Raw genomic sequence first — 69,597 nt, forward strand, 5'->3', positions numbered from 1 at the left:
CCCCCCCATCTCTCCTGTAGCCCCCTTTCAGCACTGGAAGCTGCTCTAAGGTCTCCTGGGAGCCTTCTCTTCTCCAGGCTGAGCAAACCCAACTCTCTCAGCCTGTCCTTTTACAGGAGGTACTCCAGCCCTCTGACCATCTTTGTGGCCTCCTCTGGACACGCTCCATGTCCTTATGTTGGGGGCCACCAGAGCTGGATCCAGCACTGCAGGGGGGGGTCTCACAAGAGCATAGCGGGAAAATCGCCTCTGTTGACCTGCTGGTCACACTGCTGGTGATGTAGCCCAGGACACGATGGCTTTCTGGGCTGCAAGTGCACATTGCTGGGTCATATTGAGCTTCTCATCTGCCAGCACCCCCCAAGTCCTTCTGCTCAGGGCTGCTCTCCATCCATTCTCATCCCGCCCTGTATTTGCCCCACCTGTATTTGTGCTTGGGATTGCCCCAGCCCACGTGCAGGACCTTGCACCTTGGCCATGTTGAATTTCATGAGGTTTGCACAGGCCCCCCTCTCAGGCCTGTCAAGGTCCCTCTGGATGGCATCCCTTCCCTCCAGCGTGTTGACTGCATCACGCAGCTTGCTGTCGTCAGCAGACTTGCTGAGGATGCACTCGATCCCACTGTGTGTGTCACTGACAAAGATTTTCCATGTGCCTTAGCATGGTTCCTGGGAGGATCTGCTCCATGATCTTGCTGGGCACAGAGGTGAGACTGACTGGCCTGTAGTTCCCCAGGTCTTCCTTTTTCAAAAATTGAGGTTGTGTATAGCACGTTGCATGTCCGTTCTCTGTCCCCCTTTTTCTGATGCCAGCTTGGCTACTGCCTGCCGTTCTTCTCCCTGCGAGCTTCATGCTGCAGCAGCCTTTGCTGCAGTTGTTGATACAAGAGTTCAGCTGACAGCATTTTGAATGGACAAAAGGGAAAAGGTCACCCCTGGTCACCTACTCTAGCTGGCACTTTTGGGAACAGCTGTGCTAGAGCCAGAGTACATTGCAATGAAATGTTATCTACTGAGCTAGTCAGTTTGAAACAAAAGGAGGCTGCTGCATTAGGCATGCATCTTTTGTTGTGCTCGCCTGCCAAATTCCCTGGTCTTAAAATTGTACGTTGCTGGTTTTGAACGTCCTTCCCTGGCAGTGCGAGGAAAGTTTCCATATGTACATGGGACTTTGATTGTTGGTTAAGGAATACAGTATATATTTAGGGTTATATGACACTAAATACACTTTTGTAACTGGAGGGTTATTGATTTTTCTATTAACACTTACTTTAGAGCATTCTTGGAATGGTGATAGATCAGGACACCTTCAGTTAACATGGTTAACTGACCAAGTATCAGTTTTTAGACTATCTGCTTTTGTGGTTAAAACTGTCCAGTCCTTTGGGAAGTTTATTGTGGTTTGTTGTTTTTTTCCCCAGAAAACCTGCACTGCCAAAATAAGAGTTGATTCTGTTTTATTGGAATATTATCCTGAGGGGTTTATAGAGAAGGTTGAGATTTCTGCCAAGTTTGTCTAAGCCTTTAAAATCTGACAGAGAGGTGTAATTACTATCCAGGTAATAGGTATATGTTACATCATCTCTTAGTGCATAGCTTAGCATTTGGATGCAACTGTGAAATTTACCAAAAGGAGTGAAAAATTATAATGTAGCCAAAACAGGTTTTAATGTCTCTCCATGTTTATCATACTAATATTCCACATATTAAATTCCCTCTTCTGTTTCCTTTATCACATTCTGTCGTTTGAGGTCTATCTCAGCTTGCGCTTCAGGGTTCAAACTACCTTCAGATATAAGGATATTATTCATTATGTGTATTATCAACACCAGTGAAACAAAACCTGTATAATAGTAATGTGGATGGTGTTCTCATCTGTAGTGTGAGCAGCCCTCATTAATGGGCATGCTGCAGGGTCCTTAGCCTGCTTAGAATACTTTTTTAGTCAGCTCCAGGATGGATACCAATAAGGTATAGGTTTACTGGTCTTTTGTTCTGGTTTCCCGAGCCAAGGGCTAACCCACCACACCAAATTTGTAATTCAAAAAGGAAAGTTTCTGAAGGTGCAGTCAGTGTAGAAGTTAGTGCTGAGATGGAGTTACGGAAAGTGCTCCCCTTCCTTGTGAAACAGATTCCCCATGCTAGGAAGAATCACTTGAATTTTGTTGATGAATAGTTGTTTTTTCTTTCCTCAGTAGTGGTTTGAAACAGCAGTTGTTTAAAGTAGGAGCTTAAAAACAAGACTGTTCTTTAATTTTGTTATGAAAAGGCTTTTAGAGCACAGTTTGTAAGTTTAGGAGTTCTTCTGTAAATGTTCCTGTCACTTGTTTGGAATGTTAAGTATTGCAACGGTTACACATTGCTCACAGCAGTTACAGCTCTGAAGTTTTCTCCAAAGAAGGAGTAGAGAAATTTAGGTTTGTAACAGCCAATTCTTGCCGAAAGCTCTGGTCTTTCCCCCCTTCTGTTTAAAAAAGAAGTAGGAGAAGCTAACGTGGCTTGGAAACAGTGGATGGATAATGTAACTTGAAGGTAGAATTCCTATTTTTGTTATTCCGCAGCTTATAATAGAAAACTGTAAAAGCCCTTTTGAATTTTTAAGATAGAAAGGAATAGGGGAGTCTTTCCTCTCCAAATAATTACCTGCAGCAGTTGTACCAAAATTGCAGCACCCATAAATCATTGACATCTGTGCATTTTCCTCACGGCATAAGAACATAGCAGACACCGCCCTGACTGGAGCAGGGATCCATCCCACCTGGTGCTCTGGGTCCAGCCGCTGCTGTGAGTGGATGCCTCAGGAAAAAAAAACAAACCCCAAGTCTTCCTTCCTACCCTGACGGCGTTCCCATCCTGCAATTGTTTTTGGCTCAGGGGGGTTTCTGAGCCCTCTGTGCTCAGCTATTTAGCATCCATTAGGGAATTTCTCTTGTGCATGGCCAGTCTCCCCTTCCACTTGCACTTCATACAGTCACAACATTCATTCAATCTGCCTTAAAAATACAGCTCATTTTTCGTGTTTTGAACCTGGCTCTAGCTTGGCTTGTTGGTCCTTAGTTTTAGTGCTAGAAGACATGATTAACAGCCAGTCCCAGTCTGCCTTCTCGATGCCATTCAGGATTTGATAGGCTTTTGTCATGTTCCCTGTGACATGTCTCGTAGGAGCTATTATATACCTTTGATCTTATTTTTGCCCCTGATAAGAAATCCTTTTCATGAGGTTGAGAGACCAGAACTGTACATACCAATTAAGTGTGCATAGATGGGCAAAAAATTGGTTTGTTGAGTGCCACATTCGTGTTTTGTTCTCTGTTCCTTTCTTTAATAATTCCTGGAATTGCTTTGCTTTTTTTTACCTTATCCCAAATGAAGCTGTGAATCCAAACACTGAAGTCTTGCTGAGCAGTATTGATGAGTTGAGAGCACATTTATATGTGAAGCTGAGGTGGTTTTTCCCTGAGAGATAGGTTGCTTTATGTTTACCTACATTTAATTTTATTTGCTGTTTTTATTGTCCAGTTAGTCTTTTAAGGTCTGTTGTAATTCCATGCAGTTTCCTGTTATCCTTGGTATCCTAAATAACCCTCTAGCATCAGCAAACTTTCAAGTCACTAACACTGATGTCTTGATCTTAAGCAATAAGACAAATGCACTGCGTGCTCCAGGCTTCTGGAATTTGTTGGCTGATGGATTATGTTTTTGGAATTGTTGAGCAAGAGACACCGTTTTAGAGTGCTTGTGCAGCTTGAAGGCTGCAGGTTTGAGCTGTGGACATTATAAATGTGGAGAACTCTGTCTCTTAGTATGTAGCTTATTTGTAAAGTTGTTGGGACCATGCTGTCTTGCCTGCAGAGACTTGGGGATGTTCTGAATCTGTGTTTTACAGGGGGCTGAAGAGGCTGTATTTCATAATCTTTTCTTCACAGTTCTGCCTTTTGGGACTGTGTAAGTGACCTAAAAATGTCATTCCCTAATTATTTGGGCAAAAGTTGTCTGCCTAAATATATCAAAACCAAAGAACATGTACAAATATAGAGTGAAAGTGTACTGATTCCGTTGCTTGTAGATGTGAATAATTTCTGTTTTCCTCTGTAATTTGGGTATTTGATTTTTCAAAAGTGCTCAGTATCCTCAAAGTTGAGGGATCAGTTGTTTCTATTTTTCCAGAACTTTTAAAAGATAATTCTAAGATTATTTATTATTTCCTTAATAATTAACCTTTTTTAAATAGATAAAACTGCTTAATATCTCTTGATATTTTGTGTTTGGAACCAAAGGCGAAAGGCTAATACCTTTTGCTGCTTATCCCTCTCTCACCTTACAGGCACAGAAACTATTTCTTCTACCCTTGTAATTGAGACTTACTTTTGTGACAGCAATATTAGAATAAATATTCACATTAAATAATGGATGAGATCAAAATAATCACAGTAAGAAATCACCCCCCTGCCTTCAGTTTTCAGGTTTCTAAAGAGTACATACGAGTAACCCTGAAAGCATTTCATGTTGCCTGGGTGGATGTATCATATCAGCTTACAGTAAAGAGCAGAGCCATGCTATTGGGCAAAACACTTTTAAATTATTATTTATGGAGTTGTATTTGCAGTTGGTATAAAATGCAGGACTGGTTTCACATGCCTCCACCAGCGCAAGGAGAGCTCGCTCCTGAACAAGATTCCCTTTTGTTTCCTGTACTATGTGTGCTGTGGAAAGAGAAAGCTCTGGGAAAGGATACAGGTTAGAGCGAATAGTTACATTGTAGTTTAGGAATGCAGTCTTTCTATCTGATATTTGGGGCTTGTTTTGGCTTTTTTCCATCCTGATTAATTTTATAATTGATACTGTAGTGCTAGCATTAATCAAATGTTTTCCAGTAATGTCTTGTGTCTGTTGATAGATGACTGTTTTGATTAATAGTATGATATGAGGAACCTCCAAAGGTCTCTCTTGACTGGCTTGTGGAGTTAAAACTCTTAATAGCACTGCAACTTTTTTGTGTTAAGCTTCTACTTCACTTTTTTTTTTTCTTCTTTTTTTTTGGGGTGGGAGGAAGTGTGTGTAAAGGGAAAGGAAGTCTTCAGTAATTCCTTCTTTCTCCCTAGGGCAAAATATAAACTACAGTTTTGTGTGCAGTATTTGCTTTTTAAAACAATAGTGAAATAGTATTTTAGCTCTCATTTAAATTATTAATGTTGTGTGTTAATCTTCAGAAAGCTTCATTTGCTTAGTGAGCATTTTATTTCTCATTTTAAAATTTACTGTTGGGCCGGGACAAGTTTATTGTTGGTTCCTAATACTGTGTCTTCCTAAGGAGTGGGGTGTTTTTCTTTAGAAGCATAAAGGTGGTCTTTATCTGTGATGTCTGTCTTTGGAGAAACTGGGTGAAGTAGGGCTTTTTCTACTTACAGTTCAACAATATTGATGTCTTCTGTTTTCAGTGCTGAAACCCCATCCTCTTTTTCCTTCCTGGAGGAGGCAGGAGGGGAGAACTTGTCACCGAGAGGTCATAAATTCACTTTAGGAGCCTTGAGTGAGCAGCTGCTTTTAGAACCTGTAATGCTAATTAATGTCTTGTGCTTATTTTAAAGTTGGACTCATTTGTATCTTTTTCTCCGTTTTTGAGCTATAATTACACAATCTTATTTCAGTAAGAAAGTGACTACTTGAATGAACTTTCTCTGGAAGAAAAACAGGAGCAGTGGTACCGTACCCTGCCTCTCCTCTGAGTATCTTTGATGTTTCTGGAAAGGTAGTTCTACCTTTGAGTTTCAGTAAATCAAAAATAGTGTTTTTCAATGTCAAATTTATGGACATTTTAAAGTAACGCTGTGATCAAACATGAGGATTGTGCTTAGTTACTTTGTTTAGTTTCATTTTTTTACATCACTTTGCTATGCAGTTACACTTCTTGAAGCAAATACTGTTGCATGTTTTCAGGAATGCATCTGAAACACGCATTTTTAACAATCCATTATGGATCAGAAACATTTGACTTCACACAGTCTTTTTCACTGATGATCTCTGTGATATACTGGCAAGAGTATAAATGGTTTGTACTGTAAAAGCTAGTGTTAGCCTGTATTTCTTTTTGAGATTATACATCCAGTGGGTTGTGTTACTATATTACTTGCTATAATAAGTGGATCCCCAATATATTGATCTTTTACTGTGCATGCAAAGATCATGTGTGCAGTATGTATCTGGCATGTTGTAAGATGTGTCAGACTTGATGAATATGCTGTGTAGATTTGATAAATGTGTATTGCAAATGGTCATTGCTGGACATCTGCACACCAGCTGGAGCTACTGCTTTATCTAGATTGCCAGGCAAGGTTGTTGAGCTCTGCCCATATATATGACAGTCATATCATTGCCGGTGCCCTGACCTTCATTATAGCACTGATTTTCCAGCTCTATGAGCTGTCAAAAAGCTCTGGTTCTGATTTATGAATTTGTTGCAAGAGTACAGAGGGTTTTTTTAAATGCAGTCAGCTTCACAACAAGCTGTGCACTGAAAATTTGTTTGATTATGTCTCAGGCATGCTATGGGCAACTCTTTTTATATAGTCTGCAGAACATCAAAATATCATTCAGTAGTAATGATGCTGGTTTTACTAAACAAGCCCATCCTCTTTGGTCTTTTCAGTTTTAGTTTTCAGTTGAATAAGATCAAAAGCACAAGCAAGTGTTCAACTCATAAATATGAAAAAGGCAAGAAACGTAAGTGTGGTGACTTGGTCCTACTTGTAAATATTAGCATCTGCTTCTGGAATCTAGTAGGCAGTTGTACCACTTAAAATTATGTGTGTATAGCAAACATATTACCTTCATGGGGCTTTTTTGGTTTGGGTTTTGGTTTTCTTAGGAGTGTCTATTTTCAAATTATGTCTCAGTTACTTAATCTTATGTGAAGGCGTTCTGATTACTGGTAGCCATATGGCAGGACTGGTGCATTTTTTACATTCTGATGATGAAACTGCAATAGCAAACAAAGTTTTCTGTGTCTGTTCATGCCAGCTTTCAGAGCTAAAGGGAATCTGGAAGCTATAAACAAATATTTTCAGTGTCTCACAATGAAACTTCCTGTTGCTTCTGTTAACAGCACTTAAGGGTCTGAGGATGCAAAACTCCTGGGGTTTTACAGACTTTGATAAAAGTCAGACTTGAAATATACTTAGGTGTGGCTGAGGTGCTGATGGGGAGGAAGGAGTGTGTGTTAGTGTAATGTGTTAATTTCATTAGCTGAAATTAATTAGTACTCCTGATCACTGTTTTTGTGTAGCACATCTTATGCACTCAAGTGTCAGTCTGCTTTTTGTGCCTTTGAAATGCTTCTCTTTTTAAGAGATGGAAACAGCTACATGTGTTTCATGTTTGTAATCAGCCATAGGATATTGGGTTCAGATAAACCTGATCACTTACTTCCACCCAGAATCTGTAAGATGGAAGGGGGAGTGGAGGCTTCTTCTTAATCTTCCATCCTATGTCTTCTGACTCAGAGGAGATAAGAAAACAGTTGCCAACTATCCCACTTTTGCAAGAGGGTAGAATGTCCTGATGTGATTAGTCCTTCTGGTAGTCTGTGCTTCAAGTTATGGTAGTTAGCCAGTCTACCATTCCTTAGGTTGTCTTCCAGAATTATCAGTTCTTGTGATAACTGCTGTGTTCGGGTCTGCTGCAGCTGCTCCTGGTTTGAGTAAAGTCAGCTTCGTTTTCTGGGGTTTTGTTTGTTTGCTCATGGTTGGAATGATGGCATTGACAGTCGTCTGCTGTTTGAGAAAACTTCAAGGCAAGGTAAAGATGCTGAAGTGTCCTGATTGCGGACTGTGGAACACAGTGGGTTACTTCTGGTTTCTTCTTGGAGATAATCCTCATAATCGTATAACTAGTATTAAATTTAGTAAAATCACATGTGTTTATTAACATGATTTTTAATAATAACTGGTTTCAGGGAATCTGAATTTTTCAACTTCTTGTGATTTTTGTAAAATACTTTTTTGTCTGCAGCTGCTGTTACTCTCTCAATACTTTAGTTACCAAGCTGGTGGTAATCTTTTCTCAGATCCAGTGGTGTTGGTAGTCAGGCTGTTGCTTGAATACTCCCACGGTATTTTCCTTCCCACAGTCAGAAATAAAGAACATCGCTGCCATAATAAGCCTTTCTTTTGCTAGCTAGCAAGTGAACTCAGCAGCATGGGTCACTTATAAAATATCCTCGGTTCAGTGCCGTTTGTGGAAGGAGAACTGCAAAAAAAAAGAAAAAATTGGAGTGGAGATGTAGAAAGTGCTTAGTTCTTGGTAAAAAGTCCTTTTTAAAGAAAAAGGCATTGGTCAGTCACATGTATTTTGTTTGGCTCCTGTTTGTGGTCTTTACTGCTATTCTGGACTCTGGTTTTAAATAAAGCATTACAAAAAAAGACTTTGCTTTTCCTTTGTATTTTATATTTAAAATTTCTTTCTTTCTGCATGTAGATTTGTTTGTAAATGCATCATAAACAGACAGCCCAGAATGAAGAAAGCAAGCAGGAGTATTGGCTCAGTGCCCAAAGTGCCTGGAGTAAATAAAACTCAAACAACTGAAAAAGCCAAACCAGAAAACGGCTCCTCTGTGTCTGCAGTAACAAAACTCTCCAAAACCGGGACATCAGCATCTCTTCTGAAGGTAATAACCAGTAGAATGTTCTTATTATTTATATTTTTTTATAGTAAAGCTTTAAGAAGAGTAGAATTTTAAGGCGTGTCTTTAATGCAGCTTAGAATAGAGGTTATATGGGTAACTGAAGGGAATTTGGATTGTTACACAGCACTGGTGAGGGTAATAGGACTTTATATAGCATTCGTGCTGTATTTTTCATATTGCGATGTGTGATGTGATGGAAAGCAATGTACTTTGCAGAACTTGGCTATTCTGCAAAAAGAGCAGAGTGGAAGTTGCATTCTGATGACTGTTATTAGTAGTGTTGTGTTATGCTTGGATGGCGTGTCAGTGACTAATGGGATTTGATAAGAGCTATTTATGAATTCTGAAAAAAGAACTAATGAGGTATCTGACATGAGAAACTTTTTGATATCAGTGATCCGTGTGAGGTCAGTGCAGCTGCATTCTTCTAGCTGTTTTGGCCTTTGCTTTGTGTGAAGTACTGCATAAGCTGAATTTTCACAAGTTGATTCTTGCTCCTAGGACAAGTTCAAAGGTAGAGGTTTTTTCTTATACTAGCAAAACAGAGCAGTAGATTTAGGAGCATGTAGTTTTCAACAACCAAGAAAAATAAGACATTGAGATATGCTGGTGTGAAATTTTCACCTGGGAGCGAATGCATCTGGGGTTGGACGGGAGCCTGCCTGGTCTGCCTTCCTCTCCTGGCATGGAAACATGGCTGGATCCACCTCCTTTTGCCTTTCTGCAGCCCAGTGTGCAGAGCTATGGCAATGCTGCTGCTCCCCTGGAAAAAACGGAGAGAACAAGGAAAAGGGCTGGTGTCTGCATCTGAGACCTGAAACACTTGTCACCTACAGGAAGCCACATAGGCCCTTTAAATAACTGGCAAATAAAGACTTAAAATTAAAGAAGTGGTAAGGCTTGCGGTCTCTTTGCAATAGCTGTGCGGGATTACTGAAGCCAAAAGGTGTGTTCCCTCTCTCCCTTTTCTAGTAGCTTTTCTTTTATGGAAGAAGGGTTAATACTTTTGCTGATGAACTTGCAAGCCAGGTTTCAGCTAGATTTCTCCTGGTGCTCCCCCTTTCGTCTGGCACCCAACGTATCTTGCAGTTTTCTTAACCTTAATCTTTTGATGCTTGTTGACACTACTTACTTTGTATTTCTAGAAACCTTTCAAGGACTATGGAAACAAAAGTCCTTTGTAGTGTACTTATCAGGTTTCTTGTGTCATACCCCTTAGTGAGATAAAGAAGGAGGGTGATTTAACATTGAAGAAATTTGACCCAGTATGCTTTCACAATTTTACTTATATTAGTAACACTTCTGGCTATATTTGGGTGTAGGATTAGAATTTATGACAATTGCATATTTGAGGCACAATGAAAATTTTCTCTTAATTACTAAGACTTATCTCAGCTTTATGTTACAGCCAGGCTTACTCATACAGTTGCATGTCTTTTACTTGTTAAGCCGCTATTGTGCCAACTATGTGACTTAATATTAATGGTGATTCTTGTCCTCTCCGAGTGTTCTATACTTATACAACAAAGTTAGTTGTATTTTTGTGACTTACTGGCAAATCACATCTGTAATTACTGGCTTGAAAGAAGTATTGATAACAAGCTGTATTATATTTACAATTTTTTTGTGTAGTTTTTTATTTGATCTTGTTGATGAAGCATTTGGCACATTGTTTTCCTCATAGTGGTTGTAGGATCTTCTCTTAGATGTGATGAATTGGTGTGTGTGTGGGTATTATCAATTTCATAGTACTTTGTAGTTATAGTCTGGTTTTTATTTCCTACCCCCTTTATGATGTAACCATAGGCTGGTGTCCAGCATTGGGTGGGCTTTCACCATGCATTGTTCCATAGATTTGTCCTTTTTTGTGGAGTTTTCAAAGTGTGTGGACAATGAGCACAGGAAGAAACTGTGAGACCCGCCCTTCTGTATAGCTGAACACTGTTCGGAGGTTGGGCTGTCTGTGTGCTTCAGAATGCCTTTTTGTTGGGTTACCTTGCCATAGGTTTTTGTCTCACACTTTGCCCGGGACTCTTCTAGATGTTCAGCACCCCACACCACCCCATACATGTTGTTACAGCAGAAGGTTAACTGTCAGCCACTTCTAGTTTTTCATCTGTCAAAAGATACTCTGCACGTAACAGTCTATTCTTATTTTTAAGATCATTATTTTTTTTACTACTTTAGCTAATGACCTTGTGATCATGCAAACACTCACAACTGTAATTAGAGGGCAGCTGTACTTCATACAAATGAGTTGCAAAATGCAGTGTCCCTGAAAAGCCAGGACTTGGACACCAACATTTGAATATTAAAAGCTAGAATGTATTTTCAGTATTCATATGTCTAGGCTTCAGTATTCTGTTGGCAGAATGCAATAACTTAATTACAGATTGTTGTGAAGTTTGAGGTTTGAAGTACTCAAATGCAGCAACAGCAAGCATCAAAGAAAATCCCAGGCAGGAATAATTAGATTTTATATATATAAAAAGGGATTTGAATGTGTTGCAGTAAATAGGATATACATGTTCAGAAATGAAATTAATCATGGAGGTGATCATTCAAGTTTCATTGCACTGAAATAACGATGTGGGAGGAAACAGAATATAAGTTGTATAATTATAAAGTGTTTTTTTATATAGAAAATCAAAACAGGTCTGGATGAGCATTTCTGATTATATTTTTCTAATTTTTTGTATGTTAATATGGGGTTTTAATGCTAAGCAGGATTGCACTGTTTTCAGTAAATGGGAGAAACTGTTCTTCCTTGAGTAAAAAGCTGTTTAATAAACATATGACATTGATTTTGCTTCCATTAAAAATATACGCTACAAAAATACTTTGATTTTTAAAGTCAAGAATGGTTGCCATTATGGAGCATTAAGAAAAGAGAGCTGCTGGTTTGTAATTTTTCCAAAGCTTTACTGAATAGTTTTCTTTGCCAAGAGTATAGTGTTACAGTTTTTAGAAACTGTTTACTAATTGGCTGCAGAGGAGGCAGCGCCTTCCAACCTAGACTAGAAATGGCTGTCTGTAGTTCCTTTGTTCAGCAAGGACTGGAGATGACTAATGTCACAAAGTGTGTATTTTACTTAGCTTTTTTTTTTCTTCAAGCTTAGTCATGTCTTGACCTATTTGGCTTGATAACATGTACTTGTACTATAAGTGTCTAAAAGCTTAATCTAATTTCCCCCCTCTTTCCACAGTGTAAAAATGCTGACAGCTAATAGTCCGTTTGAACTAGTGTGTTTGCCATGATTGGCAGATTCAGGAGCAAAATAGAAAATCACTGTTCTGTGCCTTTTGGTAATACCTTGGTTTAGGTGATAGTTGCATCACAAGGTTGTTTCCCTTCCCCTGTACCCCCATGCCCACAAAATTAGTTTAGATTAGATATGAAACTTGATTAGATCACAGGTTAACGGAGGATTGCCATACAGTAGTAGTTCGTGCTCAGCTCTTCCCCCAGCACAAGCAGTGCGGGCTTTCTCAGTTTTGTAGACCTCCAACATTTTTATTTTCCTGTTGGTACTTCCATTGCATCTGCTGGTTTGCACAGCTGCATGGCATAGCAGATCAAGGAACTGATCTGGCTCCTGGGAGAGGAGGCTCCTTTGAAAAGGCTTCAGTTTACACCGCACAGTGAGTGCATGGAGAAGAGCGGGATAGAACAACAGAGCCTTTTTCATCCCAGGAAAGACAGCTTAGATGCACATCAAATAGACCTTCTGTAATGTGTTTTCTTCCAGCCTTTTATAAACCTTTTTAGAAGGCTACACCATTTCCTACATGATTCAGTAAAAACATTCTTGTCCTAGAGGATTTTAACCTTACAAATACCTGTTCTGTCTGTAAATTACCTTTATTTCTAACAATTGCATGGAGAACAAATATGTTCTCTTCCCAAGCTTGCTCTGGTTTTGCAGCTGCTCTTCTTCGTAAATGGCACGAATTCCATCCATGCCCTTTTTTGTGATCAGTGTTCCTAACTGTTCTGAAATTTGCACTTGCAGAAAGAAACTGTATAGAATTGAGTGAAATGCAACTTTTTTGTAATTAAGCAAATGTACCTTCATTCTTAATATATAGAATCCTAATATCTGGCATATGGGTTTTAATATAAATGTGTATGGAAGCTAGAAGTTATAAACCTGCAGAATTTGAGAGTTAAGTCCTAAGCACTACATTTTAGCTGGGGTGCTGGTTAAGACTTCAAATGTGTTATCCAGCTGAATAATACAGTTACTTAAGGAATGTTGCTAACACAGCTGTTTTCTTTTGATTTTTCTTGTCCTTATAATGGGAAGAATGTGTAGCATATTTTGGTTGTTTCTCCATTTGAAAAATTGCTTTTTAAAGAGTTGTAAAGTCCACCAATTAATACTGAAGAACTTAGTATTGCTGGAGTTTGCTTTATTCTTAAAGCTGTATTCTCTATTTGGGAATCTAGTTCTCAAGACTCCTATGCTTACTGCCTTGTCACGTTCCAGGCAGCTTTTGTGGCTAACAGTAGCTTCAGGGATGATCATACAAGGTCAGACAAAAAGTCCACCAAACAAATATCCTGTCTCTGAGAGTGCCTAGTAAAGAGCATGAAAATAAGGCAAGGATATATGGTGAGAGTGGCTTTTTCCCTTCCTCTGAATAGAGTCCTAGTCTCTAGTGATTTGTGGCTTAGTATTTTGAGCTAGAAAGGGTATTTTATTAATGTTGGATTGATTTTTGTTGTTGCTTGGTTAGATGTTTTTGTTGCGAACTTATCCACCAGAAAGCACTTGATTGTATTCGGTTGAAGGACATTATACTAACTTCCTAGTTTTTGCTGATTTAATTATCTAAGTATTGTCTTCGTTTTCATGCTTAAGCAAACTTCCAGACAAAGTTGAGAAGCATTACACTGTGTTGTGTTACTGTGCTTTTTTTTTTTTTTTTTTTTTCTCTCCTTGGTGTGGAAACATTAATCATTTTGTCTGGGAGAGAGAAGGCTTGGTTTCTATGGTCAATCATATGTAAGGAATTGAAGTTCAGTTTCAACTTACCAACTCTGCACAGTGCAGCGTATTTAGACTTTTCAACATTCCTGCATAGACACATGACTAGTCAAATATATACTTTTTAAACTGATGGAATCTTTAACAGAAGAAATGTTGGGTATGCAGACTTCTCAGCCAACTGTCTTAAAGCTGCTTCTTCACTTTCTTTCAGACTAAGAGTAATGATGACCTCTTAGCGGGGATGGCTGGTGGCGGTGGAGTGACAATGACCAATGGTGTCAAGGCAAAGAAGAGCACTTGTGTATCAACAGCATCTTCAGCTTCAGGGACAACCATGAACATTCTGGAAAATAAACCCAAAACTATTGCAGGTAAATGGATATATTGATCCTTAAAGATGGTAGTTGGGTGGCTTTTTATTTTGCTATTCTGTATTGAGGATCCAGGCTGCCTAATGAAGTCGTCAGTAAGGCCATGGTCAAATCAAACACCTCCTGTGCTTTTTTTCCTGGGTTATTTATTTTTTTTTTAAATATTTTAGTTGCCTTTTTGGAGGGTGATCCTTTTATTTTTTTCAGTACTGGTTATGTAACTAGTATATAAAACTAGATAATACAATTAATCTAGAGAATCACAGATTTGTCTAAAATCCACGCCAGAAGCCCTAAATCTTTAAGATATTATCATTTGTTGCAGTCAATATTTTGGATATTTTATATTGCTTTATAAAAATAAAGAGCTTTCAGACACTGTTCAGAAAAGTAAAATTATTTAGTGTCATCAATATGGATGGAAATATGTCTTGCCTTCCCTTGCTATGTTTGGATTCAGTAATGCTTGCAAAGCTGTAAGGCATCTGGAAATGAGGTAGTAATCATCTATCCTCGTATTTATGAAATGAGGTGAAAATACAAAAAAACCCCTTAACTTTCATTTTGGGGAATCATGCTATGCAATTCATCACTTAAAAGCTTGCATTCAGATCTGCTGAACAGAGAGCCAAATTTGGCCTTGTAGGAATAGCACTGCTGCAGTTCTGGTACAATTTATCCAAAGCTGTTAAAGACAGGAAAAAAAAGAAACTTGCAAATGTTAAACTTTAAGATCTAACTAATTTTCAAAATATTGGTAAAGCATAGCAATTGGTAAAGCATGTATGAATCAAAATATAACTGCACTGGTTCATGATAAAGGTTGTTTACTCTTCAGTATGTTTTATGAAATGTGTTTACCAGTGTGATTCAGAAAATCAACCGCTGTATTGTTGATACAAAATGTGCAGTCTTATATTACAGATACTGTATTTTAAATGAATGTTCCTAACTTTCAAAAAAAAAATATAGGTACAAGTTCCACAACTAAGCGTAGCGCTTCATCTGGAAATAAAGAGTCAAGCTCTTCTAGAGAAAGAATACGTGATCGTTCTCGTTTAAGCCAGAGCAAAAAGCTGCCTTTGAGCGGACAGGGGACCAATGATACGGTACTGGCAAAACGTTCCCGTAGTCGCACCAATCCAGAATCAGATATTCGCATGAGCAAGTCCAAATCAGACAATCAAATCAGTGACAAAGCTGCATTGGAAGCAAAGGTGAACGATCTTTTGACATTAGCAAAAACTAAAGACGTGGAAATCTTGCATCTGCGGAATGAACTAAGGGATATGCGTGCTCAGCTGGGACTCAATGAAGATCAACTCGAAGGTGATGAAAAATCTGAAGAAAAAGAGGCCATTGTTGTCCATCAGCCAACAGATGTAGAGTCTACGTTGCTACAGTTACAGGAACAAAACACTGCCATCCGAGAAGAGCTCAACCAGCTGAAGAACGAGAATCGCATGTTAAAAGACAGACTAAATGCATTAGGCTTTTCTCTGGAGCAAAGGCTGGACAACTCTGAAAAACTCTTTGGCTATCAGTCTCTGAGTCCAGAGATTACAGCTGGCAACCACAGTGATGGTGGTGGTACTCTGACTTCTTCAGTGGAAGGTTCTGCCCCTGGATCAATGGAAGACTTGTTAAGTCAGGATGAAAACACTTTGATGGACAATCAACATAGTAATTCTATGGATAATTTAGACAGTGAGTGCAGTGAAGTTTATCAGCCACTGACATCAAGTGATGATGCCTTAGATGCTCCATCATCTTCGGAGTCTGAAGGTGTACCAAGTATAGAAAGATCTAGGAAGGGAAGCAGTGGCAATGCGAGTGAAGTGTCTGTAGCTTGTCTGACAGAACGGATACATCAGATGGAAGAGAATCAACACAGCACAGCTGAAGAGCTCCAAGCCACGCTTCAAGAGCTTGCAGATTTGCAACAAATAACACAAGAGCTAAACAGTGAGAATGAAAGACTTGGAGAAGAAAAAGTAATCCTTATGGAATCTTTGTGCCAGCAAAGTGACAAGTTAGAACACTTCAGCCGACAGATTGAGTATTTTCGGTCCCTTTTAGATGAACACCATATTTCATATGTAATTGATGAAGATATGAAAAGCGGTCGCTACATGGAGCTAGAGCAACGTTACATGGACCTTGCAGAGAACGCTCGGTTTGAGCGAGAGCAGCTGCTAGGTGTTCAGCAGCACTTGAGCAACACTTTGAAGATGGCAGAACAAGACAACAAGGAGGCCCAAGAAATGATAGGGGCATTAAAAGAACGAAATCATCACATGGAACGGATTATTGAGTCAGAGCAGAAAAGCAAAACAGCGATAGCATCTACCTTAGAGGAGTACAAAGCCACAGTAGCCAGTGACCAGATTGAGATGAACAGGCTGAAAGCTCAGTTAGAACATGAAAAGCAGAAGGTGGCTGAGTTGTATTCCATACACAACTCTGGAGATAAATCAGATATACAAGACTTGCTGGAGAGTGTCAGGCTGGATAAAGAAAAAGCAGAGACACTGGCCAGTAGTCTGCAAGAAGAGCTGGCACACACTCGCAATGATGCCAATCGATTGCAAGATGCCATTGCTAAGGTAGTGTTTAAAACAAACTTGTATTTTAACATCCCATATACACCGTGACTTACTGTTGATCACTGTAGTTCTTTTAGAAGTAAAGGATTAATTATGAGGTTAATAATGCCACTGCCATCTGATTACTTTCTCTTAACCTTTGTTTTGAAAGTGATGGAGGTATTTTTAAAAATTATGTGGATACGTTCAGCCACAGGGTAACTGTTGTGTTACTTTTTAAAATACTGGTGTTTAAACTCCAACTTATTTTAAGGGCCAAACTTAAATGGTACTTAAGATACGGTATGAATTTTGTGCTTAAATTGCGTGCCTTCTGCAAGGAGTTAGTGCCAAACTAGTGGAAGAGGAATGTCACTGAAAAAGTACTGGGAGTCAAAGGTGGAAGTGATAACCCAGCTGTTGATGCGACCTTTCACAGGTGTCAAGAGAATATTTTCAAGTTTCAGCTTATTCAAGTTCATTCAGTTAACTTTAAATAAACTAATGATAAAGAAAGCAGAGAAGTATCTTCTTTCTCCAATCAAGAAGTGACTAATTTTGAGGTAGATAGAGATTTTACCAAATGTAATTTACTGAATACATATTTTAGTCTTAAATAAAAAACCTAAATGTTTATAAGCTTTTAAACAATTATTATTAAATATGGCAAGTACACATAGTTTTTTTTTACTAATGATCCATCCAGGAGCAGCTTGTGTGTTGATTGGGTTTTGGATCTAAATGTATATTTCTGGTTCTAGCACACCTATTTTGACTCAAATACAACTATTTTATCTACCAAATATGCCTAGTAGAAGTGTTTACTATCATTTAGTATGAGAATAAAGAAAAATAAATAAAATTTATGTAGTAACTTTGTGTGCCTTTAAAGGTATATCTTTCTCATGAGAGAATGTATGCCAAATTTAGTGTCTGAACTATGTATTAGTTGCAAGTCAACATATTAGTCATGATCACCAGACAGTTAGAATTAACCTTAATTTGTGAGGAAAAAAAAATTAAATATATTATTTTAATTATTAAAGTTGGGTAGTGCTATTAAAATAAAAAATACTGAAGCAGGTGGTTAAAAGCAGGGTATTTTGTGGATTAAAATTGGTGCCTGACTGTATTGACGCACCCTAAGCCATTACCCAATTTCTCTTGTTTTTCTGACACCCTATTTTTGCTGTTGGGTTAATGTTACTGTGCCTCTGATCCCAGCTTGCCACTTATCTTGCAGTTTCATGAGTCAGATTAAAATAGTCCCTGAAAGGGAGAAGTCTACTACCTTTTCCTTTTGCTGTGTTTTTTTTAAATTCAGTTCAACAGCTTGTAAGACTCCTCTGGGAACTACTTCAACTCACTAACACATCTCACACGCAAATGTGAGTCCTGCTACTTGGTTAAGGATATAAATAAGCTCACAGGTCTGGTAAGCACTCAAATTGATACATAGAAGAGAGCAGGTGCTTTTTTTCAGAGGGAAGGAAAGGGTAAAGAGTTTCCACCCCCTCCCTTTTCCATAGCATCTACATGTTAAATGGGATCAGCTGCTCATGAAATCACAGCCTTGATACTATGGTATTGTTGCTTCACTTGAGTACAGGGTACTGCTATTAGAGTAGCTGGGGGGTGCTCATGTACTCAGCTTGGGAATAAAAAAGTTTAGCTCTGGCTCAGGAAAATAGTTGCACTAGAACAATACATTTTTAAAGGCTTGCACTTCTTGTCCCATACTTTTTTGTGGTTGCAGAAATATATTGTAAGCATGGTAGATACGAAACTAAAAGCGTATTATAAAGTGCGAGGAATGTAGTTATGATAAGTTATGTTCTTTTTCAGGTTGAAGATGAATACAGAGTATTCCAAGAAGAAGCCAAGAAACAAATTGAGAATCTCAATGTGACTCTAGAAAAACTTCGGACAGAACTAGATGAAAAGGAGACGGAGAGAAGTGACATGAAAGAAACTATCTTTGAGTTGGAGGATGAAGTAGAGCAGCATCGTGCTGTGAAGCTTCATGACAATCTCATCATATCTGATTTGGAGAGTAAGTGTTACAAGTTTCTTTTGTTAGAGAAATAATAATTTAAGAGCAGGTGAAGAAGAAAGCTGAAATAATGACAGTGTTTTCACTTGTCTTTCATATGTGTGAATTCAAGTCAGACTGGGCTTTGCAGAACCCTTGTGCACCAGGGGAAAAAAATCAAGTTGGCTTTGCTTTTCCAGTCCTGCTAGTGTTTGTGTGGGAATGAAAACTTGTGAATTGAGAATAAATATGAAATCTGATAATGCTTTTTTCAAGTTGTTTTTCAAAGTAGAATAACATGTAATTACAGACTTAGTAATAGTGTGCTCCTTGTGCAGTTTGGAGACTGGATGATTGATTTTGCATTTTGGTGGTGTGGTTATTTTTAAGAATGCTTTATTTTTCAAGTACTCAAATATTAGGAGTTACCAGGTAGCTTGAGAATGTATAATTAATGATTTCTCCTACCTGAAGAAAGGCTTTTTTAGTGGAGAAGTGAAGGAATGGAGGCCCTGAAAGTTACAAATGTTGGAGCTGATGTGGCAATATGGATGTATTCTATATCTCTTTCTGTGTAGATCTGCTCAAATCATGAAACTGATCTTTGAACCTAAAAATTAATCTGACAAACTTAAAGCAAGGTAGAATAAAACTATCTATTGAGTCTTGCCACTATACAAGAAATGGTTGGGGCTTATAATGAAATTCATGTTTACTGTCTACTTGTCTGGCTCTCTGTGCCTTAGTTCCCTCTCTGATCTCCCGGACCTGCTCAGACATTCTCACCAGGGGCTGGAATTCTGCAATTAGTCTCCATCTAAATAAAAACTTGGGCAACTGTACCCTGGCAAGCCGTGTTTGCACAGTGCTACTTAGAGAATTCGAACAACTGCTATACTTCCATGGTATACAAAGATTAAACAAGATAGCAAAAAACCCAAAGCCTCATCCCTTTTAACAGCAAGGGAAAGATTCATAGAAAGGATTTTAAATTGGTCTGCTAACAAGAAAAAGTAGTGTCTTAAGCAAGCTAAATTGTTTATTCAACTGAAGCTCAATGTCTTCAGACATGTGGTTGTCAGGTTGGTTTCTCTAAGCAACCCTACTATGCCCTTGAAAGGCAATCACAGTTTCTCTTTACAAAATTGCTTTAGGTTTTTATTCTGGAATTTTTTTTGCTCTTTCTGTTCCAAAACCAAAGATGGACATTTACATGGGAGCAGGAGCCCCAAGCGTGTGATTAGTAGTTCTGACTTTGTTCCTGAAGTTGTTTTGTAGGAAAGGTTTAAAAAGGTTGAACACTTTTCTGCTTGCATTGTTTTGTCCCTTAACTGAAATACATTCATACAGGAAACAGCACCACAGTTAAATAAGCATTTAGGTATTAGCTTAGTAATACCTGATTGCAAGGCTAATTTTTAGATACTTCTGGTTTGAGGTTACAAAATACGTTACAAAAGCTGTCAGATATTTCACTTAAACTGGTAAAAATTCAGGCAGATGAACCTCTGCCTGGGCAGAAATTTTTAGCAAAAAAATGAGACAGTCTTTGTTACTCATCACTTTTGGAATAGTTTGGAAAATTCAGCTGGACTAGCTGATGGCCTGGTGTTATCCTTTAGGCAAGAAATTAGTATTTTAGTTGTGGGCAGGAAGGATAGTGGCATCTAGTGGCGGTAAGAAAGGATGACACCCAAAGAATAGTAAAAACTTAAAAAATATTTTTTTCTGGCCACTTTAAAATGCTGTTCATTATGGGTTCATAATTAAACCTTATACCAGAGTTTCTTGGTGGTAGCCTCTAAGTAGTGACAGCAAAGAACAGCGTCTCAGAAAATCTGTGACTTGGGCATAGTACTTCCAGCATGTAAAAGAATGTTTATAATTTCTATTAAAGTGACAGAAAAGCAGTGGTGAGTTATCTTATGCTGATCACACTTTTGGTCAGTTCAGGTATTCTGTTGGCCAAATGTATAATGCCTGTGCTTTAAAATGTGGAGAATTTAGTGCAGGTTTAGGTATTATAAAGGGCTATTTAGAAGAATGGTGGGTTTTCAGCCTAAATAACCAAGTGTAATAGAGAACCATAACAGGTTCTTTCGTGACCTTTTAATTTAGATTTTAAAATCTTAGGAAATCTAACTCATCCTCTAAGGAGAGAATTTGCCTAATGGCAAAGTTACTGAGTGAATGAAAGTGATGGCAAGACAAGTGATAAGTAATGGAGAATTATCACTTAAAGAATTCACAAAAGACAGTGTTGAGTATTAATTCGGTTTAATGGTTAATCAACACTGAACAGTAGTGTAGGAATGTGAAATACTCCAGCACTGGTACTTGGGGCACCCTTCATTGTAGGCTTTCCAAACACCAAAAAGAAGCACAATGAACATATAATGAAACGTTTTTCACAGTAATCTGAATATTGAACTGTCACATTTTAGCTGTTAGTATGTCTGCTTGCAAAAACTGGAATCTCTTTGATGTGGACAGTAGGACTGCATGGATTAAAAACATCCAGGGTGTTCCTGGTGTCCATACAGACATGGCAGGAGCTGTAGTCAGTGGCAGCTGAACTCATTACGGGTGGGACAAGGAGTTTTAAGCATAGTGCTTCTGTATGGTATCTGAAAAGTCTAAGAAATATTAAAATAACCTGCGTGTTTTATATCGTCACTAGTGTGCCGAGCTGAAACAAGCTGCAGTCAAGAGGAGTCTGTAGGGAGGGGAGGGCCGAGCAGGCTGGCAGGCAGCGGGTGCTGCGCTAGATGGCGTGGGTCCTCTGGTTTTCATTTCCGACTGTGATAAAACTCTCAGTGATCAGGTAGCCAAGCTGTCACATTAGTCATCTTCAATGACTAAGGGGAAAAAAGGAAACCTATTAATCTTCCAAGCAGTTAATAAGAGTTTGGAGGGAGATTTTTTTGATAACTTTGTCTCCTGATTCGCAGAAAATTGATATTTGTAGGTTAGTTTAACAGTTTTCAGATGCTTCTTCTGAAGCCTGAAAATACTGGTTGCATGTTCACTTAGCACAAGTTCCATGTGCTGAACATATCAGTTCTCTTAGCCTGTAACTATAAGTCAGTGAATTTTTTGGACAAGGGTAGGTGAGCAAGAAGGTTGATATATCTAATGTTCAGTGAATATATAGTTCTTTTATGGAGCTGGCAGCATTGGTTTTTAATTCTCTGTATCTCAGCGAGACTGATATGCAAATTGCCTGAGCTTTGATATATTTGTAACCAGCGCCTCTTCCTTATATAAGGAAGTTGTAATTCTTAAATTAACTGTAATGCTGGCAGTACTCTGTGTAGATGTGATTATACAGAATACAGTGATACTTTTTCTCTGGCAGCCTTATAAAACTCAGATGCTATTAGCTGTGGTCGTAATGTTTTCCTTTACCATTTGTAGTCTGCATTTCCCATAGCTTATCTACCTTTTATAAAGCAAGAACTTGTCAAACTGTGATTTGAATCAATATAGTTTTGTAATATGTAGGCGTAATTGAATCCTGCAGTAAAACAAGCAGCTTGCTGATTTGCCAGCTTTGATTATCGTCATCCTTCATCAGAATGGTCTCCTTGTTCTCCACTTCCCCTAAACAATAGTTACCTTTCCTCTTAATCTCAGTCCTCTTTCTTGTCTATGTTCCTTAAAAGGAGACTGGATAATGGTAGAAGAGAAGTACCTGTCCGACCATACTGAAGCTGGCACATACAGGTGGAAATGGTTTGTCTGTGTTAGAGAAGAACCATGGAGGCTGTGAGGATGCAGAAAGGAAGGGTACCGCAAGGCAGGTGTGCAGGGAATTGCTGCCTGTGTGACTATTTTGACTGCTTGAATTTTCAGGCTGTAATTGGTGACACAATGCAAGGAATGGAGTTCAGGCCGTAAGAGGTGAAACCACTTGTCTTAGTCGTAATTTCTCACTACATTTCAAATTCAGTTGCATTTTGGTAGTTCTTTTCAGTTTTGTGGGGTTTTTTTATCTCTTCGGTTGATTGGGAGAGAGAGAAGACTCTTTCCAACAACTGCTGCAAAATGTTCTGTATTGTTTATAGTAACTGCAGAATATTCAGACCATTGTGTTTTACTTCAAAGCATAAATATACTAAAACTTAATGGTGTGTTTCATATCTCACAAAAGCTCAAAACAATGGCATTACACAAGCTTTAACTCTGGATGCATTTGTAGTTTCTGGTTTGTGGTTATTTTTAGATGAACTGTAGGGTTCTTTTAGTAGTAGAACAAATTTTATTTTTAAAAACACATTTTCTTTGAACTGTCTTTTAAAGAGAAAATGGTCTTCCATCAAGTTTTGTTTCAAGATGCTACTGGAAGCTCTTTAGGGATGTTGAGTTGCTGTCACTGTTGAAAGTGATCTAATTTGCAGCGGGTTTTTTAGGATGTGTTTAAAGGAAAAAAAGGGTGGGGAGGAGGAGTGACTTTTATAACTTTGACCTAAAGTTGGCATGTCAGCCCTGACTTTAGCTCAGACAAGTTGTGTATACAGAGATAAGCTAAAAATTGAAGGGCTTTGCTTAAATATCACGGTAGCATGAGATTAGAGTGGCATACTCTGTTAGGCTTATCTTCAAAGCTTAGAGGTCAATTGGATGCATCTTAAAATATGCGGTCTTGTAAGGAGGAGATAAATATAGAAATATCTGTCTGATTTTAGTGTTTCAGTTTTTCCAAGCCTGAAAGGTTATCCTGTTTTCAGGCCATCTGAGGTTTATATCATTTTTGTAAAGAAATTAGCTATGGCATTAAAAGCCTCTGTGCTTGGGACAGTTGAGGTAAAACTCAATAATTTCTTCTGATGAAGAAACCAAAAGGGATTCCATGGCTGAAAAATTGAAGTGTTCTTATGAGCGTAGTTGGAGCTCCTTAATGTACACATCAGCATAAATCAGCTTAAATCTGTCTTTGTTCTATCTGATATAAACATTTTGAAGTGCTTGCTATTTTGCATTTAGTGTGCCTAGCCTCACTTTTCTTGTTAAAAGCCCTTTGACAAAAGACCAGGAGTACTGAAGGTATAGGCTTACTTGGGAAGACACGGGTAGGTATTGGCAGAACAAGTAACTTTGAATAAGCCCTTGTTTAATGGTTTTGCTGAGACCTGATACCCAAATAAAAGCATTGGAAAGTTTTTTCATGTTAGAAAATGAGATCCACAAAACTTTTTGTATGATCATATATACCCATCTTCTGTCTATTCAAATATTTATTATGCAGTTCCATACATTTTTGTCAAGGTTTTGTATTTTGAACAGCCTAAATTTATTAGATACCTTCAGTCGTGTTGTGGAAAGAGCATTGTTTATATATAGGAAAAAATATTTGTTTCTAGCAGGTCTTGGAATAGTGCACCTGAACAAAAAAAGGCATTCAGTCAGTTGGCCCATCATTTCTACAGTTTGGAAATAGCTACACGATGCTATAGAAATGAAGTCATCCTAGAATCCAAAGATCATTGTCACACTAATTAGAAATTTATGCTGTGTTCTTCTTCATTAGTTGCTTAGTTATAAGAATGGAGTAATCAATCACATTGTCCTTGTGTATTGAATAAAGTAACAAATGAATAATAATTGCAGTAGCTAGTCTGTCAGACGCCGCATGAGGAGTTGGTGGTGGTCAAGCTGCGAACCCTTTTGTATAGCTGCTGACAGATTTAAGGGACCATCTCTTTCATAACATGATCTCATAGACTCTTTGTCCCTTTGCTGTAAATACTTCAAATAGTCTTGTTCAAAGACTACTTCAAACTGTCAACTTCAAATAGTAGCTTGATAGACAAGAATGTAAGATTCTTGAGGAGGTGAGTAGAATTCTATCCCCATTGAAGGCATGGCTGTGAGTGTTATGTCAGCTGCTTTGTGGCAGGGATTAAATTGTGAGTTAAAAGGCTTCGTGTAGCTGCAGCTTACGTTTGAAGAAGGAAAACACTTGATCTGAAATGATTTCTGCTCATACTATTTTTCTCCAGGTGACTTTGGTTATGTTTCTCTGAGTCAGTTTTTAAAAAACATTTGCAGGTTCTTTCAGTTACTCTTTTTAAAGTAAATAGATCCCTGACTAAGATCTTACAAATAATTTTACTTTCTTTCCAGATACAGTTAAAAAACTTCAGGACCAAAAGCATGACATGGAAAGAGAGATAAAGAATCTTCACAGGAGACTCCGGGTAGGTTAAAACCTAAAAACTCAATAATTTATAAAGTTTGAATGTCATAAGACCTGCATGTGAAATTGTGAGAAGGTAATATGATGACATGTAATACCAGTAAAATAATTATTTCAGAGAGAGAGACGCCATATGGGAATGTGTTTACTAACCTACAGACACTAAAGAATTAACTTCTGAAAAATTCTCAGTGTCACAGGGATATGGTGTTGGGCTTGGGAGAAAGTGTTCCTGTGTCTTCCAGTGCATAGCTTAATGGTTTTTTTTCCCTTCCACTTTGAACATTTTCTTTGTTTCTAAAAAATAAATTAATGACCTTAGAAGTCCAGTTATTTCCAGCAAACCTTCTTCAGTTTAACTTGTAAGTTAGGTTGTGTCTAATGACAGAGATGAGTGCCTTTATCATTCCTGTAAATTGTTTCCTGTAACAGTATAGGGAAACTATGAATAATAAGGATAACTTTTATTTTTAACTTTACAATTCTTGCTGCTGCTTTCAATTTAAAGTTTTACTTACTTGTAGGAGGAGTCAGCAGAATGGCGTCAGTTCCAAGCTGATCTACAGACTGCAGTGGTTATAGCAAATGATATAAAGTCTGAGGCCCAGGAAGAGATAGGAGATCTGAAGCGTAGATTACATGAAGCTCAGGAGAAAAATGAGAAGCTCACTAAAGAGTTGGAGGAAATAAAGTCACGCAAGTATGCAAAAGTCAACAGGGATATTGTCTTTTTTGTAGGGATGGTACAATTTTGGAAGTCCAGTATCTTAACTAGCGTTGAGACTCCGGAAGTTTGTAAATCCTCTCACTGTGAGGATCTGTATTTCAACAAGCTGCTTTATGCAGTCTTTCAGGGTTTGAAATAGGCAAACTTATAAGAACAATATTTGTTTCTTTATACTGAATCCATCCAAGAGTATTCAGTTTGATGCTTTTACAAAACAAAGGTAAAGTGGAGGATTTTTCCCATTTAACAGCTGGACATGATTTGACTTCCTTCAGTGTAAAAACAAGCAGTGTTGGCTTCTCTGTAGCATCATTAATACTTCTTAGAAGCCAAGGATTTTCATATGGTTAAAAATAGAGCTGGATTTTTATCTGAGAAGAAACCTTAATCTAATTCTGCATATGTCTTGTACTGTTTTCTTTCCACTGATAATTTTTTCTGGGAATAATTAGAGTTGCTTTGTGTATAAAGAAAAATTAAATGAAAACAATTCAAACTGTGATGTATTGGGGCTTGAATTAGGTGCCAGTTCCTTAGGAACTGAGTTGTGTGTCTTTCAGAAGTATTAAAGTCCTCATATCCGTAGAACAGGGACGTCTTGGACATTGCCATTTGAATCCTGACTACATTGTCTCTAGGGGTTGAATACATGTATAGCTTACTATTACAGTAATTATGTTTTTGATGTTTATATATTAAACAATATTTTTCCACGTGGATGAGCATTTTATAGGATAGATGACACTTAACCCAGCATCCAGTAGGATATGAGCTAATGCCGGCTATGGAACTTGAGGAAAAGCTGATGGTAGGAAGAGCAGACTTGTTAGACTGAAAATGGAAAATTATCTGAATGGATGAGTGGTGGGGGTAAAGCATCTTATCCAAAGTAAGATCACCAAACTAAGTAATATGACTGATTCTTGCTAATACATTTCAGCCAGAATTGTAGTTGTTCAATTACTGCTTGCAAGTGAACCTTTGAGGTTACAGTTGCACTTTTGAAGGTAGAGTTGGCCTGCTGATTCCTGGCAGTATATTCATTATTATCTATACACAAGCATCTTTTGACATTTGATTCACTGTAGATAAAGAGCAAAGGCAAATGAGTCAGATTCCTTAAAAGTGGTATAACTACTGTATTGGAAGGGAAGTGTTAGGAAAGTCTTTTACAGTGTCTGAAGCAAAAATAAGTCAATGTTTAATTATTGCAGACTATAGAAAAGAGGTTGCTTCAAATAATTTGTTTTGTGAGTGACACTGAATACAATAACACCATAAATATTCTGTACTAATTTTTTTAAACTGATTCATATGCTGTCTAAAGATGTGTGCCAGAAATGTATTCTTACCTCCTTAGTATTCATTTAAATTGTTTTCTGTTTATGCAAGTGGAAAAAAAATTCTCGCCTCTGAGCTGATTATTTTTGTGTGAAATGGTGAAATCCTTAAGGCTCAGTTTCTTCCATTCGTGTATGTGTGTGTGCGTTTGAGCAAGAGGAGCAGGAATTAAGCCTTAAATCAAGTATTGATTTGATCGACTTTTCGCCTGGTGCTTAAGCTCTCTTGCTGACATACAGTAAGAACTTACAGTGATAATTTAGGTTGATCATCTATTTCTAAATTACAGTGGAAAGAAAACTAGGTTAATATAATGACCAACTTGGGCCATAGATTTTAATTTGCCTTCAAATTTGTGTTGATTTTTTTAAAGACTTTGCATGCTAAAATGTGTTTTAAATGCCTTAAATGGGCTGCATATTGATTTCAGGCAGGAAGAGGAACGTGGTCGAGTGTACAATTACATGAATGCTGTAGAGAGAGATTTGGCAGCTCTGAGACAAGGAATGGGCCTGAGTCGCAGATCATCCACCTCCTCAGAGCCAACTCCTACTGTAAAAACACTCATCAAGTCATTTGACAGTGCCTCCCAAGGTAATTATTTTCAACTGATATAGTAGCTGTACCAAGTTACGATTTTGCATATGTTGACATAGACACTTCTAATGGCTTAGCTAATTGAAAGCTAAGTTATTCTATTGTACTGTCAGGACCTATAAGTGATGGCTGAAACAAGCCAACCTAAACTAGATTGCACAACAGATCATTTGCTGCGGTTAAGTGCAAGCATCCTTTTTTTGTCTTTTTATTTTTTCTTTCCTGTTGCATTGCCAATGACTCATACACTAGATGCTTTGATTTTGTTCTCCTCTATATTAGAAATACATAAACACATATTACGCACATAATTATAGCTAGAAGCACAGCTGATTTCAGTCTTCCTATTAAGGCACATTAATGTGCCAAACTAAGCATTCTAAAAGCCATGTAATAGCTAGAGCTGAGTTTGTTTCATTTAATAACATATTCTTGTGGTCAAAGTGCTGATGAAAGTTAAAAATAAGGTCCAGCCAGTATCACCTATTAAAAGATACAGGGAATATTTTCTAAAAGGAAAGGGATCTCACTGTTGAGACAGTGGACGTTACTGTAATTCTGATTGTGGAAACAGGTGCTGTTGTCCTTCTCTATAGATGAGCAGAGTTGGGAATCCAAGTAATTATCCTGAAATGAAAAACACTTGGGTTTTAGCTTTGACTGCATATAAGACCTTGTGTGGATTAAAGTGTCTCCCTTGCCAAGTCTTTGGGTTTTGAATTGCATTTACAAGAATGTCACTGTAAGTCTCTGATGTAAGAAGGCTTGGATGGAAGTAGACTATATTACTATATACAGTCTGTATATACAGTACTGCGCATGGCAAATCTAGTTTTAGTTGCTTATAACCTCCGAATTTGTTAAGGTATAGAAACGTCTCCGTATTATTTGGTGTCTCTGTAAATGGTTCTGTTTCCACGCTTGTTCTCTCTGTTCGTAGGTCCTTAAAGTTTTTTATTTTCGTAGAGTTAATTTAGATTTTTTAAATTTGTTACTGGATAAAGGTGCTTTCTTGCCAGAGTTAGTTTGTTAAATGATAAATCCTCTCTCCCTTCTTTATAATCTTTTATTTCAAGCCTTTATCCTCAGCATTCGTGTCTAATCTTGCTGTTAAGTAATCAGATGATTGATTCACCAATTCAGTATTTGTCTCTTTTCATACGTTTCTAAACATGTTATTTGTTTAATCCAAAAATTTCAGGGATATAATATCCAGTACATGTGGACTTTGATTGGAACATAGAAAGGAGAAGCAAGGGATACAGGTTATCTTTCTTGCCTTACTAGCAGACCCAGGAGCCTGCTACCATCTCTTTAATTATCTGGAGATCAGAGAACTAGTAACGCATCATTTACATCTGCCAGGGTAATAGTATCCTGCACCTTAGCCTTGTCCACCCCCAGTAAACTTATGTTTTTATTGTGGATGATACAGTCAAGACAGAAAAGGAATGTAATTACAGAGGAATCGATGTGTAGGCACACTTTCAAATCATCTTGCAGTCAGTTGCTAATTGAAATTCTGAAAGATGTGATCTGGTAAAACTAGTAATGTAAAGCACAGGGCAAGAGTTCCTTATAACAGCCAGTCTCCTGTTTCACTGCGAAACAGTGTAGTGCTCACCATGGATTCCTTTCTGTATCTTACTAGTTCCAAGCCCTGCTGCTGCCACAATTCCTCGTACTCCCCTCAGTCCAAGTCCCATGAAAACACCCCCGGCTGCTGCTGTATCCCCTATGCAGGTAGGTGGTTTATGACTGCACTTAGTCCTTCTTTGTAGAGAAGAGCATGTGAAACTACAGGTGGTAGTATACAAATACTGGCTGACTTTGTGGAGAAATGATGATAAAATGTTGCCTCAAGTAAGTAATTACTAAAACGTTCGGTCTAACAAGAGACTTTCGCTGAGAACTGTATTGTAAATACAAGATTGGCATAATTTGGAAGTTCTTGGTAAATATTCTCAACCATTACTATTCCTGTGCTTCTGAGAAGCATGAGAGGAAAACTTTTATCTTCATTCCTTAGTTTTAGAGTTGCCTTCTGGCAGTCCTTAGTCCTGTGCCTGGCACGGAAACAGTAGTAATCCCCTTCGGGCAACAGACTGAGATCTGTGCAGAATCTGTCAGCAATAATCAGTATAAACATATCCCATGTTCAGTGGGCTTTTGATATCAGACCTGACCAGAGAGGAATGAAATAATTGTGAATTTGTTATTTTTGTTCATTTTGTACTGACTGAGAGTTTGGCCAGGTGCTGATTGTACTGTCTTTTGTCCTGTCCCCTCTGACGCTTTGTCCGTTTGTTCAGCTGCTACAGGAGCCTAGGTACACTAAGATTGCATCATCAGTACTCCAATGCTCAGCTTTATAGATCACTGCTGGTTTTATTATCTCACTAGCTGTGTGAAGTGAGATTTTGGCAAAAGCCGCCAAGTTTAAGGACAAAGCAGATGGGACCAGATTTACAAAGAAAAATCAAAGAATATACTATATCTTTTACTCCTTTAATGGCAGTAATTCTCCTGATGCCTTCAAGATATAATTAACCAGAAGTAACAAAACTTGATTTTTACTGTAGGTCAGCATAACATTTTGGTAATAAATCCTCTCCACGAGAACTGAAGAATCTATATCCATATTGGCTTGTAGTGCTCTAGGAACAATACCTGCAACAAACTGACTGTTCTCCTGTGCTCAGACTAGTGCAGCTTTTATTAATTTAAGAGTGATTTTCATAAAACAAATAGCCTCAAAGCAAAAAGAAAGAATTAAATGTTTTTGTGAGAGCTTTTGCTATTTCCTGTGGCTTAGTCACTCTTGACAGCCATTTTCTGAAGTAGTTAAATGTGTCAAGTTCTCTGACAGATGCTTTGTTCCTATTGATCTGTCCCTATATTTCTGTTCATTTCTGTGCTCCTGTAGTAAGAGTCATGTTTAACCTCATGTTCTAAAAGGCCAGACTAGCACTTTGGCAGACAGAAGACTTTTTGGATGAAGCCTAAGGCTTATTTCATTTTATTTACTTTTAAATTAACCACGAACCAAAGTAGCATCTTAAAATACTGCAGACCTGCTCAGGTTTACTGCTCTGGTGTTGATGTTCTTGATCTGCTAGATTTACTTGAATTTTGAATTCTGCTTCTCATATAGAACCAAGTCATTAACAGCTGGATACTTGTTAGTGGGAAACATTGCCTAAAACAAAGGGGAGGGTGTGTAAATGGAAACAGCTTCTATTGTCTTTTTGAAGAGAGGTGGTTTTCTTGAGTATTTGTAATTATCCAGAAGGCAACTGAGTTTTGTGACCTCGGTTATGTAAATTGCATTTAAAGAATATTTTCTGCTCAAGAGATAAGAGGTTTGGGTTCAAAACTAATCATTATCCTCTCCTTTTATTATTTTCACATTGCTACCTTGTTTTCTACTCTTGTGTTCTGTGCAATTTTTGTATAATTTGTGTCTGTAGTTTTTGCTCCCCTGTAATTAAAAAGCAAGACTTTAGTAAGTGGTCACTATGTGAGCTGACCTGTCAGTTCCCACCTTATAAAAGTCATCCATGGTTTAACATCTTGAGTAAAGGTGGCTCTCTGTATGGGTGTTGCAGTGCTTATTATCATTAGTGTCAGTTGCTTTTTAAATGCTGCTACAAGGGAAATCTTTACGTGGGCACTGACTGAGTGGCACAATTTTCATATTGTGATAAGAGGGATTGGTTGTAAAAAAGATTCTCCAAGTACAGATGCATCCACGTATCCCTTCTCTGAATTATGTGTATCGCTTCGTTTTTGTGTTGGACTGTGTCATTAATTTCCTCAGTCTTGGAGAGTTTTTGTTTGCTTTGTTTGTTTTTTTTACAGTAATGTGTGTATGTATAAGGAGATGCATTTCTTGGATACGTTTTTGCAACTGAAAACAAACAAACAAAACCCTTTCTGGCTTCAGGTCCAAGCCCCCAGTGGAACATAGCTGTTATTTACCATAGTGCTTAGCAGCACTGCAAAACAATTTAGGAAGAGAATTATGAAGAGACTGTTCTTCAGAATGTACAAACAGCCCTGCTGGGTTGCCCAAAGCCGAGCTGGTCTGGTATGCCACTGGGAGTGACCAAAGCAGATGCCTAGGGAGGAATATAAGGACAAGGAAGCAGATCTGCTGCTTTCCCTGAGTATTTTCTTTTTCTGTTTCGTAGCTGGAGGACTCTGAAGTAGGCATGGTTTCAGATTCACTGGTCACCACTACATGTCCTGCTTTGCTTTGAGCATGTAAACTTTCAGGCTCCAAGTAATTCAGTGTCAAAGGCTTCCGCATCTTAACTATTTAACATGTGAAGAACTGTGTGTGTTTCGAAGTGCCCATATGTAAGCGCATTGGCGTGAAGTACTTCACTGAAGCACATACTGAAGTGCAAAGCGATCAGGAATAGGTTGTGGTAGTGGCTGAAGGTCATGCTTCCTTCCATAGCCAACAACAGACGCAAGGATGAAGAGGTAGAAACCAAATATTTGGAGTTTAAGGGATCAGTTCATTCTGCTGTAGCTCTGCCTCAAATTTGAAGTGTCAGGGTTTTGTCCTCTTTTACTTCTTTTGTCTCATCTATATGCTAGTTCCTCTTCTGAGTTGTTACCTTAACAAAAACAAACCCAAGGAGACAAGACCAGTACACAGCAAGTTACCAGTTGAGTAATACAACCACTTTCTGACAGTATCTGTAAAGGTTTTAAGTGATACCTGGCAGCTGAGAAAGTGTTAAAGGTCTATGGTTATCCAGCACTGTGCCTGCTCTTTATGTACCTTTGTTTCCTGCCTGAAGTTCTGTACTACGCTGTTTTTGTAATAACAATCCCAAAGCTAGACAAAATGAAATGTTTTTCTTATAACCTCGTTATCTAACTCTATTATTGTGGTTTCCTTTTCTGGGGGACGTCTCTCACTTTGATAATGTCCTTGTGCTTTATTTTAAAATAAAAAAAATCCTGATTGGGTGAAATGAAGTTTAAAGTTAATGCAAGTTTGAAATATCCGTTCTTGTGGGAAGATGTTGCAGGCACTCTGTGCATGGCGCACTTTCATCTGCACTTTTAAAGGAAAGATATTTGTAGTATACATGCAGAACTTTTAACGTATAAAGTGATGAAATTCTTCATGCTATATTTTGGAGTTCGATTCTTGGACAGTTGGCAGTTGTTTTCTCCATTTGATTTCTAGCACAAAAGCACAGCTCTAGTTTGACTCTAAATGATGGATAAGTAGCCCTGTAATCCTGCCTCTGCTACAGGATGCTTCAAATTATATACTGTTAACTTTTTTTAATCACAATTTGGATGTCTGTCTTGCCTACATGATTTGTCATAAGAAACATCTGACCTTTATTATCTTACAAAGATAAGGCTCATTTAACTTTCTCATTTAATCTTGGGCCAGATGGAGAGTGGAAAGAGTTTGCGGGATAAACACATTACCGGACTGATTGTGATTAAATATTGGACTCTAATAGAAAGGACAGGGTAAATAAAGAATGTACTATAATTTGCAACAGGCTCTTTGAAATTATTAATTTAAAAAAAAATAATTGTGGTCCGTCGTCTATGAATCTTCAACCACTGAATATGAGTTGCAGTAACTAAGGGTAATTATTGCGTTGTACAGTTTGTGTCATGCTAAAATGCTTATTTCAGTGCTATCCACTGGTTACAGAATTGTTGTGTGCAAGACTTTAACACATCAGCGATCATGTCCTTGTACTTTAAGCTGCCAGAAGCCATGCATTGCTAAATATTTTACATAAAACTTGAAAAAAAAATTCAATTTGTGGCTAATTTAGAGCAGACCAGAAATTAAAGTGACCTGAGAAATAAAAATAATTATATTTATATTTTATTACATATTCAAGAACTACTTAACAAAATGGCTCTCTAGTTGTTCACTGAGCATCTCAGTTAAATAGGTGATAACAAAAGCTGCTGATGTTCTGAATAAAATATAGTTTTTTCCAGTAGGGTTTTCCTTAGCAAAGAGTAGTTTGTGTCACTACATGCAATATGCCATTATCCTAATTTTCCAGGAAAAGGCACAAAGCTGTAAAGGCATACGTTAATAACACAAATCAAGCACTGAAGTCTTGGCTACGTATGGGGCAGGGGGTTGTATTAGTTTAAATAAACACATCAAGTTTAACCAGAACAGGTTTGTACAAAAAAAAAAGTGAGAATTAATACAAAAACTGCAAGAAAATTCACAACCTACATTTGCAACATTGGTTTGAGGAACAGGTTTCAGTTTAAAGAAGTAAATGTTACAATATCAATGCATAGTGTGAGTATATGTATTAAGACTGGCAAAAGTAACTGGTAACTCTTTTTCACTAGGTACTTTTAAAGGTTCCTTTAATATTTTGGTTCTTTTAAATCAGTAATGACGTATCTGAATTTTTGTTTTTTTACCTTCAAATTGTATGTGACACAAGTATTTTTCCATTTCAGAGGCACTCCATAAGTGGACCAATCTCAGCTTCAAAACCCCTGGCTACACTGACAGACAAAAGACCAAGCTATGCTGAAATCCCCGTTCAAGGTATTCATTCAAACTTTGTTTTTAGCAATGTTATTAATACCTTTTAAAAAAATATTGTCATTTAGTATCCAAAGATAAATATAAATAAATAAAAATATCATATTATTTTCATAATAAAAAGTTTATATTTTCACAAAATCACTTCTTGTGTCCAAGTTTTTATTACTTGGGTTTCATCACACATGATGGCATATCATAAAGATGCTTCTTTGAATTTTCAACAAAACCATGATTGTGTGCTGATAAATTGACATTATTCTGACGGTTTTTAATGTGTGCATAAACTGAGATCACTTGCAAAATCAAGATAAGATTATTTCAGGAACATGTCTTGCAGCTGTCTTCCAGATATTAAAATACACACGTCTGGGGTTACGTTACATATTTTGTTGTTTTGGGGGGGGGGGGGGGGTGGATCCCGCAAAATGAAACAAGGATGATAATTGGCATTGCATGTGAATAAGAATATATAAACTTATTAAGTATTGAGTCTTCAAGAGGCAGATGAAAAATTGAATGGAATTGAGTGTTGATTTATCTGTTTCCCAACATTTCCCTGTTCTGTGAACTTAAAAATATTTTGTCTCTCAAAATGCTGTGCACAATGTGTTCTTCCTGTAAGAATGAATGGCTATCATGTGTTGGGTGTAGTTCTCTGATTTATGCCTGCTTTAGGGGGTTTTTTTGTAGATGTTTCTCAAGATAATCCCCATATGACTCCAGGCTGAATATTTCCTCTCAGTTTGGTATTCCCAAGGTCTGATGCTTTCTAAAGGGCTGGGTTTTTTTGTTTGGTGTTTTTTTTTGTAGCACTTCATAGTAGTCTGTATGTGCCAGATTTCCTTCTTGCTTTTGTTGAATGCATATTGAGGTTATTTGTACAATACAGCTGGAGTTTTAATTTTAGAAACTTTGGTATTTTTAGGAATATTGAAATGCCTTTCCAAGAAGATAGTTTAGGATTCTTTAATTGTTACAGAGTTCATGGGTAGACAGAAGTTTAAACACAAAATGAGTGGTATGCTTTACATAGTTTTTGTGTTTTCGTTATAGTCAATTAATGCAGGAGGAGGACTGCATTCCAAGAGGGAGCGTGCCAGACAAAATTCCTGTTTACAGCTGTATATATTTTTTCAGTATCTCTGTAGCAATGTATGTTTCTTATGTCACTTTCTCAACTGATGAATGGGATTTCACTTTTTTAATCTTCATTCTTCATTTTCATGGTTTTTTTGTATTCAAAGTACTGCCTTCTAGGTTTCTACATAGGAGTATGTAAACCTTTTGTTTGCAGTCTAAAGGTTTTATTTGAAGGAATATTCAATAATAGGAAGTAGTTTTGATTTGATGTTACAGAAAATTAATTTAGATATAGTTTGATTTTACTCATCGGCAGTAGGCAGAAGTAATCTTTCCGTACAATATGTAAAGGTACCTTTTAGACCCCACTGCATGGAGAAGGAAAAAAGCATGTTTTTGTTAAAAAAAAAAAAATAAATTAAAAAGACCCAGCAATCCCAAGGGAAAAAAAAATATTCACGAGGGACAAAAAAATTAAAAAGACCCAGCAATCCAAAGGGAAAAAAAAATATTCACGAGGGACAAAGCAATCTGCTTTACAAATCCACATTGTGAATAGCATATTGAATATTTTTGGCCATGAGCTAAATGAGGATTCCTTGCTCAGCCTTTTGGTTTAACAATTCATTTTTTATAGATCAGAGCAAGTGGATTAGTAAGAGGCCTTAGGGAAAAAGGATTAATCAGGTCATGATGTATTCACAGTGAACTTCATTGATAATGAGCATATTTAGGCCTTCTCTTTCATGTAGATAAAATCAGTTGCTCTCACTAAAACAGACAAACTCAGGCACTGGTAGACAATATTCATGACTTGTACCTAAATGTCCTACATTTAACTGGAATCTTCGTTAATGATGTTCTCTCTTATTTTATTTTGTCCAGAACATTTGTTGAGAACATCTTCTACAAGCAGGCCAGCATCTTTGCCAAGAGTACCTGCTATGGAAAGTGCCAAATCTATTTCTGGTAATATGACTTTTTTAGATGATTAGTAAAATTAAGAGCTCTTCTCTTAATGCTGTACTTAAAGATCTACTTTACTTTTTCAAAGAGAACTTTGGTCTTCAGACCATCAAGCTCTTGTCAAAAAGTCTCTACTTGGATATTTGGAATAGCTTATTTTTCAGTGTTCAAGTTTTCTGTTGAAGTATTTGGGGAAAGAAACTGAAGTCCAGTGGTAAAATAACATTCCATTTTATTGCATCAAGTGGAACTGAAGAGATATTTTTTTTTAATGGTTCATCTAGTGCCCTTATTGTTGCGTATACAGACATGCACCAACATACCAGATGGACGAGCAAGATGACTTCTATGTCATCTTTCCTTGTATTACAAATAATTTTGGTGTGCAAGGTATATGTGAGGAAACTGTTCCTGGCCTGTTACTTTTTACTGCCTGGATGTAGGATTTTTTTTTTTTTTTTGAGTGAGGCAGAGAAGCCATGTTATCCTTCTCCAATTAAGCAATTACAGTTTTGTTTGTGGAAAGAATTATTGTCAATGGTTTAAAATAGGAGGATTTTTCTTTTTTAGGTAACAAATGCATCATTATACGTGGTCTAATGCATATAAAGGTTTTCACAGAACTTCTACCCGTTCTGTAAGACAAAAGAATGTTTCCAGTGAATAATCTCAAAATAGTCCAATTTGTGACTGGCATAACCTACAAGTATTCTTCAGTATTACTCATAGTGGTTGCTGCACATTTGATATTAACTTTGGATTTTTAAATTTCTGTTTAGCAAGTCTATTTTTTATGTAGAGTGTTAGTTTACTATCAAGCTGACATCTCAATATCAGCAGGGGCTTCTAAAAACAAATCTTTAAGATTTGTAGCACAAATAGTGTGATACTATGAAAAACATACTTCTGTAAACTAGGCAGAACTAAGTGGAAAGTATCAGGAAAATTGTAGAAGCCTAGTATTGGATATAGGTTTTTGAACTAACGCTTGTCAGAGAGCAAGAACAAGCTTGGAAGGTTTTATGTTTGCAAATGATAAATATCTGGGCATTTTCCCACTTAGTCTCTCGAAGAAGCAGTGAAGAAATCAAGCGGGATATCAGTGCACCTGATGGAGCATCTCCAGCGTCTCTCATGGCAATGGGTACCACCTCACCACAACTGTCACTCTCATCTTCTCCTACGGCATCAGTCACCCCTACAACCAGAAGTCGGATAAGGTAAAACCCCTTTTTTGTGGTGCACTGAAATGTGTTTATTTCACAGCTATCTGCATATATCTAGTATATAACATTGGCACTAAGACTGCAGATTCTACTGCCACCCATACAAGAACAATCTTCAGTAATCTTTGAGAGCTTCAGAAAGTATTTTCTGCAGCTCAGTATATGTTTTAAAAGTTAGACCAGAAGTCAGGCTTTTTAGAGGTTCTGAGGTTAATACTAAAACTTTATGCTCCTCTAGAAAACCAAGCTAAGTTATGTCACTAAATAATAGCACCGTATCAGTTCAAAATACCATGAAACCAAATTCAAGAAAGGGGCTTATGGCATGTTGAACAAATCTTTCAGAGTGGCTTCTACCCCAGAAGACCACATGATAAACCTTAACTTCTGTAATTGCAGCTGAAGACAAAAGGCAGCATGACTAGGTCTTAATTCCAGACACTGCTAAGTCTTCTAAATAGCCATGAGTGAATGGGCCTGGTTTATTTGTCCCACAGATGAAATCATAATGCAAGTCTAAGTAACAAATGGCCAGGAAACCCCCTTTCACTAGTAAGAGAAAAAGATAAGTCTGTGAGAAATTTTAATTTTTTCCTATCTGTCGTGTTATCAATCAAAGTACTTCACAGTACTGGAACCTCATGTTACGCAAGACAAGTATGTAGCTAGCCCTGCTTCATGGATTGGGTAACTGGCAGACAAAGGTTAAATGACTTTCTCAAGACCATTTAGCACAGAGCTTCCTCCCAAAGCTTTTGTACAGCAGAAGCATTAAACCCCTAATGTTCAGAGACATTTGCAATATGTAATAATTACATTATGAAATTGTGAAGTTATTTACAACTGTGGGTGCTACTGAAAATTATTTCCCTGAAATCAGCTGAGGCATGCCTCAGCTGTGCTTTCCTTTCACTGTGCAGGAATTAAATTGAGTTTGGATCTGCGGGTACTTTAGCAGCAGTAATTGATCTTGTGTGTGTTAGCACCTAAGTTTAGACTGAGTACATCCAGAAATTAAAAAAAAAAAAAAAAGACTGAAACACCTGTATATGAACTTTGAACTGGTAATGTATAAAATTGCATTGACAGCAGCCTGCAGACTGTAGCCAATAGTATGGCATTTCATGGTAAAAATATACAGTTATAATGTTTATATCATTACTATGCTGCCTGACCATTGACTGCAATGCTAAGCAGTGAAAGAAGAGTTAGCAGTGTAATTTACCGCAGTGGGTGTGTGGTAACGAGCACACTTTTTGGAACTGTCCTCAGAATGTCGCTGCTGGACTTCAGTTTGTTATGTGATCAGGTTTCTCTTTTTTTCCTCTACGTTTTTTGAAAGTTATTGTAAAATAAACAGTTATTGCTGTAGCTCACTAAAACAAATACATGCAGTTTACTGTTCACTGTTCTAGTTGAAACTTCATTGGCTCTTTGATTTGGAACACGGTTGACCTAATACACTAACTTGTAAGATTTATATGTCAAACCATTTCTCATTGTCTCCATACAACTTACGCTAATTTATTTTCTTCAGCAGTGTTTTCATAACTGTGAGAACCTGATATAAACCGTGTGCTCTTACCGGAATTTGAGAACAGGCTGTACAGCCCTCATGGCTAAACAGTATGTTTAGCGTAAAGAGAAGGAGCTTTTAATTTGAGTTCTCGTATGTTGTCCCAAATCTCTGTTCTGAAGTTCTTGTAGTGTTGCATAATCTTTGTTGATTGAATATGCAATCCCATTGTTATTTATTTCTCTCACCGATTAAAAAAATTGCACCAGTTTGGGTTGTTGGAATATGTGGTGATTTAAGAACTGAAGTACAGAATTTCTTGTTGTGAAGACACTATGAAGACACAGTAACGTATCCAGATAATCTATTTCATACTTAAAATACACAACTAGCTACTTCCTTGTCCTGTTAAATCTCTCTGAGATTAGCAGTTAGGTTTGAAGGCTCATTTCTTTCATGCTGAAAGGTACTTACTGTTTCCTGTTTATTGTTCTGCTGTGCATGCATTTTCATGGGTGTTTCAAATGTTGCCTCTTTCTAAGCAGCTTTGAGATCTTGCCGTCTGTATTTCAGTGAAGACTGGCCAAGCAAATTGCAATACATATACTCAAGATTTAGTGCCTTAGAACAATTTGTTGTATGTTGGCATGTGTTGAGTGACAGAAGCTGATATGTGGAACAGTCTGTGGTGTGTCATTGGTAGCACAAATGCATGAAGAAATACACATTGCCTGGATGCTTTCTTTTCTCCTAGCAGGACCTGGAGAATTGCTATCTGTAAATCTGCATCAGAGAATCCACTGAAAATACTGTATATTTCCATATTCCACCCCTCTTTCCAGTCACTAAATGGGTTGTAAAGAACAAGGAGTTGAAGATTTGAGAGTGAATATATACAATCTGTATGTCTTCTTTGGAAATATCCAAAAGGAGTAACTTAAGAGTATCATCTTTGTGGGTATTGTGAGAATCTGGCTTACATCTGCACAGAACTCTTTAAAAAATGGCAGATGAGGAAATCTTTGCAGTATGGATGCACTGATAGCTATCTTGCTTTCATTTTCCAAATGGAAATTATTAAAACTGCTGGGACACTTTACATCCAGTAACTAAGCTCCATAATGGTGTAATAGCTAGTCTTTTTGTCAAAGGCTGTTCACTAGAGTGTAGAAATACTGAATCATGTAACTAGGCCACTACCAAAGTAGTAACTCTATAACATATTTTTTTTTTTTAATCTAAGCACTCATTTCTGAAGCCTGGTAAAGAGATGTTTTTTCACAAGTCCTATATTACAAAATGGCCAACTCAGATATGATTGTTCTTTCTTTCCCCAATCTTTTCTTAAAGGAAAATTTACTTAAGATAGCTTGGCAGACTGGAAGTGAAATTAATTGATAGCTTTTATTGTGCCAGTATATCAAATGGGAGATCAGCCTAATTAGATCTCCCTCCTCTTTTTTGAGACCTCTGAATCTCAGGCAAGTGTTCTGTTAACGCCGTGCTGCTAATATGCAAACTTGGTGTTTCAAGGTGACATTTGTAATCAGTCATGAGATGCAAAAGAGATAGCATCAGCTTATTCTTTTTCTAAATACAAAACAAAGTCATTTGAGTTAGCTTAATGGTTTGAGCTGGAACTTACCATGTTGCGAGTTTAATTTTCTGAACTCGTAGAAGAAATATCATTGAGGTTGAAAGACCTATGAAAAAAAGTTTAATTTAAAGGAAAAAGAAGGATGATTTGCTAAGGAGAGAATGAATCCAAAATAGTTCTTAAGTCTCTGCAGGTATTTTTGTGTATTTTGTTTTTCAGTCAGTATTGCTGTACCCTACTACTTTCAGTGTGACAATAATTTGTCCTTTTTTTTTAAGCTATTACAATATGTATTTCTGCTGCAGAAGATACGTTACAAGGTCTAAGTTGCACTTCTGCCTTGTTCCTAGGGAAGAGAGAAAAGATCCCTTGTCTGCCCTAGCAAGAGAATATGGAGGATCCAAGAGAAATGCCTTGCTGAAGTGGTGCCAGAAAAAAACAGAAGGATATCAGGTAACTGTAGGGCTGTTTAACGTAGCGTACTTCTACCTGCAACACATCAGAATCTGCCAATGGCATAAACCAGGCTTCTCCACAGTTGACTGCATAGATTGCAGTGGCACTGGTATGTACTGTACTCTCTTCTTGGAACACATGCTACGAGTCCTAACCTAACTAACATTAATAGCTCTTTAGTCACTTTGCTCAATGTCGGTAACAACTTTTTTCTTAAGGGGGCAGCTGGCTGCCTATGGAGGCACTTTAAAACAGCCTTTTACACATTGCACTTTTGAAACTGTAACTGAAACTTTAGCAGCTTAAGGTTTAAATTAATATTTCCCAAAGGCGGTTAGAGTACCATTTCTCAGATTTCAGAGATATTTTGTTGATAGGTAATTAGTGTAGGGTTTTTTTAGATCTTTCAGCGTGCTCCCATTTAGTCTCTATTTAGGGACAGTTTGTTTTGTGAAGGTGGCATTGTCTTGCATTTTGAACTTGGCTTCCTAGTGTGGCTCCAGAATTTTTTTTTTTCCCAGTTAGTCCAAATGTTATTAGAAGCCATAAGAACTAACAAGATAACTATCCAGAGTTCTCCTGATTACATTATTTTTGCAAAATAATAATGGCTTCAGCAAACCAAACCAGGATGTTAATAGTCTGACCATGATGTATTTGTTTGGTTAACTTGTATTGAAAGTGTTTGGAGTTCCCAACACAATCCTCAGTTTAAGAACTTTACTCTTTCCATGACTTGAGACTCACAATGCAGGAGGAAGTTGAGAGCCGCATAACAGGATGATCGCCCATCCATAGGAAAAGTCATCTTTCAGTACAATGGACAGTCTTGTGATATAAGCCCTCCCCCCTCTTCCTGTGGCACGTCCAGTACTAAACTGTGCTATTTCTGCGGATAAGCTTCTTTATGGAAAGAGCCTTTCTCCTTCCCCACATATTAAAAAAGGCAGGATGTTATATTTCTTTATAAGTCTTCTAAGACTGAATGCAAAAATATTTTCCCATATTGTCTTGAAATGAAAGATGAATTTGACAGCTTCCTTATCTGGTGAGGAAAAGTAATAGAAAGTATTTCAAACTTTTCGTTTTATAGTTGTGTGCACATGCAAGAGCATGCTTTTGTTTATATAGATTGCTGCTTATAATGACTTGAGTTTTATAAACACTAGTAGAAGAATAGGTTTTGAGACTTACTGTAGTTGCTGCAACAACTGTAATACAGTTTTCTGCTTGTGTTGCTACTGAGAAACTGTGGCATACAGCATCTGTAGAACCAATGCATGCCTTCTTTTGAAAGAGTAAAATAATGTCAGGAGGTTATATTAAGTCAGTTTTTGGAGAAGAATGTCTTTTGCTTTAGGCACATTCATTTTTCATTTATTTGTTGCACAGAATTTGATTATTTTCAGCATCCCCTGAAATTCAGTTCAGTTTGAGCACTGTGTTAGTGGTGTTCTAATATTTTAAACATATCTAGCATTGTATTCATTGTGAATAGTGCTCATCCAGCTTTCTGGTGTCTCAACAACATTAGCAATACCAGATAAGGATTAAAAAAAAAAAAAAAAAAGAGAAGCTTTGCTTATTTTATTTTAAAACTGTGTGGATTCAAAACTGACAAGTAGTAAACAACCATCAGAATAATTAACATCTCCCTTCCTCATTCAATACTACTTAAGGTGCTCTAGCTTTCTTCCTCCTTCCCTGTCACCCAACTAATCACAGGGTACCCTTTCCTACCTGCAGCTCTTCCTAGTGTCTTATACTCTACCACAGTTCCCTTTTATCCCCTGCATTTCACATCACTGTTTGCTTCTACTTCTATATCACTGTTTGCTTTTGTTTGGCTAGGTATCTAGGCAAGAGCCAGCACATGATTTTTAGAGCTACCTGCATGCTGACTGACCAGCCGTCTTCTGTCTCTGAGCTGCTGCATGAGCCACACAGAACAGAGGAGTCCTAATTGTCCCAGCCTTTTCCTCTTAGGAATAGCAGTAGGCCCACTTTCTAGCTAGTCACCAATTTCTGTCCTGTTACCAATTTAAATCAGTGTTACTTATTATTTATTTATTTACAAATATAACAGGTTAAAGGAAAAATACTTGTAAATTGGGTCTGTAACAAGTTCTGAAAGGTCTGGTGTAGTTGGCTTGCCCTTATTAATGACAGCAGCATATGATTGAACATTGTTCTCTTTGTGGGCCAGCTGTAGTTCTTGAGCTGCTTTTGTGTTGAAAACACAAAAGAAGAAAAAACAGAACGCACCAAGGTCTGTACTGTTTCACAGAAGGAAGGTTTCCTTTATTCACAAGATACGTGTGGAAAAATACACTACTACTTAACTGCTTGGTACAACTAGTGGGTTTTTTATCTGCTCAAGTAAAATGGAAAAAGAATAACTTCTGCTCTCCTGTCCCCTCTAGGAAATTAGTTTCAAGCTTTTGATTCAAAGTCTTAAGTACCTCTGTTTTAAAAGCTTGAGATTTTGTGAATGCTAAATAATTCAAAGATGCTAGTACAGTGAAGCTCTAATTTAGTGGAAGTGAAAGGATTTTATATGAAGCCCTTCACACACATTCACAGACATTTGCACCAAACTTTGCTTTCCACTTCTGACAAATATTTAGCTCCACATAGCAGAATTTTTAAAGGTATCTTAAGACTTTCTCTTTTGTGAATGCGCTATGGTAAACAAGCTATACCTAACCCTGTTGAACTATAATAAATTATGTTATTGTGCAGCTTTCTTGATTTGGTCAAGCAAATTTGGAAGGGAATAAATGAAGAGGTGTCTTGAAATGTAGTTATTAAACAATATTTAACTGTGTACCTCAATTAAAAAAAGGCTAAAATAGCCAATGAAAATAAGATAAATTCTTATTGATGTAAAAAACTGTGTGGCTTTTTCTCTTACTTTATTGTTGCTTTTAATATATATGCTGTCTGAATGTTGTCTGCAAGTAGAATTTCTCCTTGAAGCTTAGGTTTGGAGAACGGTGATCTGCAGAAGGTCATTGCAGAACTAATAGCACACAGGTTCTGTATTAACTTTAATCTGGAGCTTGTTCAGTCTAGACAGTATTGCGCTCACTGACTTACTGAGTTTAATTATAGTCAGGGCTGAACAGATCCCTAAGCCATGAAAGAGGAGAGTTGCTCTCTTAAGATAAGGTGGGGTTTTTAAGCATTTAGATAAAGGAGGAGCAAATCACCTTTAGTTTTCAGATGAACAGACACAAAATACTTGAAATTGCATCATGTGTTAGCTTTGCTCAAGATCTGACATACTCTGTGTTTTCGAGAGAGAAGAGAATCCTCTTGGCTCCTCTAAAATATGTGCGGTGTCATAAAACAGTCATAAATTCTAGATATCTTCAAAGCATAAAGTAATCCCATCCAGCTGTTACAGAGCATTTACCCTAGCTGGAACACAGCTACTTTCATTTTGAGTACATAGCTAATAAAAGTCAAAAAAAGGATATGAGCGTGCATATTTCATGTTAAAAAGGGGACCAGTAAACAGGATACACACATCCTTGCCCATTCTTATCTACAGCAATATTGCAAATTAGTTTCCATTTTTGTCAGCATTCTGAGAGATAATTCACTTCCAGAAGTCATACACCAAAAAAGCAATTGTCACAAGATAGCAGCAAGAATAGACTACATTTTTTTTAGCCTTTCTTTAAGCTTTCCACACTTCCTAATTACAGGTACCCTAGAAGACCTCCTCAATGTGATCTTGTAGTACCTGTCCTCTAATTCATGCAGTGCTGCTTCTTTCTGGAAAGACCATCTAATTTTTACCTCCTATACAGACCAAAGCTACATGTCTTAAAAAAATTTGAAACTTATTATATACATGGCAGCAATAAACAATAAGATTGTTTAGTGATTGAGTATGAATGTATGTGTACCTAATGCTGTGCTGAATGCACCTTGAAATCGAGCAGTGCTTTCATTTGTACTCAAGTAATAAGTGTAGGATAACAAAGCTAAAGCTAAAAGGTGGTTCGGGTTGCCTTTTTTAAAACCTGGTCTTATATACATGTCTCTATCAACACTCAGCTAGATCATATTCTGTTCAAAGTATTATATTAATTTTTTTTAAAAAGCATGAAAAGAGGATAAGATTGTGTGCTTTTGTAAGCCTATGTTCAAATAATGATTCCAGGGTGTGCATGCTTTCCCTGGCGCTGTCTGGTTGATTCATCAAAGTAGTCAGGCTGCCAAAACACTTCTCTCCTTGGTTTAAGCTGTGATGCTTTAGCCAAAAATTGTTGAGTTAGGGAAGGACTGCTTCCTTTTTCTGTTTGGATTGGATTCTGATACAAGAAAAATGTCAACTTGTTAGACTTAATTATGACAAAATTTACAATAAATTATGAAGCTGTCTGTATCTCTGTAAGTGCTTCAAATGTTAATGTCTGACTCTATTATTGATTTTTTTTTTTTTTGAGAATGACTGCTCCTTTTATGGTTCTTTTTTGTGCCAAAACTGAAAAATAACATGTCTTTAGTATGGAAAGAAACATTAACAGTCAATATTTAAGGGTTTCTATGGTTTATGTTTGCTATTTACTGCCTTTTCAGAAGCTAGAATTAAAGAGTCAGTAGCTGAGACTGCTGTCAAGTCTATTCCAGAAATGTTCTCACCTACTGCCAGCAGTATTGAGAGCCTCAGCTTTAATCCATGATTTGAGAATCAGTGAATCCTGATTCAATGGAGCAGGGATAACAGTTATTTTGTAGTTTACCTTTCTAATTTTTAAATGGTTATATTTTGTGTGTGTATGTGTCTTTAAAAGCTTTTAAAAGCTTTTTAATTGTAACTTTCTGCCAAGGGAAGAAGCCTGACAAGGTCTGTACACTTAAACCTCAAATCTTGTTTTAATGGTTTAATATATTATAGTGCAGAATCGTATTAATGCTTTTGCTTTCTCAGCCCACTTATTTCATTAACTAATACAACAGGGACATAGACACATGTTTTTATTTTCTCCATGTCCTAACTCATTTGTGAGCCAAACTGAGTTAGGATGTGGGAACCGCTCCCTGTGCAGAGGAAGGGATGGAGAAATAGCTGCTGTACAGTATACTGCTCTGCTGAGACTGTAATGTACGTAGTTCAGGGAGATTGAAGACAGCTGTGGATATATCTGCTAAAGAGATACTTAAAATAACTTTCTTAGTTTGTAACTGTAAGTTAGAAACCGTGTTTCTGTAGTTGGGGTTTTTTGGTGTTTGCGAGGTTTTTTTAGCTGTGGAGGTTTCTGGTAGGGGAAAGAAGGGTGGTAACAGTTAATATCTGTTTCTTGCTTTTTTAAAACAGAGATATTTTCACCAACTATAGAAGGCCCTCAGTTAATTTAGGATTATTACAAAAAGCAATAGAGACAATTTCAAAATTAGCACTACACTGGTTAAAAACACTAAGATGGTGAATTCTAGAAAAGTTATAGGTTGGGAGAGACCTTTGATTGGTGTTATGCAGAGCCCCGCTAAGCGGTCTGGAATGTTTCTAAGTGAGGGAGACTCCCCCACTTTTCTGGGCAGCCTATTCCAATGCTTAGTTGGTTCATGGTGAAGACTTTTTTTTTTCTTGTATGTAGACAGAGTTTCCATGGAAAGAAATTGTGCCTGTTGTGTCTTGTCCTGTCACCATGTGTATCTTTGGTTACTTGTATTGGTCACCGTGGTACCTCCATCTTCTCTATAATTGCCTCTTAGACTTTGGAAGACTCTGATTACCTCTCTCCTAAATCTTCTTTAGGCTGAATAAACCAAATTCCTTCAACCTTTCTTTATCTGTCAAGTTCTCTGACCATCCAATCATTTTGGTAACTCCCTACTGAACCCTTTTTTATTCTTCAATAACTATTTTGAACTGGGGGGACCAAAGCTGATGGATCATTTTGTTCCTATTACATTTCAACCTTGTTTCAGGAAGAGTCTTCTTACTTTCTTTTTCTTTTCTATGTGATCACAAGGGAATACTCATTTTGTGGTGACTGCTCCTACTCTGCACTTTGCAGTTTAATAGGAACCTGAGTCATGCTTGAAATGGTTTTTGGTGTGGATCCACCAAGGTGGTGTTCTACCATTTTTTTCCCCTCTTTGTCATGGCTGTAGAATGGACTATAGAATTTGGTCCAATTGATTATATAAACTGTTACATTCTTATGCTCTGTCTTTACGAAAGTCTTACAAGTTTTTAATTCTGATTTTTATTCCTGGTTGAAAAGTGTCTTCCACAGATCTTTGTAAGACAACAGCCTGTTGCTTAACTCTTTTTGTTAGAATTGCCTTTTTAAAAAAAAATCTCTCCCAAATGCTAAAGGTGACTTCACTCCCATCCAAAGTATTAAACATTAATAGACAAGGACTGGTAAATCTCCTAGTTCACCTATCTCTGCAAAGGCTTATTCCTCATTTGACAATTTATCTGAAAGTATGTCCTTCAATTGCTTTAATACTTTGTGGTCTGACATGTCTTGAAGAAAAATTCCAGATTAGATTCCAGTAGAATTCTCTTAATAAGGCCAATTACTTAATAAAAGCAGTAACATGAAGAAATTATGTCAGAGATTTTAGGCTGATGTTCTGTTTACCGTCAATTCTTTGAGAAATAAGAGCTTAATGCAAGATTGATTTCATTATACTGACCAAGCTTTTTCAAAAAACCACAAGTAGTTAAAAGCATTTGTGAAATAAAATTGTGCTGTATTTAAATGTGCCAGTTATGTGCTCAAAGCCTTACATAAAAAATTAAATTTTCAGTTTCAATTACAATGTGTCCAGTTTCTACATTTGTTTTTTAGTGTCTGACCAATATTAGACTTTTTTAGTCTGAGAGGTAATAATAATTCATAATGCTCAGAGCAATTGGAAACAGAAACCAGTCCCTTTTAATTGTTTCCTTCCGTTGTATTTAATTCAGCTTCTCTGGATACATTAAGATTCTTGGATGATGGGTTTGTTTTCTGCTTGTTGTCTTAATAATAAAAGCTGGACCCTACAAGAAGATTTAGAAAAATAGGGTATTCCAAGTTCTTTCTGAGAACGAACCAAACTCGTAGGTGAACTTTTTGAAGTGGCCCTTCTTCCCAATGTTTATATTCAAAACTCAACTTAAATGGATGCTACTAATATTTTAAGTGACATTTTTAGTTTATACAACTATAATGTTTAGGGGAAGATGACTTTCTCATATTTTAGTTTAATTTACCATTTTCAGCACAACTTTATCCTGTTTTTCTTGCTCACGTGTTGGGGTGAGGGAATATACTTACAAAACTACGAAAAATGTCTCTAGATTTTAGATGTGAGAACTCCTGGTTTTTAAATCATGTGAAGAGTTCTGTCTTCAGCCCCAGTTGTTCTATAGGTCTATTTTCTAGTGCATCCAGACTGTTTTGATACCTTGCAATTTCTTTCTTCATATATTCTGACCACACAGTCTTCCCTCTTCATCCACAGGGTCAGACCTCACCTTTAGGTTCTGATGATCTCATACACATCACTGCAGCATCCTGTTTTCTAATTCTGACAAATGCCTTCTTGCTTGCTAATGTCCATCCTGACTGTTGCAAAGATCACTATTCCAGTTCGGTGCTTTAACAGTATTGCACTGTCCACTTCTTGCTCTGTGCTCCCTCATGTCCAGTATAAGCTGCTGGTCTCACTTTGAAGGCTGTGTACCCTTCCATCCCTCTTTCAGTGCTGAGATCTCAGCTGTGCTTCAGCAATGCTAGTGTTTAGGCTCAAACTCCTCAATTTTCAAATAAATATTGCTGTGCTTCCTCTGAAATGTGCGGAGCAACCTGGGAGAGGAGAAAGACATTGTAAGCTCTGTGAGACAAAGTACTATCAAACTGTATTGTACAGAGACTGGTGACTGGCTTGAAAGGACTCGTGGTCTCCGGTAAACGGAGTATTTTCTGCAGTAATACCAAATTGACGGGTACTTGTTGAAACTATACGCAGCATTAAGTCTCTAGATTGGAAACTGGTGTGTTAGAAACTGTTAATCAGACTCAGCAGTGCTTCAGCATTCCTCCTTTATTAAAGAATGTCATAGCTATCCTTGTAGTCCTGAGACTTAAAAATTTGCTAATGCTCTTCAGTAGCTTTAACTAGTATGATCTTTTTTTTCTTCATAGTGTGGCTCAATGCCTGCACGTATGTATGAGCAGATCTGCGTGGAACTTAACTGTGACAATGCCAACGTACATCTTTCTCCTTCCTTCCCACATCACTTGGCCATCCTGGGGAAGGAGGGAGAGTATTTCAGCCAAGGGGTGAAAACCTGGACCAAGTTTTTCTCCTTCAATAGATTGTGTAGCAAAGGAAACGTAATCATTCACATTTGATTTTTATAACTAACTTGCCACAGATAACTGTGACAAGAAAAAGCCCCTCTCCCTACCTTTATCCATCCTATTGATCCAGGTGTGATCCGAGGCATTACTGGCTATAGGGTAGGGGGAAAGAACTTTTCAAAAAGTACAAGTCGGAATTTATTGACTTTAACAATCTGATATTTTTTCCCTTTTTTTTCCTTAAAGTCTTGTACTGTATGTTGCATTTGTTTGCCTAATTTAAGTAACATTGAAAAAGTTTTAACCAAGCATTAATTTAAATCCAATTTCCTGTCTCTCTTGAGGAAAAAGGAGGGAGAGCTTCATATTTTTTTTTTGCTTTTGCTTTTAAATTTTCCCACCCCTGTGGCTTGAGGAAGCTGTGTGAAGAACATGTTCCCACAGACCTGGGGGTCTCCAACAATGACATTTCCGCTTGCAAGCAGGCAGCGGGACGGCAGGCGAGGCCGAGCCCACTGCCTGGGGCATTGTGAGCCCCAGCACGTACACGGACGTCACCAGAGTGGTGGACTTTGTATAAAAAGTGTTAAAGCTGAGCAGGAAATGGAGATTTCCCTCACATTCTTCTAGAAACTGCCTTTAGTTTTGTTTTTTTCCTCTGTTAGAGAGGATTGTGGTTGTTTTCCATTTGTAATCCACATCACTGGTTTGACAAGAAATACAGCTGCCTTGGTTCCCAGCCTGTGTGGCACAGTAATGCTGATGCTGGGTGAAGTTTTCTCAATTAGAATGACAAGTTTTAGTGTCTTGTCGAAGACAGGTGATGACTATTGAATCGCTGTCAGGTGAAAGGTTGACTTATGTGATTGTGTTTCTGCAATTCTGTGACTGGAGGTTATAGTTCTTGCTACATGAAAATTTTAAAAACTAAGGGAGCTGGCTAGCTTCTGCTTAAGCCCATTTAAGTGAGTTAGATATATTAAAGCATATTTATATTTCTCCATGGAGGTCTAAAAGATAAACTGAGAGTCCTTCTTACTGGTTGTTTCTTAATTAAAGTTTAAACTGACTGCTTTCCATTAGCTTCTTTACCATTGTTTGACTGCCAACAGCCAAGCATACAGTCATTTAAAAGGTCACTGAGGCATCTTGTCCATAACTCTTTTGGACAGGGCTGGCTCTTTTTACAGTAATACATACAGTCTCAGGAGATGTGTTTACTGGTGCCACTGAGTTTCCTATTGGAACTAAAAGATCAAGAGTGCAAAACTGCAGTTTTCAATTTCAGTTTCAGTCCCAAAGATAATGATTCCCTGTCACTCTGTGTTAAATCTGTTGGAACATCTTTGTTTCCAAATTGAATCTTAATTTTTGTTTGTGATCTTGTTCGCATAGGTTTCTGTATATAAATGGTCTGTTTAGAAGAGAAAATACTTGTCCTCATCAGTTAGAAATTTTGTCTGGGTATTAACGCAGTAGAAGCAGAAAAGTAAAATCTTATATTAACGGAGATACTAGCACATGATCTGTTTCAGGGATTTTAGGCATACATCTCTAACTCCTTTGTTTTCTGTCTTGGTGTGTACAGTCATACCAAATCTATACTCTTACCCTCTCTAGCACAACATTTTACACCTTTTAACATGCATGCGCGTGCACACACACATTTTGCACTTTTTTGGGGGGGGAGGGAGCTTAATATTACCTGGATTTAATATACAAGATAACTGACTTTCTTATCTCTGAATTCTTTTGTTGTTCTCTGTAGTAGTGTGATTTGGTTTATTACCATGGAACTTTAGTATTAGGCTATTCACTTTCTCTGCTGGTTTCTTCAAAGGTATTAAAAAAAAAACAAACCACAAAAAACCTCCACAAGTATTGTTGGATTGGTAGAATTAATACTTGTTAGATTATGATTGTAATATTGTTTATATTTATTTTCTCTTCAAGAATATTGACATAACAAACTTCAGCAGTAGCTGGAATGATGGCTTGGCTTTCTGTGCAGTCCTCCATACTTACCTCCCAGCACATATTCCCTATCAAGAACTAAACAGCCAGGACAAGGTAAGACATTAAAAATCCCATTCCTGGGACTGCGAGACTATACAAATAATATGAGTTAATAAAGAAGAATTAACATATTTGAGTTATAAGAACACCAGTATTAATAGGAATCATAACTGAAACACTTCAAACTACCACGCTGCTCTTCTTATTATAACCTTTTCCTATTAGGAGATTATTGGGGTAAGTGGAACTTTGGAACAGATATAACAAAAAATAAAAAGAAACACAAGCTCATGATTTCAAGTCTGAGGCATTTTATTTAACCCAGGCAGTTGGGAAGTGTTTTCAGTTCGGGTTTTGGAAGCAAGGAGTGTTTAAGCTTAAAGATTCTTGAATCCATCAAATTTGTATCATGACATGTTTTGTTCATTTCTTTCAATATCACAAGGATGTTGTTTGATCTTACTTTGTCATATTGATAAGTGTCTGTGATACTCTTCTCAAGTGATATGTGTCAAATAAAGGTAAACCAGAAGATGTCAAGACTGCAGAGTAGTCTGTATGTATTCTAGTGTGCTGCGGTTAATGCCCATCGGTGTGTTATCTGGAGATAACACAGGAAGAGTAGCAGCATTACTATGAACATTCTTAACACCACTTTATGATGTTTGAAGTAGTATTTCCTTGGTTTATAACGTGTTTTTATATCTCATGCAGAGAAGAAATTTCACTTTGGCTTTTCAGGCAGCTGAAAGTGTTGGCATCAAATCTACTCTGGTAAGTTTTAAATGCATACTCAATGAATTATGACCCATTTATAAAAATTATTCTATTTTGTACTTCTGAAAGATTTTGAAGCTTTATACTTAAAAATAGCAGCAGATGAGCTAAGCTAGAGGTTATTGCCCGTGTATCATACTTGACTAAAAACACTGCCTACCTCAGTGGCTTTGTTTAATAAACCGACTGTCGTCAACAACTTCAGCTTACATGGTTTTTGCATTAAATAGTGACTGAGATTCAGACCTGTAGTCCAGCAGCTGCAGCAAAGGCAACACCATGATAGCCTACAGCAGATAAACTCTTAAGCTATGAAAGGAAGATTCACCAAAACTCATATCTCAGTATCATAAGAAATAATTATAAAGGGAATGGATTTGTGTGAGAATAATTTGAGAAATAGTTATATGATACAGTCTTCAAGAATTTATCAGTTCTCTCCTGTCTCTGACCTACTTTCAAATTATTTGGGTTTTTTTGGAAGTCTGTAAGTACAAATCAAGCTATGTAATTTGTTCTTTTGCTCTGTGTAATATGAGAGTCCAGATTTACCTCTTAAGTTTAGACTTTTAATTTGTCATCATTGTAAATAATAGTAAGGTTTTTTCCAATTATTGTTTATTATAAACTTTCTTATACAAATTTTAGCTTAAAATAAATAGTTTTCTCTAGTATAATATTTACTAGAAAATAAAGATTTCTGAAGGTATGTAGTTGGGAGTATCCCAAGCTCTTATGATTAATCACAAAAATTCAGTTAAAATTGCCAGGACCAGAAATGCTACTTAACTGATACCTTTGTAACCTAAATTCTAACAAAGCTGCCATAGTTAGCAACTAATAATACAACAAAGTCAGACATTTTTAAAAATAACACTTTCCTTGATCCTTATCAGTGCTTTTAGCCCCCCAGCATTGTGTTTCCTGACAATGGCAGTGCATCTGTTGGGCTTTTGTACTTTGACTTTGTCAGTGATTTGAAATGTGGAAGTTCCTTACCAAGTGCTGATGTAAGAACTGGACTGTGGAAAATAACTGCAGTAATTCTTACATGATTCAGCTTTAGTCTAAATGGTTACTGTCTGTCCTTTTTCTAATGTACTTATTTACAGATACTCTACAAAGGCAAATTGAATGGAAATAAATCTTCTAAATGCAAATTGTATCCATCTTAAGGATTTCATAAGTACTTACATACCTACATATGCAGCATATACGATGTGTATGTTTGTAGATTTTTTTTCCTTGTGCATGTTACATGGGTAGAGGGTGAAAAAGGGTGTGAACACTACTGTATGTAAATAGTAGTAGTAATACAAGGGGAAGTTCTTTGTTCCCTGAATGAGAAAGTGTTCGGCTACTTTCATGTGGAAAAAAAAAAATACTTCTTCTTTTTTGAGTTTTGGAGGTTCCTCGAACCAAAGCTTACAAAATAGACCCTTACAGTAAACAAAAATTATTGGAAACTACATCACACAGTTTTCCTTTATACATGTGCTGAAGAGGGAAGATCAGGCTTTGTTTACACTGCTTATTCACTGACAAGCCGGTATAGTGTTACTAGGAAACAACTATCGGTTAGACACAGACTGATCGCTTTGTCTCTCGGATATACCCAAACTGGTAGTAAACTTCCCTCTTCCTTGTGTCTTTACTCAAAAATATGTATAAAGTGATCTGAAGTTCAGTAGTCTACTGTAAAATGGGATTCAGTTATTTATTCATGCTTGGCTCTTACCCTGACATGAATTTTGAGCTTTAGCTTCAGTTAATACCTGGGCCTTGATTCTCTGACTCCTAGTACATAGGTTGATCGCACTGACTTGTGAGGCTGCTGTAGGGGTATGTGATCACTAAAGTCTTGACTACTGTACTGATTGTACTAAGTGGGGGACAACTGACGTATGCACAGCATTAGATGTTTCAATCTTAAGTCAACAAAATAACTGTCTACAGATCTGCTATTCATAGCTGGTTACATTTTGTGAGTAACACAAAGATATATGGAAGAGAACAGAGGTTTCTTCATCAGTGCTTTAAATTGTGGAAACTTTACAGATTTACCATTCCCAGGAATTTGTAAAATCGCTGCCACATTACTCACAAGGTTGTTATTCGTGATTTTGACCAATCTGTTTTCTGTGACAGGACATCAATGAAATGGTGCGAACTGAGCGTCCAGACTGGCAGAATGTCATGCTGTATGTTACAGCAATTTACAAATACTTTGAAACCTGAAACCCTAATAATTCACCAGATCCATGGGATAGAACCAACATGAGCTACCAGATGGAAATCTTACTGAAATGCTAATCCCTATTCCACTGAAAACTGGCAACATTTGAGTCCCCTCGAGCTTCAGTGACACTATCCTGGATTGCCTTGGATGCTTCAGCTACTAAGCCTGGAAACAGCTGTTTTAAAGCAAGAACTTGTTGCCACCGTGCTTGGAGTAACCCAAGTTATTAAGCTATTCAGATTAATTATGTAGCCTAAAGAGCCTGGACTACTTATGTGCTGCCTTTCCAGCCAGACTTCCTGAAGCTTTCTTTCCTAGGAGAGTGAGATGAATGGATCCTCTAGCATACAGGAGACTGAATGTACTGCTAAAGCTTTTGAGAAGAAAAAGGATAACATGGCATCATATTACTGAACTTTCTGTAGCATCCTGATACCACAGAGTCTGAATATTCTACCCACAGCATATGGCACCCCCATACAGTAGAGTTCTTAATGGTGATTTAGTTACTGCCTTTACAGCTATTTTCTCCTTTCAAACATGCACAATATCCTAGGAAAACAACCTTTTATTCCATAGCAAATTGAGTGGAAAAGTGCTCTTGATACCTCGAAAAAATCGGCACAGAACAACTCTTCATTCTAAAGCTTCATTATAAGCCTACCTCTGTCACAGTGATGTGGCTTCCAACTTTATCTTACGGATTGTAAATACTAGCACATACAGCTCCTGGCGATCAGGGTATGCTATACTTAAGGAATCTGTCCAAACTCCCTGTGCTTCCATTATAACAGAAATGAATCAATAATCAACCCTTGTATGGCTTGTTCTTTCCTTTCTTCCTCCTTTGCCTGTATAGCACACACAGCTAGCCCAGGCTTTACTCGACAGCAATACGAGCCTACGTCATGGATTTCTGTGGTAGAATTTTGGAACTGGGATAGCATTTTCTCTGCAGAGAAGATATTTTCAATAAGATGTAATAATGAAGTAGTTTGTCTCAAAATCCAGCTTTGCCATGTTTTCTGTGTGTTTTTCATTGATCTTGCACATCCTCATCTGACTGACAGAAGGTGAGACGTTCTCTAAGAACTGTGGAGGAACTGATGTAATGTGTATACACCCAGTAGTCTCGAATATGGCATGTAAATGACTCACTGTCACAAGGAAGGAACTGAGAAACGTTAGTCCGCTCAACTTCTATTTTCCTAGAACGTACCTGAATTCATGTATCAGCTCTTGGGCAAAAGAGTTCAAGTAAGTGCCTTAGTGATCATTGAATTGACACATCCTGGCACTTCAGGGCCTCATGCAGAATGTTAATGGCTCAGAACAATTTCATGTATCCATTTGTCATAAGCTGTTTGTTGTAATCTTGTTTGTCAAACCAAGGGAAGACTTCACTCTAGCATTGCTTCTGCCTCTTGTTTTTCTGAATACTTCTCAGTAGTTAAGCCACAGTTGACCATCTCTCATTAATATTAAGCAGAAGCCTACTTTAGAAGTGAGTTCTGTAACAACTGCTATTTATAAGCACATGCTCTTTCAACACAGTAACCCTGTTATAAAGGAAACGAATTTGCTGTTCCTATGGTGCTCTTATGACTGTTAAGGACAGTTTGAATGTCACAGCTGTTAATCCAGTGAATGCAACTATGCTTGGCATCTGCAAAACTTCATTGTGGTATAAAAGCACAGATTTATCTCAAAATTATTGCCAAATCCAAAAACCTCTCATCTGAAGAACGTAGCCCATGTGAAGAGTAACCATTCAGCATGTCTCTAGCAGCTAGCATTGTATAAACATATACACTTGCACTGATACGTGCCTGTGAGAATTATGAAAATTTGCAAAATAACTACTTAATCCATGCTGAGAGCCTTTGGAGAAGTTTTCAGAGCAGCAAGGGCTCATATATTCTTACAGTTCTTTAGAACCGTAAAAGTAGATAGATACCCTCAGATTATTAGTTGGTGCATTTGAAAAGCCAACATAATCTAAAGACAGTTGTTGCAAGAGAGGCTTCAAGTGAAAAATCTTCATTAACAGATTTTAATAAAAGTCTGAAATACAATTTCCTTTCCCGTATATTTCTTAAAAAAAATTTTTTTACTTCATGTCTTCAAATAAGTTTCATTAAGAGTAGTCTTATTGGAAATACACATTATTGCTGTCTCACATTCCATCTTCTACTACTAAATTCCAGGTTTGGCCAATTTGTGTTTAAAAAAGCTGCCTATTCATCCCCTGAACAGACATCCTTATCTCTTATTGTGTTATTCATTGCCTTAGATCTTAAGAAAATATTTTTCTAGTGAAAAGGATAGCATTTCTTGGTCTAAATTCATTCGTGACCTATTTTGTTAAGGTAACTTGAGCTTTAAGCTAGTTTTTTTCCTGTCTAGTGGTCAACTTCATTTACTGGAATATTGTATCAGTCCTTAACTGAAATAACACTAGTAGTATAACCATTTGTAAAAGGAGAAATCACATTTTCCAGATGCTCTATGTTCAAAATGTGAGCTGCTATTCTTCAGAGAGAGACAGAGAACGGTTGTTAGTAATTATAAAAATGATCTTGTTTTGAACTTCAGAGCTTTGTAAACTTCTTGGTGTCATCTGTCTGATAAACCTCTGCTGAATTCATGTCTGTAAAGCAATATTGGGCTTCATGAAGAGGTCTTTTAATAACGATATATCTGAGCCTTTACATACAAGATGCTGCACAGCTGGCTGAGTGGAAGTAGTGAAGCAATGGAAGAGCTGAAACAAACATAATGCCCTGCTGCACTCTACAACATGTTTTTTCTGAAGGTTCAAGCTGCATTCAATTTTTCAAGAGGAAGAATGGCTGTAGCCCTTCTGGATGTGGGTGATACTGTTCTGTTTGGTTCCTACTCACAGTTAATGCTGAAACAGCCTGGGTTTTTTGTACATATGAAGTGTGAGTTTATGCTGATTTACTTTCTTTTCTTTTTAATCCAGAAAATAGTTCTGAATGTACTAAAAAAGGACAACTATTTTATCATCAATTTCTATGACTGCATTTTAATATGTGCCTTGCAAATGCCCGTGCTGTAGTATCAGGGTTACTTATTGCCAGCTGTAGGGGTGGGGTGGGCAACAAAACAGAGCTGTCAAACCTATTGATGCATATACAGCTCTGTCATCTTCTGGATCCTGTTAACTGAAACACTTCCATAGGTCAGAGAGGTCAGTTTAGAGGCAGATTGTGTTTGGTTTGGCTAGTTGTCATCCTGATGCAAGATAATCAGCAGTGGACTGAATGAACAGTTGTGGGACTTTCTCTACCAAAAAAAGAAGAGATGGGAGGAAAAACGTAGTTTTGGTTATTCAGGAAAATTCTGTCAGAGAAGTTTTGATATGGAGTAACTAAAAATAACAGAACTGGGGTGACTTCAGAAGGGACTACACTTGATTTGGCTTTCAGTTGGTTTTGTTTGATTTGGTTGTCTTATATATTTAAGTAGAAACACTAATTTAGTATATCTGGTGTGAATCTCTGGCCCTCTCGAGACCTCTCATTCTCATGCCACTGAAAAATTGTGAGTGAAATTTTCCCTTTTAAAACCGTGTTTGTGGATAGGTTATCCAGAATATAGTGTTTAATTACAGCATACTCTGATTTAAAAAGTAACTTTTGTCTCTTTTGCATAAAATATATTCTTCAAGTTACATGTAACATTTCTGATGATTTTTTGTCTCCAATTTTGTAAAATATTTCCATTGTTTATGTTTTTCTGTAAAGTCTGCCATTATGCTTTCGGAGCCCCTTAATTTGCCAGAGCTAAAAGAACTCAGCTTTGAGGTATTGGTGTAAACTCGTGCTAATACCACTGGCAGCAGTTGTACTCTGGTTTTACATGCATAAGGAGAAATAAATTTGACCCTTGTGCTAATGATGCAGTACAGTGGTTTAAACTGCTGAGGATCTACCTTAAGAATTTTATAGCTGTGACAAAAATTTCTCATTGGCATCTCCTTTCTGTTAAGGATTTGAATGTTAAGTTGTTATCTATTTTTTCAGTTCCCTGATTCAACACTTCAGACATTTGGATTCTGTTGCATCTTTTGCATCACCAAAAAATTACTTCTCTCCATTAATTAATTCTCTCTATTTCTCTGCAGTTTTGGTCCAAGGTACAAATTTTATTACAGCCTAGTTTTAAACAAGATTATTTGGGAAGTTGGAGATGTGGAGAACTGGGTGTTGTTCTTGCTTTCTGTGTTTTGCCTGTCTGTGACTGGTTTGGGAACCTGGCTGGTTTTCAGCTGATCTGTGACAAGACCTTCCAAAGCTGCCCCCTCTGGATGGCTGGTGTGAAGCTATGCATAGGCTAAAGTTAAGCCTAAAGTTAAACTGTGTTCTTGTGACTCATGTGGTGAGTTCTTATTTGCCTCTTGCAATTAATACAATCACAGCAGGCTGCATTGAGCAGGAACTATTAAGGGGCAGAATTCTGGGAAGGAATCCAGTTGTACACCTTTACATTATTTTTTGCCTATTGTGAGTAATACTCTTGTTGAGGTGGCCTAAGAAAGAGGATTTTAAAATAGTAGCGTTCATGTATAAACTAATTTAACTATGTAGCTTGTTTGTGGTCCTTCCCTTGACTTGGTAAATATTTATTTCTCTTTTATTTGTATGTTCTGCCAAGCTCTGTTTCTGCCATTCCTTTCTTTAAGCTAGCATTAGTGTATGAATACTCAGTAATATTAACCAGTTTGAGAAATGGTTTGGTGGGAAGTGGTGTTAACGTGTAGGCTTCATCCGCCAGTTCTGGCCGTGCCACTGTGCTTTCCCAAGTTAGTGTGTGTTGACTGGGAAAACATGTTAGAGCTGCTTAACTTTCCCACAACTTCCTTATCTCCCGTACAGCCTACATCACCCCAGGGTGTCCATCAGGTGTTTGGCCCCCAAATTATCAACTCCTTAATTGAGTTAAGGGTTCACAGATGTCTCTTAATATATTTAATTGTCCCTGTTTTAGAAAGATACCTCTAATAGTATTTCTGCTTTTTGAAGGAGAGTGGCTGGATGGATTTTAAATTACTGTCTGGCTTGCTGAGCATTCCCAGCCCTTCATTCATCTCAGTTTTTCCTGTTGTATTCCCTGAGATTTCAGTATCATTGTTGTAATACACTTTGTAATTGTCCAAGCCAAGACGTTAAGCATACAGAATATATAGCAAGTATGCTTTTGATAGTTCATGATAAATAACGTAAAAGATCAAGATTTGTACGGTTCTGATTTCTGTTAGACAGTTGATACAAGTGTCTTTTTTTTCCTTACGTATTTGCACTTGCCAGTTTCTGGGATGCAACAGCCTTCAACTCAGTTTGACAAGATCACTCTCCTAGCCTCCACAAATTAATTCATTCTGTGATAATAGAATTATTTCCTCACACTGAAACTTTAGTAAAACCTATGAATACCAGATGAGTTTCTTGCAGCTAATGTTTATCTTTTACTTGGAATATTCCTTACCCTTGGGCCGCTGCCTGTCACAGAGTTACACCTAAAGTTCCATCAGTTCCAGCAGGACTTGTGGATGCGACACGGTAGGGCAAACTTCTGGCAGAATAACACGGCAGCCTGATGCAATTAAGCTGGTTTCATTTTAATCCCCTATTTTCAGGGGGTTTCAGTTTAGCCAAAAATCACTTATTCAAAGCTGAAATGTGGCACATTTGTTCTCCACTGGGAAGTATGCTTCTGTTTAATAATATTTTTATGAGATTGTATTTATGAAAACTGAAAGAAAAATGTCATGAAGCTAGTTTTGTTGCACTTTTCTAAGGCTTTTGTAATTTGCATACAGTTCTAGAATATGAACGAGTCGTTTGGGGAAGTCAAGGCTTAAAACTTACTGTGCCCCAGCATAGCAATGTATAACTTGCATTTTCATTCTAGTGATATATGTGTTATTTTAATGGCATGTACTAGTGTATTTATACGGTAGTTAGGAAGCCCAGTGGACATTTCCTGCTGCAGAGGAGCCATTGGCAGTCCTGGCTCCAGAGTTCATGAACTGACCTGTTTTGACAGTAAGACTGCATTTGCAATAATGGGATAGTCAGGTTTTGTTTCTGAATTCTGTTTCAACAAATGGGGAGAAAGAAGCTCTTCTTTTTTGTTCCGTTGTTGAAATTTCTCTGGAGGCTTTTACTGGTTTCCAATTATTGCATATGTTCAATTAGGATAATTACTTGGGGATCAGCTCAGTAAAGAGGGCATAAGTACATGTAACATACTCAAGTAATTATTCCTTGTAACTTACAACATTTCAGTTTGTTAGAAAGCTTTGGTTTTGCATATATTGTAAGGTCAATTTTACTATTTTTTAAGTAGCACTTTTATACATATCTGAAGGGATTTTTTGAAAAGAAATGTTTTTCTGTATGTTATCTAATGGAAAGAAAGTATAACACTACTAAACAAAGCATAGAGTAGTTAGCCTCCAGACTCTAAGTTCACTTTAGGTCAGTAATGATCAAGAGTTGTTCAATGTGTATGAAATAAATCAGTGATCTTGTTTAATATTGCACAACTCTCCAGATCAAAGTCAGAAGGGCATTAATTGGTACCCTCCAACTCTTGGATGAGGGTACTTCCAGTTCAGGTGTGAGCCAGAGTTGTCAGAACAGTGTGATGAATTTTGGACTTCATGAAAGAACAGAATTTTATTGAAGTCTCAGTCTAACTTCACAGCACTATACTGGATACAGACTAACTTTGTTTGAGATGACACTGCAGCCAGTACTAATCTCCTAAATAGCTAATTTAAAGCTTGTTTTCCATGGCCTTTAAAGATGATGTAAAAAATAGTGATTCTTAAAAGCTCTTCTCATCCATACAGCTTTTCTGATTTGTGTTTTTTTATACTCCCTTGAAACGCAACTGTTAGACTGACCTAACAGTACACGTATGGGCTTAGGAATTCTTGTTCTAGACAACAAGTGTATTTCTTCTTTCCAGAACCCTTTCAAATGGTTTACACACACATTGATATATAGACATTTTACATATGTAGAGAGGTTTTGCATAAATGAGTATCTGTACATATGTATACCCACACATATACATGTGTGTATACATATTTGTACATATGCAGGTTCTTGATAAAACTGACCGTGTTTCAAGAAGTGCTTGCGTCTTGAATACTTAGGGTGGTATATTGGTGTATACATTTAAAAGGTAAGGAGAGAAAAAAAAAAAAAAAAGCATTTTGCTTGCTTCTGGTTAGAGCTGAGAAATATAGGTTTGAGAAAACTTTGGAAGTATGTTCAAATTGTATTTCACCCTGTTTCTGGTTTGAAAGGCACAAGCTGTTAATCATTGGAACTTAAAAGGTCAGCAAACATATTTTAAGCTAAATCTTTTGGAGGACCAATATGCTTTTAGTTTGCAAGGACCACTAAAGATCTGGGCATTTGCTTTCTCCATAATGTATTCTGTATGAGTATTTAGTATGTATGCCTTCAATTTGCCAACGTTGCCATGTTTTCTTCTTAATTATTCATGAAATAAAGATTGCTTATAGCAAAATGTGTGTTTATGTTTTCTTGAGAGAAGCGACTACAAAAGGGAGTATTTTAATGCTGTTTCTGGCACCGTGGTTTTTCAGGAATAAATGCTCCAGGGAGTAGTTTGGGGAGGTTTATACACTATGGGTGAGAACATACACTATGTGCCTGTGAATGATTTGCATGCACATAACCTCGTGATTTTTTGGAAATCATGTCTCTTTTGGTAGACCAGCATACTTCACAGTACCTAGGCTAGATGAGGCTTTGAGCACCCTGCTCTAGTGGAGGGTGTCCCTGCCCATGGCAGGGGCATTGAACTTGATGATCTTTAAGGTCCTTTCCAACCCAAACCATTCTATGATTCTATTATTCTACCCCTGAAGGGTTTTAAATGATGAGATGGTGAATACCCTTGGTAAGAGGTACGTACTTAAGGCGTCTGCTTAGCCTGTGTTGTCCTAGGCTTGCCTATGAGTAACAGAGAAGGGAACTGCAGAGAATATGTTCAATTTAGGCAACTTCTCCAATACATTGAAGGATTAGAATTATTTAAATGTCACTTAACCCAACCCAACAAAGTCAATGCATGCCTGTGTTCTCGCTTGCTCCCTCTCTCTAAAGGAATGGGGGTGGGGAGGTATTGGGGACTTAACCTTTAGAATGGTTCAGAGTATTTAAAGCCAATGGCTAAAAGTAAAATTTCCAGGTGAAAATAGAGACTAGAACACCTTCAGTCTGCTTTGGTCTCAGTCATCCTGATGGTAACTGTTTTCAAATTATATTATTTATTTTGCTGTTATTCTATTTCAAATATTGTTCTTAAATGCACTGGCTAGTATAGGTATTTTAATTCTGCCCATTTCTTCCTTTTTTTTTTTTTTGAGATTTTTGTGTCATGTTTTCTGACTGTTCAGCAATCCAGAAAAGTCTTTGTCTCAGTAATGTTATTCTGCAAGAAAATGTCTCACTTCCTCTTTCTGGAGGTGAAATATTCTCCCTGAATTTGAAAAATTCTCCCTGAATTTGGGTGGTTTAAGAAAACTCTTCTTAGTTCTCAGAATGGATTTATATCCTGTTTTTAAGCATGGATCTTCAGTTTTAATATTTCTTTTAAAAATAAATGTTGTAAAAGTGTAGTGTAGTAAACTCATGTCAGAAAATAGATGTTTTTCTTTTCTGTAGCAAGTGGATGGCAGCATTGTAGAAGTGACTTGCTCTCCTGCAACTGGCAATCTGAAGGTCAAGACAGAAGCAGCAAGCCAGACACAGGCCAGGCCTGAGGTATGCTGAGACAGTAGTGCCCGCACAATCTGCACTTGGATTATATCGTGTAAGTGTGTAATTACGCAGTGCATAGACAGGAGGAACTCATGAAAATTTAAGTTTTTCCCACACAAAATTATTTTAAAAGAGAGACACTAACTTATCATGAGAAGTTAACTCCTTTCTCCAGATGGGAAGTTATTAATAGTCTGCAGCCACTCTTAAGACTCTTAAAAAAAAGAAAAAAAAGATGCCGAGTTCTGTGCCTTTCATATTGTTCACCCTCTTAGCTCCCTCACTTAGTGTTTTATCTAGGGGTTGTTTTTTTTCAAAAACTATCTTTCTGTGGTCCCAGCATTTGTGTTCTGGTTTCTTAAATTGATATGTTTTCTTTTTCATCCTCAGTACTAAAGGTTGAGTAAGGTACAGAATTCTTTGGATTGCTTGAAAAGTAGTGATGGTATTGTGGAAAGCTCCGATACCTTCAGTATGAATTGCTGCTTGATGCTGCAACCCAACACCTTGAATGGAGAAGTGAACTAATTAGTGTCTCTACTCCTGGCAGCTCAAGATTAGAAGGTCATTTATGTCTAATTCAGTGGTTTTTATTAGCTTCACTTCTGTTAGAAAAGTTGCTTTGAAACTTCTTCCATGTGTCTTTGTTTAGAAAAAATTTTGTCTAGGAATTAAAAAAAAAAAAAGTAGATAAAGGACTGATGCCATCAATCCTAACCCAAGTTAAGGATTTTACTAGTCTTTATGTCTGCCATTGTCCTCTGTATCACCGTGGTTTAACTGAACTCTTTTTGTTGAACTGAATTTCTGTATATAAAATGCCCTGTTTGAAAAATACAATGTTGACTCTTCTTAGGTGTTCTTTGCCTTTCAGGATTTTCAGTGCTTTGGAACCTCCTTTAGTCTCATTATGAAAAAAGGGTTGAATACGGTAGTGTCTTATCACCGTACTTTCACTGCTGGACATTTGCATTGATTACATAGTGTGAGGAAATATCTGTGTTTCTGTGCATAGCTCACTCCCTTGTTTGTGCTTCATTTTCTTAAACCATTTTAGGCGCTTTCCTCACACCAGAAGCCTAAAAGTTAAGCCCTTAAAAATGAAAGAAACTTGAGAAGGAGACATAACAGTCTGGAGACAACTTCACTGAGCTGTTGACAATATCATATTTTTCAAAAATAAATATCCCACAGAGCACAGAAATGCCAGCATGTTGACTTAACACTGTGTGTCTCTGTGGGGCCACATTCAGAGTCTGACAACTGCAATGGAGTGAAGCTCAGGGTAAAGCCTGTGGTGCACATAACCTGTGCTCTCTCTTGAAAAAGAAGGGGATGATCATTAGGGGTGCTGAGTATCAGCAGTTTTGCAGTTCAGGAGCTGTTAGGTGTTCAGTCCTGAAAAATCTTTCCTGAAAATTGCTGTCTAACAATAATATAGCTGTACTATCATCCCAGCAGAGCAGAAACGTAAAGAGAAGACAAGCTGCAGTTTTCCTCTTGGCCAGAGGTACAAATGTTATACAGGCATTGGAACAGAGTGCTGAAACACTAACTTAACTTTATAAACCTCTGAAGTTCCATCATTTTGCACCAACATTTCCAGCACACACTATTCCCTAGCAGGGAGTGGTGGGGGAGCAGGGTCAGTAGCTATTTTTTGTGTCCAGTACGTGTTCTGACAGAAGCTTGGATATACACAATGTGGATTTTGTCAAGTTGCCCTCTCATTGCTCCTAAAAATAAAATGAGAATAGTGTAAGTGAAGAAGAATCATCTGACTTCTGCTGGGCCTTGCGACTCCAACAGTTCCTTTATTGTATAAAGGTAACTTGTATATATTGCTATTATAGAAAATAAATAGCTGTTGCTCTGCAGCTCCCACATGATGATTCATGCTACCAGTTTTTCTTCTATTAATAGCCTCCAAATAGTGCTTAAATTTAGATTGAACTCCATCTCATAGTCTGTCATGCTGAATAGCATTTAGAGAAATGAAGCCAGGGTCTGTTTGGGCAGCGCCTTTTATGGAGACTGGTCCAACTCTCAGCATGGAATTACTGAAAATTCTTTTGTTCCTGACCTAAGTGGAAATGGCAGGATTTAAACAGTGTTGTGGATATGGGTTTTGATTTCCCTATGAGCACAAATCTTACCTTGACTTTAGCTTGTTTTCGTTAAGCTTACAAGCAGAACTTCTCCTGTGCTAGAACTGAACAGTTTGCAAGAAGGCTTTCATCTTTGACATGGAGGGGTGTCCTTGGTTCAGTTGTTAGCAGTGGGCATTTCCAGCTAAATTTTGTGTATAACTATTTTAAAGGATGCTCTCTTAATCAAAACTAACTCCTTTTTTTTTCCCAGTATTGATTTTAAAATTGCTAACAAATATTTAATGTTGAAAAATGAGAGAGAAATAATTGTGTATGTATGTATACACATATGGATTTTTATCTATATATATCCATCTCTGACATTGAAGAATTTGCTAGTGTTTCTAAAGGACCTCAAGTAACCCTGCCTCCATCCCTTCTTTTAGGCTAACACAAGTGCCTTTCACTGCTTTGAGGAGATTCAGGTAATATTTGTGGGAATGGGATTACGTACAAGACAGAACACGTCATTTAAAGTGTCCTTTTTAGCAACATTACATATACATTCTAATGCAATACTCAGTTTGATGCTTTGCAAAATCTGCATTCCTTAAATGTAACTTTGCATATATCGGATGATTCAGTCTGGTTAGAAAGAAAAGTTTTGTGACAAAGAAGAGCTCCAAAACTGGTAAAGGGTAATCTCTTTCTTAAAGACAGAAATATTTTTTCTGTTTAAAAAAACATTAATTCTTACAGATTCTGTTCTAGACAAACTGATGATCATTTTCAGTCCTTCACATGGAAGCCTCAGTATGTAGGTATGATTTTCCTGCTATTTTGCTGCTTACTAGGGTGGCAGGCTGGTTTTGGTTATAGTCATTGTTTATGAGTCTGGTTTGTGTTTACAGTGGCACCACTGACATACATGCCCAAGCAGACTTTTGCTCACGCAGTATCAGGAAAGAGAAAGGTGAGTTTTGTGATAGGTCTCAAGTGTGAAGTTTTTATTTACTTTGCTCTCATCTTTTTGAAGGAAGCATTTCAAGGTTTATTCTACACAGTGTTTCTAGAGTTTACTACTTGAGGTCAGTAGCTAAGTCTGAAAAGTGCAAATAGTCACAAATATCCCTGCTTTTCAGCTGCCCAAAATTCAGGAGTCTGGCTTGTTCAATTAGGAGATAGTGCACAGTATGTTACTGCAACTCTGCTGTTCAGGAATGAAAAAAGCAATTCTTGGCTGTGCACAGGAGAACCAGATAACTTGATTTCTTTCCTTGCAGTACTGGACTTCTTCCAGCTCACAGCCTGAGCCAGCAGCAGGCTCTAGGCATGTGGCAGTACCTTCCAGCTGCTAAGGATGGGGGAAGCTGGTTTGTTTCCAGGTAGTTTCAGCCTACTTCATGTAGTCCCTTCTCAAACTGTACCTGGCCACAGCAGTTGTAGTAATGCTGGTTTTTTCCTTCATGAGTGACTAAGAAGGGAAAGGAAGTTAGCACTCTCTTGTACTGCCCCCTCCCATATTATAAAAACTAATGAAAAAAAAACCAAACCTGATTGTGTTCCTCACTGTCAATTTACTGTCATTGCTGGCCACTGGTAAGGGAGGGCATAAGCAGAAATATCTACAGGTAAGGACAATACACATTGAATATACAGAAGAAGAAAAATGATCTGAAGAACAGGGCAGTTCTGATACTTGACAGGGACAATTGCATAAATATAATGGAAAACAAATTAATTTCTTAATTCAAAAGAAAGGCAACAGATCTATTCAGATTTTACTGTCGTAGCAAAAGCTATCCTATCCAGCTGCTAAATAGGACATAAACCAGCAGCTGCTCATTATAAACACATTTACTTGTGCAGAAGTGAGAAATGAGCATGCAAAAGTAATAGAGGAATTGGCTCAGTTGCTCAGGGAGGTGTTAATACTGATTTTTAACATCTTGAAACACTGCAGAACTCCCAGCTGCACAGAGAAAATCAGTAGGTGACAATGGGGACCTGATATACTATCCAAACTGGAACGGCCGGTGAGGGAAGGTTTGATGTTTTTGGTAGTGGTATCCCAATGCTTTTATGGGAAAAAAAAAAAAAAAAGTACTTTCTAAGAAACATTAGAAGCTTGTCAGGGTGCCATTATCAGCCAGCCCTGTGAAAGCACTTGGACATTTGCTCTGGATCTCCTACAACTTGCTGATTTATAAGAAAATCAACATACTCTACATCAAATAATCTTAAAAGTAATCAGCTGCAAGAATCAAGGAAGAGTTATAACTGGGAAAAGTTAAGTGAAGCATTTCTGGGGTCCTCCAAAGATATGTTGATCAACATCTGTGACTTGGGAAACTTGTAAGATGATATGTTGGGAATGGGACAGCTGGAAGAAACCAGCCTGACAGCTTAATAAAGGGAGCTGACCACATTTTTAATGTGTACAGGACCAAAATCATACTTAGAAACTCCATCCCTGCTCCTTGAAAGTATTTTGATTCCCAGCTTTCATTGATTTCAGTGGGAGAGAGTCATTTGGATGTCTTCGAGGATCTTTGCCAAAGATGAGAGGCAACCTCTACGCTATAGGAAATATGACCCTGGAAAGGAGCAACACTGAACAGGCGCAGCAGATCCCGGTTAACTGCTGCAGCATGGCACCTGCCCCTCTAGTTCAGTCACAGCATAAAACTTAGTGGAGTATCTGCTAGGAGCGGGAAAACACTACCTCTTGTACAGGGCAAAAGTAAGACCGTTGCACAAATGGTGTCCAGTTCTTGGGTCAGCATTTTTAAAAAAGCTCTGGCAAATTTTATGAGGCAGGCAGCATTTCTAAATTTATCATTATTGCAGCAGGTTTTGATGAGGCTCATAAATTTCTCATAGACTTCTACTTTTGCTTTTTCTCTTGACTTGGCTAGTCAATGTACGTGGTTCTTAAAATCATTATGTGTTACTGTGTGGTAGATTACTCCATCCTTTTATGAAACTTCCTGGGGAAAATGACTTTTTTTTCTCCCTGCAGGATTCCCATTGTGTTTGGAGCAGCGCTCTGGCCCACACTCTGCTCCGTAATGCACAGCGGCTGAGGCAACCCCTGCACCACGTGCTGCTGCAGTGCTAAATTTTTAACTGCTTAGATGCTCCTAGGTTGTCTGAGGTAGGAGTGGAGGGGAAGACAGCGCGGGTGCCACGTGCTGCTGCAGTGCTAAATTTTTAACTGCTTAGATGCTCCTAGGTTTTGAGGTTGGTGCTGAAGTGGCTGGTGCCAGTTCTGCTACTTCTTTCCTACTGTTCTGATACACTGAAAAAACTTAAAGCATCATTAATGCTCCAGCTGCTGGAGAATGCTGGGTAAGCCGCTTGCCTGTGGGTCAAAGTAAATGTGCATACACTTCTGGCAGATGTGACGTGAGCAAATCATCTCTGCGTTTGGGAATCCTGAAATAAAAATATTTGTTGCACAGCACAAGCATCCAAGCTGTGGCAGTCCCCTGTGCAGTGGGGCCAGGGCTAGCTGTTGGTGAAATCAATTAGTTTTTCATAGGCTGGGGGCTGCCGTGGAGTTGGTGGGAAGTGTGGAGTCACACTGGTGTTTTTTTCCTGTTTGTAATGTCCAACCAACAGGGATGTGTAGATAAATTACTTGCTAGGATATAAAGTTGAAAAATAGAAATGAAAAAACTTAGAAGATATCCACAAAGAGCAGCAGGTTCAAATTCTTGAGAGGTTCTCTCCCCGCTTCAAAATTGCTTTGAGATGAGTCATGGCTGTTCCCCAAGTCTGTTCCTGCGGAGGAACGGGAGATGGCTGGGGCCATGCGCAGCCCCAAGGGGCATGCCACTGCGGGCCTGACTCCAGCCTGGAAACGCACGTGTGGGATCCACACCGACCTACGCAGTGGGAAAGGGTAAAATATTTAATATCTTTACTGAGAACTCTTAAACACATCCAGAGTACTAATGCACAGGGTTTCTGTTCTGGTGGTAGTCAATGACAGGCAGAGATGAGAAGAAAGTGGAAGTTTCCCTCTGCTTGTGGAGCCTTTCAGCATCTCTCCGCACAGCGCTTGCACCTCGCTGGGTGGGTTCTCCAGCCTGGAAATCGGTAGGTGCTTAAAACAATGGCTGGAGAAAGCCCTCCTTTCCTCTCCTCCTTTCCCTTCCTTTCCTTTCCTACTGTCCGTGTATAAAAAAAAAAGCACAGTACAAGCCCCTTTCTGTCACTTGAAGGTCCCTCAAGCTAGGGAGGGCACGCAAGAGCTGGACGGGTGGCAGTAAGTGGCAATCTCGACGCGGGTCCGTGTTGTCCCTGCTGGCACAGAGCCCCCCGCTGCCCCCTTACCACCGCCCGCCAGGTAAAGCCGCGAGGCTGCCCGGCACCGGC

At 37.7% G+C, this 69,597-nt stretch overlaps 1 protein-coding gene across 3 annotated transcripts; it reads left to right on the forward strand.

Annotated features, from left to right (window-relative positions):
* Positions 1-8,478: 8,478 nt before the first annotated feature.
* On the forward strand, positions 8,479-54,769 carry SPECC1L (sperm antigen with calponin homology and coiled-coil domains 1-like). Of its 3 annotated transcripts, XM_010088211.1 has the most exons (16): positions 8,509-8,661; positions 13,891-14,044; positions 15,017-15,373; positions 15,425-16,650; positions 18,475-18,682; positions 24,788-24,861; positions 25,385-25,560; positions 27,359-27,522; positions 29,177-29,268; positions 34,009-34,099; positions 36,065-36,148; positions 37,209-37,365; positions 40,835-40,937; positions 51,215-51,331; positions 51,992-52,051; positions 54,203-54,769. In XM_010088211.1, exons 1-16 carry the CDS (start codon positions 8,509-8,511, stop codon positions 54,290-54,292), a joined length of 3,306 nt encoding a protein of 1,101 aa, XP_010086513.1. In that variant the 3' UTR covers positions 54,293-54,769. The 3 variants fall into 3 exon arrangements, with proteins under 3 accessions (XP_010086515.1, XP_010086513.1, XP_010086514.1); XM_010088213.1 differs by having other exon boundaries at positions 8,479-8,661; positions 13,885-14,044; positions 15,017-16,650; XM_010088212.1 differs by lacking the exon at positions 51,215-51,331 and having other exon boundaries at positions 13,885-14,044; positions 15,017-16,650; positions 54,203-54,292.
* Positions 54,770-69,597: the final 14,828 nt, after the last annotated feature.

Source organism: Pterocles gutturalis, unplaced genomic scaffold (assembly GCF_000699245.1).
Source record: "Pterocles gutturalis isolate BGI_N339 unplaced genomic scaffold, ASM69924v1 scaffold5787, whole genome shotgun sequence".
NCBI classification, from domain to species: domain Eukaryota; kingdom Metazoa; phylum Chordata; class Aves; order Pterocliformes; family Pteroclidae; genus Pterocles; species Pterocles gutturalis.

Coding starts and splice junctions, on each gene's coding strand:
- SPECC1L (XM_010088213.1), top strand. CDS start 8,509: ATGAAGAAAGCAAGCAGGAGTATTGGCTCAGTGCCCAAAGTGCCTGGA. Junction 14,045..15,016: donor TAAACCCAAAACTATTGCAG/GTAAATGGATAT, acceptor AAAAAAATATAG/GTACAAGTTCCACAACTAAG. Junction 36,149..37,208: donor AAGTGCCAAATCTATTTCTG/GTAATATGACTT, acceptor TTTCCCACTTAG/TCTCTCGAAGAAGCAGTGAA.